Genomic DNA, 72,089 nt, shown 5'->3' with positions numbered 1-72,089 from the left:
AACATTGTTACCCTTTCCCTTTTGATATATGCTTCTATCTTGAGGGCTTGTGGATTAATGATCATGATCAATTCATGACAACAGATTGTTGGAGTAGTTTCTTCTAGCTTTATATCTAGTGAAACTTCCACTTCTTGATCTTGTTCATCTTCACATTCTATGTAGAATAATTTATTCTCATTTCATTTATGCCCTTTACTATACTTGATGTTACAGATGAAGCATAGTACCTTTTCTCTTCTTTCTTATGTTTGATGAGGAGTCAACCTTGTCAGTCTAGGAAAAGGAGCCGAATTCTCTTTATAGTTATTATTGACCAATTTTTTTTATTGATGTGTTGGAATGAAAATGTCGCTCTTCCACTACACCACATCAACATCTCAAACTTCTCGATGACTAAAGAGAAGTAATGGGAAGATTATCTCATAGTTTAAAGCCATTTGAGTTTGAGTTGAGTCCACACTAAAAATAAAGCAACTCAATCTACTCAATTTTCAAGGATTTGTAGCTGACGAGGAAGATTCATGTAGCTAACAACCCCGACAGTCAAAGAAAACAAAAAAATGTAGCCACACTAACGATAGACACAAAATTATGTACAAAGAATAAAACCAATCAGTTCTCTAAGGTTTGGACCTTCGATTACTGTAGGGCCTTAGCTGTAGGTAAAAAAAAAAAAAAAAAAATTGACTACAATGCCCTTTATGCATGCATAATTAAATAAATGACAACCCTTTTTATAATGTCAAACATTAAATGCACAAGTAAATAATGTAAAACATTAAATTCATAAGTAAATTAGTGAATAGGTGAAGGCATATTGTATATTTAGTCTTTCACTTTAATAATATTTTAATTGGTGTTTGATATTCTTATTGTTAATTCATAATGAATAAGACTTATTTATACAAAAATTAAATATTGTGAAAGATTAATAATTAACCCCTTTATTAATTAAGACGAAGGTTTTTTTATGGTGAGGCTTTTCCTCATGACATTGTATCTAGATCCATCGATCACCACGTAATCTAGCTACAGTGTCGCCTCACCATTCAGCTTAATTAAAATATTTTCTCGTTTGGTGTGATCCTATAAACATTTTTCCCTTCATCTAGCTCACTATGGCTCTATGACTCTCCATATCAAGGGTTTCCCATCACCCACAACAAAAGCAGAAGTGGATTGCATCCTTCACTAAGAAAACCACAGGAATTCTCTGCCCTTTGGCCCTTTGCAACATATATTGATCTCATATGCAATTTAATCATCCGTGCAGAGCTGTGGCTAATACTAAAGAGAAGAAGAGCTGAAGAAACAAGGGTTTAATCTGTAGGATAGGATGGTCGGAGGGGGAAACAAGAGGGATGACGTATCGCTAGGAATAAGAAACACCAATATATTTGCAGTGCTCGACATATGACAAATAAAGTCAAACAAGAAGAAGTCTGACAAAGATTTGGGCAACGCATCCTCCCGACATAGCGGCAAGGACAAGTCAAATCAAAAGTTGGTGGACCCCAAAAATTTTAGGCTCCTGCACCCGTCACCACCAAATATTGGGCTGATGTCAGACGATGAGGAATATTATTCTACCACCATGCCTCATCCACTAGTCTGGGGATCTTAGCCTCCAGTGAAGAGCAATGAGGAGACCAAAGCAAACTTGAGTAAGACTGAGGTACATGGGTTTTCAATTTTGTTTTATGAAAAATGATTTCATTTGTGTTGGTGGGGTTATCCATGGTCCTATTTGATTTTATTATTCAGGCGAATCTGTAATCTTGAGACCCTTAAAGTAGACACTGCCCAACCATTTTAATTTAATTTATTATTTTAAAATCTTTTTGGTTTAGTTGTTTTCAATCGTCAGATTAATTAGAGTAAGACCAATGAAATTAGGTTAGGCGATCAAAGGAGGCTTGTGTTAGTTAGGTGTAGGTTTTAACCCCGTATAGAAATTACCTGCATACGAATTCTAAAACAAAGAAAATAAACAATGAGAGAGCATAACACATAAAACACATATACACAAATATTTTCCCCTAGATCCCAACACCGGGACTACCAACTTCATTTTTCATTATGTCCCTTTAAATGTTACAATACATATATATACATGCCGAAGCATCCAATACCATGGACCGAAAACCATCACACCCAAAGCCGTGTGCGAAAACCATGCACAAAACCATAGGTAAGTCCGCCCACCTAATATAGTGTCCAATTTTTTTTTCCTGGGGGCACTGCCCTGGACCCCGTAGATGGGGGCTAAATGCCCCCATCAAATCCCCTATACAGGGGGGGGATGACCCCCCCTCCCCGCTACACAATTAGCACAACGAAGGGGGGATCCACCCCCCCTAACCCCTTGCTTAACTAGGGAAGTTAGTCGTGGAAAGAATATAACACAACCAAACATTCTCCCACTTGTTGTTTTCTTTCCACGGGGGGCCACATGAGGGCTTAGTCATTTATCCAGCCCCGCAATGCCCATTGTTTCTCTACACCAAGAGAACTTCTTAGAGCTCATAATTTTTTTCAATGCATCTGCAACATTCTTCAAAGTGTACACCTTTACCGACAACACCTTTTTGTCTTCTATCATATCCCACACAAAGTGATACTAAAAATCAATGTGCTTTGTCTTTGAATGATAAGTAGGGTTTTTTTCTAAGAAAATTGCACTTTGGATGTCACAATATATCCTTATAACTCCCTGTACTAACCCCATGCTTGAACACAATCTATGAAACCAAAATGATTCCTTGCTTGCATGAGTGGTTGCCATGTATTCTGCCTCTATAATTGATAGTGCCACTACAGATTGTTTCTTACTCATCCAACTGACTGTACCTCCAAATAGGTTAAACACATACCCACTTGTAGATCTTCTCTGATCCAAATATCCATCCTAGTCTACATCAACAAAGCCACGAATATCCAACACTCTATCCAATCCTGGTCTTCCTTGGTAGCAAAAACCATAATTACTAGTGCCATGCAAATACCTGAAAACCTGCTTTACTATTGTCTAGTGCTCCTTCCCTGGTTTGACATAAACCTGCTCAATACTCCCACTGCATGTGCAATGTCTGGTCTAGTACAGACCATCGCATACATCAGGCTACTGATTGCACTTACATATGGAACACAGGACATGTCCTCTTCCTCTTCTTGTGTCTTGGGACACTGTTCAACATATAAATTCACACCTACAGGAATAGGAACCTTCACTAGTTTACTATCCTACATATTAAACCACTGCAGTATTGTCTCAACATACTTCCTCTGCTTTAACCAGAGCTTCCTCTTTGCCCGATCTCTTTTAATTTCCACGCCCAAAATATAGTTTGCAACACCAAGATATTTCATGTCAAATTTGGAGGACAATTGGGTCTTCAAATCCTGGATAATTTCTTTGTCATTTCTAACCAGCAACATATCATCCACATACAAGACTAGATAAATAACACGGTCACCAATTAATTTAAATTACACACAATGATCTACTTTTCTTCTGGTGAAGCCAAGCCCCCGTATAAATGTATCAAATTTCTGATACCACATCCTTAGTGACTGTTTTAACCCATACAAAGACTTCTTTAACTTGCATACCAGTTCTTTCTTACCCTTCACCGCAAAGCCTTCAGGTTGCTTCATGTAGATCTGTTCTTCCAGATCCCAATGAAGAAATGCTATCTTCACATCCATTTGTTCTACCTCAAAATCAAAAGTAGCATCAACAGATTAAAGTAATCCAATAGAAGCTACCTTTTCAACAGGAGAAAAAATATTGCCAAACTCAATTCCCGACACCTGGGAATAAAATTTTGCTACCAACGGAGCTTTGTATTTCTCCACCTTTCCTTTTGCATTTGTCTTCTTCTTGAACACCCATTTGTTGCCAATGGGTTTCCTTCCAGCCGACAACTCCACTAGATCCCAAGCCTCATTTTTGTGCAAAGATGCCATTTCATCAACCATGGCCTCTTTCCAAAGTTTTCCATCCTTTGAATCTATTGCTTCCTTCACAGTTCTAGGGTCATCATTAGTAATACATAAAGAAAAATTTGAACCTAAAGCAGATGGGCTATACCTTTCTGGCTGCCTTCATTCTTGAACTGATCTTCTCACAACCAGAGTTTGTGGCTCTTCATCTTCTGATTCCTCTTCTGCTGTAGAGTCCGATTCTTCCTCCTTAAGCTCAAACTCTATCTTCTCAGGTTCCTTTCGTTGGACTTCATATTTAATAACATCTTTCAACTCTCTGAACACCACATCTCGGCTGTACACAACCTTCCTTGTTATTGGGTTCCAAAGCTTATAACCCTTTAAACCATCCTTATACCTAATAAAGATGCACTTTTCAGATTTACTATCAAACTTTGTTCTTTTCTCCTTTGGAACATGTACATATGCATCACATCCAAATACCCTCATATGTGAAAGAGAGGGTTTCTTACTAGTCCATACCTCTTGTGTAGTCTTATCCTCCAATGCTGATGAAGGTGATCTGTTGACCAGGTAACATACCGTCTCCACCGCCTCTTCCTAGAATTCCTGTCCTAACCCGACACCACTGATCATGCTTCTTTTCCTTTCCATCAACATCTTGTTCATTCTTTCTGCAAATCCATTTTTCTCAGGTGTGTATGGAGTAGTCTGCTGCCGTGCTATACCACACTTCTTACAGAATTCTTCAAATTCCTTCTTGCAAAAATCTCCACCATTATCTGTCCTCAACACCTTTATCTTCTTCTGTGTCTGGTTTTCCACCAGAGCCTTAAATTCTTTAAACCTATCAAAGACTTCAAATTTCTTCTTAAGGAAATATATCCATGTATTCCTTGAGAAGTCATCTATATTAAATGATACATAGTACACAGACTTACCCAGTGATGGAGCCCGCATAGGTCCAAACACATCACTGTGCACAAGCTCTAATATTTGTTTCACCCTCTTACCACCAGAGGGGAATCTCACACAATTCTGCTTCCCATATACACAATTTTCACAGAAATCAAAATCCAAAGAGCTATTAGTAATACCTTCTACCATACCTTTACCATGAAGTATTCGAAGGCCCTTCTCTCCAATATGTCCAAGCCTTTAATGCCATAGCATGGTATTTTCTCCAGAGACCACTAGATTTTCTTCTCCACTTTCAGGAACCACAAAATTGTTGCACCCATCGACAACAGTGCTACCTTGCAGCTTGTACAGAGTTCCAATCCAAACTCCCGCATCAATACTAGTGCTCCTCGAACCATCTTGCATGTATCCTTCTAGAACACAGTTTTTACACTTGCATCATCCAACTTGCTTATAGAAATCATATTTCTGGCCAATGCAGGAAGATGCAGAACACTGGGAAGTTTTCTAATCCTTCCACCATTCAAATTCAACTTAAATTTTCTGTGACCAATGATTTTAGACTTCCTGTCATCCCCTAAGAAGACATCACCACCATCATATTTCTCATACTCGCAGAACCACTCTCTATGGGGAGTGAAGTGAAAGGATGCACCTGAGTCAATCAACCATGCCTTGTGATCTACATGTGTACTTGAAGAAGCCAAGTACACATCCACACCTTCATCTGAGGTGGTTTTTTCCTCTATGGAAGGAGCATCATCAGATCCCTTTCCTTTTCCAGGAGCTTTAGATTTACAGTCCCTTTTGTAGTGCCCTTCCTTTCCGCATTTCCAACACACCTTTATAGGTTTTCCTAGAGATTTAGATCTCCCTCTAGATTTAGATCTCCCACTCGATGAATTATTTTTGTTTCTGTTCTAGGACTGTCCTCATACACACAAGGAATCACCATTCTGGCTCTCCATATTTTTCCGTCTCATCTCCTCCGTCAGTAAGGATGAGACTATTTCATCAAACTGCAAGGCAATTGCATTGGTACCTATTACAATAACTAGACTATCCCACGAATCTCATAGAGAACACAACAAAATGATGAACTTATCTTCATCTGAAATTTTAATATCCATAGATAATAACTGACTTACCACAATATTAAATGCATTTAGATGCTCTATCACCGAGTCTCCATCTTTCATCCTCAGGTTATACAACTTTTTCCATAGGAAAAATTTATTCACTAGAGACTTAGATTGGTACAAAGTCCCTAACTTGTCCGACAAAGCCTTCGCCGTAGCTTCCCCTGATACATTCAACAATACTGAATCTGGGACACACAATCGTATTGTTCTTTTTGCCTTCTGATCCAACTTCTTCCATTCTTCATCGGACAATCTCGTTGGTTTAGTACCCAGATATACCATGATCCACTGATCCTTATCCACCAGTGAATCCTCCATCTTGAGTTGTTAGAAAATTATATATATTATGGAGCAACGGAACACATAAAATATTGCAGAAATATAAACACAGAAAATTCATAAAACAAGAGAGACACATATATACGCGGTTCACCCAGTTTGGGCTACGTCCACTCCGAACAACCAGTCCTTCCTTTCTATTATCCATCAAAATGAAGAGAGACAACCTACAACAGATCCGCTGTAATATCCTTTGTTTTCTCTTACAGTCTCACCTCTCTACTTCTCGCTCGAAGAATACACATATATTACATAGACTCAATACAATGCCCTTATACAAAGAGAGGGGCTGCCTTCTAGGGCAAAAAACCCTAAACTAAACATAAGTTCTACTGTCAGATCATTTGCCTAATGAACGACCCAGATTGACTAAAAATTACTATACTTTTACAAGGAAATTTTACATCTGTTTTTAGCTTTGGGGGCGTTGCCCTTGAAACCCCCCACTAGGGGGGGGGGGGCGCTCCCCAAAGGTCGCAACCGCCCCCCCCTAGACCCCCTCTGTAGCTAATATTTTACGGGCAGCGTTGCTGCCCCATTTCGAATTGGGGTCTAATGTGGCGATACCTTTGAATACAGAAGATAATCAGGCTCCACACCCAACAATCTCCCACTTGGAGACTGATTATAACAACTCCACCGCCGCTTCATTTGCAGGAAAATGACTCCTCTTTAGACCTGGCTGTTTCTCATCTTCATCGTCATCCTTGAAGACCAATTGAAATTGAGCATATTCTTAGTTTCTCCTTGGTTATAACTTTTGTTAGCATATCTGCAGGATTCTGGCTAGTGTGTATCTTTTCCAACTTCAACTCTCCATCTTCTAACACCGATCGTATGAAATGGTACTTGAGCTGTATGTGTTTAGTCTTGGAACGAAATGTTGAGTTCTTTGTAAGATGAATGGAACTTTGGCTATCACTGTATAACATGCCCATATCATGCTTCTTACCCAATTCACCCATAAACCTTTGAAACCAAATCATTTCTTTACTAGCCTATGTAGTAGCAACATACTCTGCTTTTGTTGTTGAAAGTGCAACAACACTTTGGATTTTTGAAACCCAACTGACAGTTGTTCCACCAGCAGTAAATACATATTCTGTAGTGCTCCTCATGTTATCTCTGTCACCTGCCATATCTGCATCAACATATCCATGTAGATAAATGTTTGAACCATCAAAGCATAATGCTTGATTTGTGGTACCTTTCAAATATCTGAGAATCCATTTCACTGCCATCCAATGTTCCTTTCCTGGATTGTTCATGTACCTACTTACAACTCCCACTGCATGTGCAATATCAGGCCTTGTGCAGACCATTGCATACATTAAGCTTCCGACTACTAATGCATATGGAACTTTAGACATATAATCCATGTCTTCTTGGGTCTTTGGGCACATTTCCTTACTAAGTTTGAAATGGCTAGAAAAAGGTGTACTAACTGGTTTTGCATTGTGCATATTAAATCTTTTCAACACCTTTTGTATGTACTCATTCTGAGACAATGTTAATTTACGATTTTTCTTGTCTTTGGTTATTCTCATACCAAGGATTTGTTTTGCAGCTCCCAAATACTTCATTGCAAATGAATTTGCCAATTTAATTTTGAGCACATTTATTTCTTGCATGTTAGACCCTGCAACAAGCATTTCATCTACATACAATAACAATATAATATAGCTGCCATCATTTTGCTTTTTCAGATAAACACAATGATCAGAGTGACATCTAGTATAACCTTGTTCAGACATAAACTTGTCAAATTTTAGATACCACTGCCTTGGAGCCTGTTTTAAGCCATACAAGCTCTACTTCAACCTGCATACTAGTTTCTCCTTCCCTTTCACTTCATATCCTTGTGGCTGCTGCATATATATCTCTTCCTCCAAATCCCCATGGAGAAAGGCTGTCTTTACATCTAACTGCTCAAGATGCAAATCTTCAACTGCTACTAGACTTAAAATAGTTCTGATTGAAGTCATTTTAACAACAACAGAAAATATTTCATCAAAATCAATACCTTTCTTCTATGCAAACCCCTTTACCACAAGTCTAGCTCTGTACCTCTGTTTTCCTCCATCTTCTTCCTTCAGCCTGTAAACCCATTTATTATTCAATGCAATTTTTCCTGAAGGCGACTTGACTAAGTTCTAAGTCTGGTTATGCATTAAGGAGTCCATATCTTCTTCCATGGCTACCTCCCACTTCTTCCTGCTTTCAACCTGCATTGCTTCTTCATAACATTCGGGTTCACCAAAATCAGTCAACAATAAATCATATAATGAAGGAGAGTATCGTTCAGGGGGTCTACTTATCCTGGTAGATCTTCTAACACCACTTTCAGGTGTTTGGGGTGCCTGTTGCTATGATGGTGGTTTCTGATTATTATTATTGTCAGGCACTTTTAATTTTTCAGTGATTTCATCAAGAACTGTGTATTCCTTGTTTTCTTTTTCCTGTTTCTTTTCCTGCAACTGATTCTTATACAACTTCATTGAATATTACATCTCTGCTCCTAGTGATTTTGTGATTTTCGTAATCATATAAGCGATAACCAAAATCATTAACACCATATCCAATAAAGGTACATTTCTTTTTCTTTGCCTCAAGCTTTGTTCTATTTTCTTTATCAATATGGACAAAGGCCTCACAACCAAAAGGCTTTAAAAAAGAGTAGTTTACCTTTTTACTTGTCCATGCTTCCTTTGGAACACCACCATCCAAGGAACTTGAAGGCCCTCTGTTTATTAGATAAACAACAATATCTACAACATCTACCCAAAATTGTAAAGGCAATCCTGCATGCAATCTCATGCACCTTGCACGCTCCATGATTGTTCTGTTCATCCTTTCTGACACACCATTTTCTTGTGGTGTTCTTGGAACTATCTTCTCTTTGCGAATTCCATGCTCTGAACAATACCTATCAAACTCTTTGCTGCAATATTCACCTCCATTGTCTGATCTGAGACACTTTAATTTCTTTCCTGTCTCAATCTCAACCAAAGCTTTCCATTTCTTGAAAGTATCAAATACATCAGATTTGTTCTTAATACAATAAATCCAAGTTTTTCTAGTTGCATCATCAATAAAAGTAACATAATAACGAGAGCCAACAAGAGATGATACCTAGGCAGGTCCCCATACATCTGTATGCACAAGCTCTAATTTTTCGCTCTTCTTTTCTTTCCCAACTCTAAGAAATCTAACTTTATTCTGTTTTCCGTAAATGCAATTCTCACAGAAGTCCAAATCAACATTCTTCAAACCCGGCAACAAATTCCTTGAGTGAAAAATCTTCATCCCCTTTTCACTCATGTGTCCGAGCCTATGATGCCATAATGCTGCATCTGCTCCTTTGGAAGTTAAAGCATTAACAGAGTTAGAAATACCATTGCATAAATACAATGTACCAACCTTTTTGCCTTTTGCTATTACCAGGGCTCCTTTGGTAACCTTCCAAGCTTTATATGTGAAAGTTGTCACACAACCTTCACTGCCTAACTGCCTTGTTGAAATCAATTTTTTCTTTAGATCTGGAACATGCCTTACCTCCTTTAGTAGCCATTGGTTTCCATTCTGTTGTTTTACAAGAACCTTACCCATTCCAACAATTTTATAGGGTTTATCATCACCCAAAAGAACTTGTCCAAAATATCCTTGAACATAGTCATGAAAGTATTTCTTATCAGGTGTGGCATGGAATGAGGCCCCTGAATCTACCACCCAGGAATTAGTAATATTTTCGAAAGAAAGAATCAAAGCATCTTGTAACACCTCACCTGTCACATTTGCTTCATGATTATTTTCTTGTTGTGCATCTCCTTGTTTTCCCTTCTGAGATCTACAATCTTTCTTTAGGTGTCATTTCTTTTCGCATTTCTAGCACACTATCCCTGATCTAGACTTGGATCTGCCTTTCCTTGATTTACTACGATACCCTGAGCTCTTTCCTCTTTCCATTTTTCTTCCCCTAGAATCTGCACTCAAAGCATTGCCCGATGTCTCACTGGAGCTTTTTTGTCACATTTCCTCGCTAAGGATAGCATCGACAACATCATCAAACTTTAAAGTACTAGATCCAGAAACAGAGTTACTAATGGCCATTACTAAACCATTCCAAATTTCTGGTAATGAGCACAAGAATAACAGAGCTCTAACTTCATCATCAAAGTTTACCCCTATAGAACATAACTGACTTGTAACAGTATTAAAATCATTTAAATGGTCTGTAACAGATACACATTCCGACATCTTCATATTAAATAACTGTTTCATAAGAAATACCTTGTTTGAGGCCGAGGATTTTTCATATAGTTTCTCCAACGCCTTAATCAAACCCTCTGTCGTTGTTTCCTTCAAAATGTTGAAGGCGACCGACGCTGCGAGGCACAACCGTACTGTTTCGAGTGCCTTTCTATCGAGAAGGTTCCATTCTTCATCTGTCATTCCCGTCAGCATCTTTTTTTTTTTCGCCCAGTGGTAGGTACAGATCTTTCTGATACAGATAATTCCTCCCCAGTACTTTATTCATGTTGTATATGATAAGTGGTTGGGGTCACAGACAATACTACTAGTTTCATCTAGACATCTTATTTTTCCAGAAAAAAACCCACCTCCAACTAAGTTGCTAGAGTTATAGCCACTTCTTGTGTCTGCACTAAGAAATCCTTCATACGAAGCACTATATCAATATTTTACACTTCAATCCTATTAAAATTCAGGTATTTGTACCGCATTATAACTCAAATGATAATGTTTTAGTTGTAGTGCCTACTGGTAGTGGTAAAACTATTTGCGTTGAGTTTTATTTACTACAATTACATAAAAAAGGCCTAGAAAATGTATTTTGATGTGTCTATATTTCTCCTATAGAATCTTTTTCCAAAGAGAGATATTAGGATTAGGAGTATAAATTTGGAATAGAAACAAAACAAACCCCAAACTACTTCCTACTTCACTTGAACAGAATCCTTTAAGCCACGATTACTTAAAGTTCTCTCCACTTGTGATGAATTTCACTTGGGTTGGCGAGAATGAGGTTTCTCCTCACTCTAATTTATAGACTTCTTAAGGGCTTCATCTAATCTGCCCTTGTGGGCTTAACAACTCATAAAATTACATAATTTGGCTTGAAAAAATCATGTGAAAGCCTAACATCCATAGACGAAAATAAAAATCTCATCATAGACAACTCAAATTTCGATGTTTTTCATTTCCTCCAATTCCTTTCGAAGTCCTCTAACACGTCCACGTGTCAAATCATCAAAATGCCTTGTGGTTCCACACCCACCATCTTAGGGACAAATCCCGCAAGCTTGGGTTCTTAGCCCACAAGTCATTTTTTTGTGCCAAATCCTATAAAACACTCTAGCCTAGGGTTTGGAGTACCTCCCAAGCTAAAAATCTCAACAACCTTGACATCTAAAAACTTTTCCTTTTATTCCACCAAAACTAGTTACATTCTTCAACATATCGAAGTATTTGGGTATTTTTTGTAATTGAAGAATAAATGCTATCAGATTATGTTGAGTTCTCAAGTTATCAAGTGAGTTCATTCAACATTGGTTAGGATGAATAGGTTCTCAAGTTCTCAAGTTTTAAAATATTACTTAAATATTTTAAACACGGAGAAATTACTTGTAACTCACTTTTACTATTATAATGTTCTTGTGGTTTTGTTAAGGCGTTTCTCAACATCCCTTATGACACTCACTAAAAATTTCTCTCATTTGATGGAGTGTTATAGGACTTTCAACCAAATAGGTATTTGTCATATCTATCTCCATCGAGTAATGAAATTTAAGGTAGGATAGAACAAATTGACCAAACATCTACTATGTCGTCTAGCAAGTGAAGATCAACTCGCTGTGGAAAGATTAGAAGAAAACTCCATAGTTGCATGGATTTTTTTCTCGCTAAAGAGGGGTCATGTTATTATGATAATGAGATCATAGATGAAATCAAGGTTCCCTTAAGGTACAAACATCTAGTGAAACAATGGGTACCCAAGAATATTCCTGAAATAAACATTGATTTTTCTGTTAATGAAAGGATATACCGCATTTCCCCATCGTCATTACATGATTTGGGGTGATATTGCATGGATGGAATAAATGTATGTTATAGAGGATTAACTAAATTGATGGAGTATGTCATACCCTGTTACATCTACAATGATTGGGTACGACTAATCCAATATACCAAAAGTATACGAAGATATGGAGTGGCCACAAACTATACACAGCTAAAAGATAATGACCAAAATAAAGGTGCAACTATGTATATTGATGGAAGACCGAAAGCAACATGGAATATTGTAGGGTTTATAAATAGTACATGGTTCATGACCACAAATAAACAACCCAATTTCATATTCAAGGGGTGTGAAGGATATTGTGTATTCGTATGTGTCATTAAATCAATAGTTACAGGGGAAGAGTTGCTCATTGATTATAATTTGAATAGAATAAATACAAATATTGCTATTATGGGGGTGGTATGAATTCAATTTTACCCAACTTGTAATAAATGTATATTATATGTTTTGATTGTCATTTAGTACAATATATTGTCAAACATCTTGTAAGTTAAGGGAAATGTTTAATACACCATGGTTATAATGTTAGGTCCCTATACTACTAGTGTAATCCCTTATTATTATTATTACAACCCCCTTATTATATATTTGTACCCATGTAGTCCCCATATTGTTACTATTGTGCCCCATAGAAGTCCACTATTGTTATTATTGTGCCCTTACATTATTATTATTATGTCAGCTCTGATTATATTATGACCCCTTAGACTCCTATATATAGAAAGGAGGTCTTGTCATTTGTATCATCCAATAATTTTTCATTTGTGTAATGTAAAGGAGGTTTCCCCCTTGAAGAGGCTAAACTCTAAGGCATTGATCTATCTTTTCTATCTTTTTGTGAGCTGGTTTCATAACATTTGGTATCAGAGCTTTGAATTCTAGGGTTTCGCTGCTCCAAACAGATCATCGTGGCATTTGCACTATAACTTTTTTTCTGCGACGTTTCAAATGCTAAAACAAAAACCCATTTGGGACGAAATCGTTATGAACCTCAAGTCCAAATTTCAGAGCGTTTTGCGCTATATTTGCAGAGATATGATCTGAGGAAGTTGGCATTTTTGCAGACTCCCGAATTTCATTCCAAACAGGTGACCTGGGGAAAATAGTCATAACTTTTGTTTTGAGCATCAAATTGAAATTTCGTAAGAAGTTACAGAAAGCAGACAGACTTTAGTTTCTTGTATATATTTTTTAGATCTAGAGGGAAAAACAGTGACATGTGGTACTTCATACAAGTTTTCTCTTCTGAAAAGGTATATAATCAGGTCATCTTGGGAGATTGCGCATAACTCTTTCTTGGAGATTCCAATTTTGATTAGACTAGTGGCATTGGAAAGAGGACACAGAGGGCTACTGCAGGTCACAATTTCAGAACTTAAAGATCTGAAAGTACAGAGTTACAGTCGTTTCAAGATCGAGCTCCTAAAATCAAGAAAAAGCTAGATGAGGAAGTTTGATGGCAAGGATCTAGTAAATTGGATTCTATAGATGGAGAAATATTTTGATCTACATGGTGTACCATTATTACAAAAGGTATGTATTGCATCTTCATATTTAGAACAAGATCGATTTTTATGGTATAAAGGGCTTTGTTCTCGTAAACAACTTGTTACGTGGTTAATTTTCACGGAGGAAATTATAGCACATTATGAGAATACAAAGAGCAACACCTTCTTTAGAGCAACACCACAACAATTGGAAGAAAAAAGAGAGAAAGGGCTTTGTTACAAAGTGGAAAGCAAAATTATGGCAACAAGGAATTCTACCCCTCACAACTATAAATATGGAAGTGTTGTTTCTCCTAGCCTTCCACAACCTACAAGGGTTACACCACAACAATTGGAAGAAAAAAGAGAAAAAGGGCTTTATTACAATTGTGATAGAAAATGCACTAAAGGTCATAAGTGTGCTGAGAAGAAATTATTTTAGATAGATTATGAAGAGGAGGAAGAAAAGGATCAAGAAACATCAAAAGAAGAGGATATACACCAGGAACCAACCCCAGAGAAAGAAGAAATGAATCCAACCATATCTTGTAAAGCATTGGCAAGAATTACCACTCCTCAAACTCTCAAGATAGAAGGATATATCGAGAAGAAAAAGGTTCAAAAAGTGAAAGATCACATCGAGAAAGAAGAAATGAATCCAACCATATCTTGTAATGCATTGGCCGGAATTACCACTCCTCAAACTATCAAGATAGAAGGACATATTAAGAAGAAAAATGCTCAAGAAGTGAAACATCACATCGAGCATCAAGAAATGAATCCGACCATTATCTTGTAAAGCATTGGAAGAAATTACCACTCTTCAAACTCTAATGATAGAAGGACATATCAAGAAGAAAAAGGTTCAAGTAGTGAAAGATCACATCGAGCATCAACAACAAGTTCGCCAACATTTAAAGGATAACACCACTTTGGTGCAGAATCGAATGAAAAAACAGGTAGATCAACATCGCAGTGAAAAATGTTTTGATGTAGGTGAATGGGTACTTTTACGGCTGCATCTCAAGCAAGCTATTTATGAGAAGGAAATGTTGGCAATACTACATGCACTTAAGAAATGGCAACCTTACCCAATGGGAAGACATTTCAAGGTAAAAATGGATCATGATAGTCTTAAATACTTTTTAGAACAAATATTATCTTTAGAAGAACAGAAAAAATGGGTCACAATTATGTTGGGTTGTGACTTTGACATCATCTATAGAAAAGGGAAGCAAAAATTTGTTGTAGATGCACTCTCAAGAAAGGATGAGGATGTGGAAGCATTGTTTTGTGCTATTTCTATTATCCAACCAGATTGGATAAACGAAGTAAGGGATGAATGGAAGAAGGACGAAGAATTGTGGCCACTCATTCAAAAGTTGTAGAAGATCCCAATTCAAACAATATTTCCAGAACTTGTAGAGGAAGGAAAAATCATATTGGAACCTGGAGCAATCATAGAAACAAGAACTGACAGCTACGAAATCGATCAATTTTAGAGTATCTCATCAAGTGGAAGAACTTACCTGCTGAAGATTCCAATTGGGAGGACAAGAATTTTATATAGAAACATCAAAAACTACTAAAGCATTGAGGACAACACTTTTTGAAGGAGGGGCATGTTAGGTCCCTATACTACTAGTGTAACCCCTTATTGTTATTAGTACATCCCCCTTATTATATTGTTGTACCCATGTAGTCCCCATATTGTTACTATTGTGCCCCATAGAAGCCCACTATTGCCATTATTGTGCCCTTACATTATTATTGTTATGTCGGCTCTGATTATATTATGACCCCTTAGACTCCTATATATAGAAAGGAGGTCTTGTCATTTGTATCATCCAATAATTGTTCATTTGTGTAATGTAAAGGAGGTTTCCCCCTCGAAGAGGCTAAATTCTAAGGCGTTGATCTATATTTTCTATCTATTTGTGAGCTGGTTTCATAACATATAATATTGTGGCAGGTTGATCAAGGTAAAAGGGAACCAACCTCATAGTAGGTAAACATCAATGTAATTGTACATAAAATAATATAACCACAAGATTTATTCTAGAGTATCATTTTATCCATTATAGAGTAAGTCAATTTCATATTTTTAGGCACCATATAACTAAATGAAAGATTCACTATGCATATGACCAACTTGAGAAAATACATTCCTTCATCCTTTTCAAATTATTGTTTCTATACAATATGGAATATCTACTGATCCTATCATAATTCCTCTTCCAAGAGCCTTCCAAGATGATGAAGTTTTTATAATTTTAGAACCTTTTATATTGGCCATGATATAATGTGAAGTTTCTATATAAATTTAGACATATGTTGGTAGTGGTTTTCTTATTAATATAATGATGGTTAATTGTGTATGAATTGCTTGATTATTTTTTAATGTGTCATAATGGATATTCGAGATATCATAATATTTACGAGAAAGTATTTAACTTACTAAAATTCTCCTCTTATGTAAAAAATGGAATTTTTTATTGATCTAAAATGTTTCATCAAATTAAATTTTTTGAATGTTTATAGTTGAGGATAATGGAAAAAATTACAAATTACACTTATTTGATCAAGAGGGTGACAAGGGGAAGGCACTAACCTCCGAGTAGTTCACAAATTATTCTGAGGAGGTTCTTAGTGAAGAAGAAAGTATTTTGTCCCTGGATTTGATCCAAGCGATAAACAAGCAACTCAGTTGTTTAATTTTGATTCAGCTGCAAAAAAAAGAGATATGAGGCCAAACCAAGACACCGATGGACCAATTTTATCACTATGGGGTAAGTAACTCATTTAATTATCCCATTTATTTATTTATGATTTTAATTATCTCACTCTTTATAAAAAAACTCTTAATTTTATAAGAGATTTTGAGGGAGTTTGATCCTCATATTGGTACGACTATGGGGTCCAAAATTGGTATAAATGTTCATGCTCTACATGTGATTGATGTACCAGTCACTGAGATCAATTGTGCACCTGCTGAAACACACACTCCAAGATCTACACCCCGTGAACAACATACACTAAGATCTGTAAATGATGTTGTGGATGCAGAGAATGATCCCATTGAACATTTTAAAGTGATTTTCTTGGATATTCTCGTGTTACTAGCATGGGAACACTACCGATTACGTTTTTGGTAGATAATTACCATGTCCCCATGAAATTAGAGAAACTTCCAAGTAATATTTAGTATCATCTAATTAAAGTTTACCCATAGTTTGTGATTATTTTAAACTAATGATAATATCGTTTTGCAGGAAATGATGTATTCTATAGGTGCATGTATGAACTAACCTTGGAAATCTTTGGGCCCACCATTCGTACAAACTAGAAATCACAAAGTTCCAAGTTGAAGGATGAACTTGTGAACAAGATGGTTGGCCTATTCAGTGAGGGTACCTTCAACAAAATTGGAGTTACCTTAAAGGAAGGATTAGATTTAAAATAACTTTGGGACTAGTATAGGGTGCATTTTCAAAACAAACCCAATTATGAGTTCCCTCCAGTGATTCCAAAGAGGGAGTGGAAAGCCATCGTGGAAGACACAAAGGAGAAGGGGTTTTGAAAAGAAGGGAAGACACCACCTAGACTAGGAAGGTATGAGGCACTTTTAATAATGTAATTATGATGCTTTATCATCATTGTGACATCTAATTAAGTTTTTCAATATTTTCAATAATATAGGCTCCCAAATACATCAAAATTCATAAGTGAGAGAATAGCTAAACATGAGAAACATCATCTTGACCCGGGTGGTTACTCAAAACCTGTAAAAAAAATTGGAAGTATAAAAAAAAAATTTGCATCCAAATTATAAATTCTTAAAAAAATTAATTTAATATCACAGAATAAGAAAACTTCATGTTCTCATGCAAAATTCAAGGGTCACAATTCAAATATCATGCCACGGAGGAAGACTTCAATCTTGCTTACAATCACGACTATCAAGCCGTGTTTGAACGTAGGACAAGCTTAGTGTCTTCACAGTCTTTTGGCACTCAACATGACACTCAAGTAAATAAAAGCAACAAAGAGAATTTATAAATTAATAATTGTACAATTTATTGGTTATTATGTTTAGCCATAAGGTATTGTGCTTGATTATAAAAAGTAGTAAAAAAATGTAGATACAACAAATGAGCCTAGTGACGGTGGAGTGCCTCTTGAAACTAATGTTCGGCTCGATACTGGAGGTATTTCATGTGTTATAAATTTTTTTTAGTAAATGAAAATGGTGTATTAATTATAACCTTTATTTTTTCTACTCCAAAGCATGTACATGATGAAGCTAGACAAGAGGAGGAACATATGGCCACATCTGAATGTATTCCACTTCCCTCCACTACCAAAGTAGGTAAAGAACACTCTACTACTATTTTTATTAATAAAGCACTTGTAATAATAATAACTATAAATATGAATTTAATATTTCTTTCTTATTGTAATTGATGCTCGACCCCACTTGCAACAACATAGATGTAGGACTAGGTCAACAACAAGACATATAGAGCCCAAAACAACTGAAGGGGACCAAGATCAAGACATCCTTGATAAATACATATTTAAAAAGGAAAGAAACTTGTTAATAAATGCATGCACTTGTTTATTTAGAGCCTGAATTTTTGAGTACCACATGTTTGACAGAGAGGTTGAATTCCTCATGGCATGTGCACATGTAACTTTTGACTATATTAATAAAAAGTTGTGATCCCCCCGTTGGAGAAAATTAGAATGACCTTGTTTCATATTATGTAAACATATTTTTGTGATAAAATTTATTGAGATAAAATATTTTGTGGATGTACGAATGAATAAATGAATGTTTTCTATTTGTTTATTTATGTATCTTAATGTATTTCTTTCAACTATTTCCTAGTAGATAGATTGGGTACTAGGGAATTGAGAGTGATGAGAGGGCGGGGGAGCGGCCATCAAAACTTCCACCTTCACACGGTTCACCCTGTTTAGTAGAGAATAAATTAGGATTTGGATAATCTTGGAGAAAAACACCCTCAATCCAACAAAGCAAGAACAAATTCAATGTTAACTTTGTTTTTGCTTTGTCGAGTAGAGGGAGGTTTACTCCAATATTAAAATACTCCAACAATTTATTAATGAAACCGAGAGAAACTTATTCAGGTATTCATGCACTCAAGTCTTTTTAATAATTATTTATTCATGCAATTTAATTTAATATTTGGTCAAATTCAATCTAAGTTTTCCTCATTAGTCTCATGAATATGTGTAAGACAACTAGTATCAATTCAGATGTTGAAGTGGAACAACTATCTAATGAAAATAACTCAAAATGGTGAGGGTTTAGTTGAGACAACAATTATTTATTTATTTTTATTTTATTTATTTTTTATTTGCATTGTATGTCTTAGCCGAGTGGGAGTTACATAAAAGTTTATTCCCATTTTAAATAAATAATAGTCATGAGTGGGAATATGCTCTAGTCTAGAAGAAGATAAGTCAAGAAGTGAGATAATAATAAAGTGGGTTTGTACATTGTATCAATTATTTTTTGGTTATATTGATACGTTGTTGGATTACTAGTAGAATTTTTGAGAGTTGGATTCCCACCTTGCTTATGTATTTTCATGGTGATGTTCTCATTATGTACTACTAGTTTTTATAGTAGATTACATTTCCAGTTATTTTCTTTCATGCATTGTTCATTTAGTTTTGTATGAGAGAAATAGAGTGAAATAAGAAACTTTTACATGAAAAAAATTCATGTAGTATTTGTCTTTCTTTAACCATTGTGTTTATATTTGAGTGAAAGACCACAAACTCTCATTTTTCAAGAAGGGGAGTAGAAGAAAATTTTACTATATTATTTGGGCATAAGGCATTGGTATGGATTTTATTCTATTTTATTATTTATTTATTTCAATCAAACTTTTCCTCCTTCATTTGTTTTGTAGGTAATTTCATTTGCATATCTGGAATTGAAATATTAACTAGGGTTGGAGTCATATACACACAAAAAATCTCATCCAAGTATTGCTCAACTTTATCCCACCAAGCACTTGGCTACTTGGGCGTGATTTATTTTTGCATTACATTTGATTTCAAGAAATTTTTATTTCTACATTGAAAAACTAGTGTAAGTAGGGGATAAATTAATCTAAATCCTCAAATCCCCAAACATAGAATAGTAAATTGAAAATGGTTATTTTAGGAGACCCTAGACCTAACATATAGGTGATAAAAGACAATTTTTAATAAGTTTCAAACCCTAAATTGATGGCTATCATAAGATTTTAAGATTTGATCTAGAAACCAACTTATAAGAAACTTGAAAATTTCCTTTTTTTTTCTTGGCCTTCCACTTCCCATTTCTTAACTGTAGGTAGTCAATCCTTCTTGCACAACCCATGTTGCCTCTTAACTTTTGTCTTTTCTTCCTTGTGAATTTAGCTAAGGCCAGCATGGTTCTTCTACCCTCTCACTTAGCTCCATTAACCGATATGGTCAGTCCAATTAAAATCATACTTGCTAACCATCCATGGCTTTCACTAAAAATGTCAAGCTTCCTTCAAATCCCATTCAACCTCCTTTCTCAAAATTTTGAATACGTGTTTGAATTCTTAGGCATATTTAATTTTAATCAAAGTGTATTAAATGTTTACAATGAAAGGGAATTAGCCTGAGCCTATCACATCAATTTCCATTTCTATTTTCCCTATTTCTTTTGCTCATAGACAATAATCTTGATACCATCACATATTCCTTTAACAAGGCTATCAACATATTTTTGAGTTGTTCACACTCCTTAGGTAGTTCTATCTATTTCCAACATCTGCGCTCAAGGTCCACAAAATTTATTCCTCTTCCTTTTCACGATTGTAATATTTCTAACATATATTTCATTTCATTTCTCTCCCCATGTTTCAGAGCATACTTGGTGGCCTTATTTTCCAAAGAAAAATCTGGGAATCCAACTTCATATATTTCTTTGTGGTCTCATGGATCTAATTATCTCAAATACTAAAAGACTTATGTGGATCTCCTAGTGAAATCATTACAACATTGCCCCCGGAAAATGATATAAATTTAGGATTGGACTCACAATATATCCTAAACATGAGTCCTTGTAGGCTTGTCATTAGCTTGATGGAAGGAGGAAATCTACTTATCCCGTGGTGGATAGGGTCCATTTGAAGCACCCAGTAATGGGATGATCATCAACTTTTGATTTGATTTCCATTTTTCCACTTACACAGCTCCATGATGCTCATGCTTATCTATTCCAGCATTGGAATCTAGATTAAGTTGAAGGTTGTTGACAATATTCATACAACAATATTCCTTATCTATATCAGTGATTTTGGTAAAAGGCATAGGTATTGACCAATTATCGTTGGGTGAAATAACATAACCACACTTTTATGTACATTCATAATCTAGGTAAAAAGTTCAAGGTGAAGTTGGTGCCTAGGACTTACCCAATACTTGTAGGAAGTTCTTGATTTGTTTTTTTGATTTCTTAAAGCATTTACTATTGTTGAAGGAATTCAATGTACAATTATAGGTTTGATTCATGTTCTTTGGGTTGATTTTGTTATCATTTTAGATATACATACATTCACTCTACTTGATTTTGCATGGTCTCCAGTCAATGGATCTTCCCAACACATTCATCATTGGATCAAAATATCCTATTTGGGAAGATAATATTATGGTGACCCCTAACTCACCCATAAAATGTCTCACTACATTCTGTAGGATTATCTTCTAGAATGGTAAAAATATTAGTGTCCTTGCATTGATTTTTATTCACTACCATGCATGTAAAGGAAAGACCACATGAAATTTTAATGTTGCTCCATTTTGCTTGATATTTATCTTGTGAGTTTTCCCAAGGAATGAGAAAAATAGAGAATATAATGGAATATAATTTTATTATATGTCCACAAGACGATGTAGATGATGGGACAAGATATTTACATCTTAGCATTACTAACCTTTATATTTTAAATAGGTAGAAAAATTTCATGAATGCCACAAACTGTAAAATGGAGTGTACAACATATGGATTTTTTGGATTTAGTGTGCAATCCTTGTCAAAGTATACTCATATATGTATTTCTTTGAGGAGTAGTGGTTGTGTCTTATTTTCAACATTTTACCTATGTGGTACATTATTTTTTTAGCCATCATTTCAATTTATTCTATATTTCTTTCCATGACTACCTTGTTCTAGTTAGTTCTATCTATTTCCAACTCTTTGTGGATGTCATTGTATACTTTGCAATGAAGAAACAAAACTTTTTCAATTTATAATACTTTTTATCTACATATTAGATATGTTTCATTCCATTCTTTTTTGTATTTTTTCCATCTTTTGGTCTCACATCTTAGTTTGTGAAACTTTCCCTAAGTTGGGCTAAAGTGTTATGTCCCTTCATGGAATGTAAAACTGTGAGGTAATATTGAATCCTGATATCACAACCAAGGATGAGCTATTGAATATAATATTGTTATTTTTTCTATTCTTATTTAGCCCTTTCCTTTCAAGTTTCCTGCAAAATCCCTGTAAGTGATCATCGCTTGTTTTTTTACTTGCGGACATATTTCCCCTTTTTGGTCCCACCTCTCTAGTCATTGCCTATATTGTAGCTCCCATGCATTCATTCTTATCTATAATGTTTCCTTGATAATGGGGAAATTGTATTCAACCACCTTGATGTAGGTGTAAAATCAACTTCCTTAATGATTTTATTTAAAATCTATACATACCTATCTGTGCCAATATACCCTTATGGAGGATTTTATCCCTAGCAAGAAGGTTGCTATGTGCTTCTACACTTTTTCCATATGAATCCACTTTTTCTTAGATATGCTTGGGCCCCATATCTTGCAACACATAGAAACACCAGTGTGATGACAGTTCTTTATCTCCTCCACTTAATTCTATTTCCAATGGTTTAAAGGAGAATAGTTATGAGGATGGTACTTCATCCTCACTCATTTTCAAGCCTCATGTAAAATCTAGCCCTTATTCTTTCCTGTCAACTCTAGGAGGCTTAGTAACCCACTTATTCCTACTTATTTAAGCATGTTCTTTTGTTTTTTGTTTTCCTGTTAAATGCACATAGTGAAAAGAACTATAATATAAGATGCATTGTTTACACTCTTTGATCTTTGATGGAAACTGTTGAGTTCCAAAACTGTCTTTCCCTTAACTACTTTTCTCATCCTTCCTTCTCTATTTTTCCATGAAAAATGCATCCTTATCATAAAAAACCATTACATATTGCCTCAAGGAGTACATTTTAGTGATTTACAGGCTATACTTTTATGTTTTCTATTTGAATGATTTTTGGTCTTTTAGCTACGGAACACAACCACATTCTACAGCTAATCGGCTGTTCCACAACTACATCCACGCTTTTATAGGTTCCACGTGTCAAGAGAGGAAAAGGACTACATGGGTAGCTTGGAAAACATCAGGGCATGGATCGTATCCTATTCATCTAGCCTAGATCGATGAAGAAGACCCCGGTCAAAGGAAAGTCAAACAAAGAAACCTATGGCAAACATGACTCTGTTTTGCACACGTTTCTCAGAGATAGGGATCCGAAGTGGTTTCCTGAGGCCACAGACTTCATCTTCCACCTGCACAAACAAAATCCAATAGCCACTATTATAAGATTTATGTTTCCAAGAAACCGAGGACAAGAATTCCGCATACTTTCCTGTCTACGTGTTTTGCTGTAGCTTGTTTCTCTCTTTAAAACAGTTGTATAATTTCCTATAAATACCGGTGTGGAGAACGTAGAACAAGTTCATTTTTATGCTTATGTATTAAGTTAAGATTTCCGCTCTGTAGTTTGAAGAAATCATTCTCTGTTTTAAACTTTGTTTCAATGGATACCTGAAGCGTTGTTGAAGTTTTGATTAAGTGTTGAGAATCTGCGACCTTTGTAGAGGGCCCCTGCGTTGGTCAAGGTTATATTTTATTTTTGTTTTTATTTCATGATTAACTATAAATTCACTGTGTTCTTTTCATGATGTTCATAACCATTCTCTAACTCTGTTTATAATGCAGCTTGTGTCATCTTCTCATCAACACATAATAGCTCTTTTATTTCATTACTTTCTAGTTTCCTATCAGCGGTTTGAAGTTGATGTCAGTAGCATAGAGTAATTTAGGTTTTCTGATCACTAGTCTAGTTTCTTTCATTTACTGTCATTAGTCTTTAGATTTTGAGTTTGACTAATCAATTCCATTTTGTTGATAGTTAGATAACTCATGTTGAATGAATATTTCTGAAAGCCCTTTCAGTTGATGGTACATCTTAAAACTAAGTGGTGAAATATTTCGTTTATGAATGAGTCTTTCTCTGCACTTTCATGTTTACTTTTTCTTAGAACAATGAAGTATTGAATCCCTCCAAATGTTATCACAAGGAGGTAGTTCTCCCAAAATTGTATAGCAGAGTGACCTAACTCTTCATTTAGTTTTTATGCTAGATTAATTGCAATTTCATTTTCAATCATAGTTTTTCATTTAATTGTAATTCCATTTTCAGTTGTTCATTAAGTTTTAATTCTGCAATAGATTAAGACAGTATTTGTAGTCTCATTTTCAAGTATTTCATTTTTAGTTCATCATAGATAACTACAATCTCATTTTCAGTTTTAATATCTCATTTAAGCTTTGGTTTTGTAATTGATTGCTCTTAAGTCCTTTTCAATCTATGTTTTGGAAACAATCATAATAGCAAGAAGAGAAACTTTGTTTTCACTTTATTAGTTAAAACTTTACTTCCAAATCTGGATTAAAGCACTTTTAGCTCTCATTTCATTTTCTTAGCAGCAGTAGATTTAAGATTTTGTTAGGAATTAAAAGACCAAAACCCCAAAACAACTTAAAACTCAATAACTCTGATCTAACACATATAGTGCACTACACTTCATCAGTTTATGAAACCCGGATTGATAATTTATGTAGAGAAATTTAGGACACTAAATTGATCAAACATTTTGGCTCTGCTGCCAAGGAAGTGTAACCAGGTAGCCATATTTCTTACATTCATAAAAAAAAAACAACAAAACAATGACATGCACAGAGAAAGAGATTCTATTGGTAGATTTATTGCTAGGGGTAGAAGTTCAATTCCCACAACTCCACCTACTCCACCAAGAATTAGAAAAGATACACCTCCATCCCAGACTCATACTCCCAGCCATAGGATTCCTAGAATAAAAGGGGCAGAAACTCAATTAGAAGATTCTCCTACATCATCCACCAAAACAGTCATAGGAGAGAAGACATTTTTCACCTCCATAGGGGAGCCTATTGTAGTTGAAGAACTAGGAATACCTAGTGAGGAAGAAAAAGTAGGAACTCCCTCCCATAGTCCACTAATAGAAGAACCAGAGGAAGAGGAAATAACCTTGCAGGTTGAGCCCTATACTGACTTTGAAGAAACTATAATGGCAGAACAAGAACAAGATGGAGAATTCTCACTATTTGGAGGAGGGGGTAGAGGGAGAGGTAGAGGAAACAATGGAGGAGGTAGAGGTAATAATGGAGGAGGCAGAGGAAATAGGGAAGTAGATAACTCATTTGGATTCCCTATAGTAGATGAGGAAACACATACAACAATGAAAAACATTTCACCATCTGTCCTCCCAAACTTTTATGGGTTGAGAAGTGAGGATCTTGAAACATTTTTGTTTGAGTTTGAAGTCTTATGCAGAACCTATGACTATCTAGAAGACTCTCAAAAACTCAAATTGTTCCCTTCAATGCTAAAAGGGACTACTTTGAAATAGTTTATGGGATTAGTCACTTAATCCATTAGAACTTGGAATGACATGAAACATGCATTTTTGGATAGATACTTGGATTACTGTATGCCTACCAATCATAAAGATGAGGTGTTCAAAATGATACAAAAGGAAGATGAAAACTTAGAGGATTTGCTTGAGAGATTCAACTATAATTTGAAAAGAGCAAAAATGAGCAATCTAGATGAAGAAAATTTGAAAGCTCTTTTACTAAAAGCCATTAGAGATGAATGGATAGATATTCTTAACATGATGAGGAAGGGAGATATCTCTCAACTTCCATTGAGTGACATAGTAGAAATATGTGTCCATCTCTCAAGAGGGAAATCTAAAATTGGGAAAGGACCAAGAGATCCTTCTGTTGTTAGGGAAAACAAATATGAAACCAGATCTGTAAGTAGGGCAAAAATTGGCAATATGCTTGATGAGTTTAAAACTGACATTTTAGGGAGCCATAGTGAGCAACTAGACACCCTTAAAATTCAGAACAAGCAGAAAATAGAGGCTGATGCTTTAGCCATCTTTTTTCCAAAATGTAGAAAGAAACATGCTCTAAGGGAATGTCCTTTAGATGCAAAAATTGTATAAACTTGTATGTTTTGTTCAAAAATTCATGAGACCAAGGGTTGTCCTTCAATCCTAGGTCTTAAGGCTATCTTTCAAGAGGAAACAGTCCCAAATCCTGCAGAACCTATTTGTTTTGTTGCAAGAAGACCTTGGCAGGGGCCATAAAATCAAGGATTTAACAATCCAATGTACTTTCAACCCCCACCAAACTGGAATTCTTGGCAGCAACTTTGGCCTCAACCTCAATCTCAGTATCAATCTCAACTGTGGGCACAAGGGGTACAAAATCCTTATGGGAGATTTGCTCAATATTATCAATATCATCCATCTTATCAGAGCTATCCTCCCTCACAAAATCAGCCACAAAATCATCAACAACTTCCAAATCAAAGCCCTCAACTCTCATTGCCATTTCCACAACAACCTCCACAACAAGGTCAAAATCATCCACTCTTACTCCCATTTGAACAAAAACCAAATCAGCTACCTACCCAACCACTACCAAACACCAATAATAAAAACCCTCAGAATGCTTATATGGTAGAAGGATAACAATTTCCAACTTACATGATTACTCCTCTAGATCTTAATGATGTTCAACTTAGATCTGGTAGGATATTAGAAAAGGAAAAACCTTCTATAGTCATTCAAGAACAAGATAAATTTGAGGAAGGCTCTCTAAAAGTCAATAAAATTTTTGAGGGAACATCCCTCCAAAACCAAAACATTGAAAAAGAAAAACAAAAAGAATCAATAAACACAACTCCTAACATTGAGCAACCAACATCTACTTCTACACCTCCTTTTCCTGAGAGATTACAAATTGATATAGGAGTAGAAAAACAGATCTTGTTGCCCAATTATGATTTTCTAGATGAATTAAAGAATGTTTGTATCAAAATTCCTTTGTTACAAGCCATTAGAGAAATTCCTATTCTAGCCAAAACAATAAAGGAGTTGAGCATCAAAAGACTAAGAAGAAAACCAAGAGAAACAAAAAGAATTCACTTGGTGGGAAAAATAATGGATATCATGATGGGAAAGATTGCCATACAGAAATATGTGGATCCAGGTAGTCCAATTGTCAAGAAATATATAAATGGGATTGAAATTCCAAACAAATTGACTGACTTAGGGGCAGCAATAAACATTATAAGTAGACAAACTATGGAGAAGCTTAAACTTCCTAATTGATCCGAATTGGATCCTTGAAAATTATCAGAGTTTCTATGATTGTTTCAAATGAGCTATCAGGAAATACCTCTGGACAGTGGCAGTTTGTAGCCAACACAGAACAACGAGGACCCTCAGCCAAAGCGCGTTGACCGTTGGTCCATGGAGACCGCGCAATGGCACAAACTAGAAAATAGGGAGTCTAGATCCAGAAACATAGGCCATTTCTGATATGTGAGCTAGGAAAAACCCCTCGAGAAGGAAAGACCTCGAGCACTCGGTCACAAGGGAAACCCAGAAACTGTGGGAAAGCACTAAAACTGACAAGGTGGGTCTCACACTCAAAACCGGTGGAATATCGGAGGCATTTCGGGTGGTAAGCGGGTTTGGCAGAGGACCAAGTGTTGCCATACATTGAATGACACATGTTCAGCGGATGAGAGAGAAAACTGCTCTCATCGTAGGGTAATGGTTGAGCAACTCACTCGTGCGATAAAAGTGATGACTATAGGATCTGGAGGCCCTATATCAACGATGGAGATTACGCCTGATGGGAGACTAGCTTTGACGGAAGCATAGGTTGAGGCATATGAAATTTGGGGTTTGACATGACCGCTGAGCTGGCTGATGAATCATTTTACAGAATAACTGAAATAACGACCGTTCGAGGAAGAGCTGGCACTCATTTTGTGAGGGGACAAGTGTCCACCTCTTTATGAAACGTTACACAGTGGTGATGACACAGAAGTAGGGAATTCTAGTGGACAGAGGCAGGCAATCCGAAGAGCTGGAAGAGGAAGCAAACAATCACGGGACAATTTGGATTTAAGACACGAACAGACAAAGAGCAGAGGGAGACAGAGGAGAGAGTGAAGCAAGAAGCATAGAACAGATAAGTCGAGCTAACCTGCAGAGCTAAGGCAGCATCAAGCAGACAGAACCAAGAAGGCTTAAGAGGTTCAAACAATCCCTGTGAGGATATCGGTCGGGAACTGAGTACCAGATTGGACTCATCCCATTAAGACCAGTTGAGGTCGAAACTCGGTAAGGGGGAGTATGTGTACTCTAGCGGCTTGGGGAATTCAAGTACCACCCTACTGAGCATCATCTGTTATAGGAGACTCAATTTGAGCTCCTCATTGTAAAAACTCTGCTTAAAGACACAATAGAAAAGGCCACCACTGAAAGTTGGACCAGGAGATGTAGCCTAGGAGGATTGGGTGAACTCCTTATTAAATTGTTGTGTTTTGCATTTCCTTACTGTGTTTCTCTTACTGTTTTCCAATGCCTATGTATTTCACAATCTTATCGATCCGTTGCTTAAAATAACATAGGAATATCCCAACACATGAGTCTGTAATGCCTTCATTAATTTCCTGAGGTCACATAGGGGTGATTTCAGATCAAGTGGTATCAAAGCTATAGGTTGTTAAGGTTAGAGAAGCTTTTGCTAGATTTAGCTATTGAATGCTAACTAGATCAAAGCTTAAATTAGGAAAAGGAGAGTTGGTTGAAACTAATCTTGAAATTGGAAGAGTTTATCCTCAAAAGACAATGTCAAAGGAAGCTTCTATGGGGCCAGACCCTCAATTTATAGGTAGTTTCCCGGCCATAAGGTCCATGGTAGAGGAAATGTATAAGGACTTTAGAAAACATAAAGATGAGGATTTATCAGGCTCCAAACAAGATAAAGAAGAATAAGAGTCTCTCCTCCATGACCACTTAAAAGGCAAAGGGAAAGAAGAAAACTTTCCCACACCTCCTAATAGCCCTGAACATAAAAAGAAGACATCTTTGATTAAACTAGATTTTAAATTTGATTTACCAATATATGATGGAGAGTTGAATGTAGAAAAGATGGACAATTGGATTAGACAAATTGATGTTTGTTGCAGAGTGCAAAGTATCGATTCAGATAAGAGCAAGATTTAGCTGGCCAGCCTACGCCTTGAAGGCACTGCCTTAGTTTGGTGGGAAGGTAGGACCCAAGCTAACATGAAAAGACATGGTAAGACTCTTTCTGTCCAGAGTGAATTTGTTTCTACAATCAAAAAGCAGTTCTATCCACTGGCCTACATGCAACAAGCCATGATGATCTAGAAAAATCTTCGCCAGTTGAAAGGGAAAAGTGTACAAGGTTACACCCAAGAATTTAGGAAGAGAGCTTTGATTCTAGGAATCTCATTAGACTCACCTGAGACTCTGTTGAAGTACATCGGTGGTCTACACAGCTACATGAGGCACACTATCTTCATGTTTAATCCCACCAGTATAGATGAGGTATTTGTTCAAGCTATGCATCTAGAAGCTAGAGGAAAGAATGGGAACCCAGAAGTTGGGGGATCATCCCAACCCACCGCAAGCAAGAATAAGGAGAAAAGAAAACAGAAATGGAAAGCAAGGAAGGCCAACACTGCACAGAAAATAAAATCTTCATGCACTCATTGTAAGAAGGATGTGCATGATGATGAGCACTGTTGGATTCTGCATCCAGAGCTGAGACCTAAGAAGTTTGAGGGAAAGAAGAAGAAGACTGCTGCAACTATTCAAAAATATTTGGGGTGGGACTCAGGAGATGAAGCAACCATTGCAACCATAGGTATAAAAGGTAAGAATTTTGAAGCATCTACTAGTAATTTTGCACAATCTACTATTGATGATGAAAATGAGAGAAAAAGACATGAGCTTTTCCATATTCAAGTTATTTCCAAACATCAAAAGATTGATACTTTGTTTGATAGTGGCTCACAAGTAAATTTAATTTTTGAAGCAATTGTAAAGAATTTGGGATTACTGACTACACCTCACAAGAAACCATACCCATTAGGATGGTTAAGTGATAAAGCACAACTACAAGTGACTAGACAATGCAAACTCAAGTTTTCTTTTGGGTCAGCGTTTGTAGATGAGGTTGAGTTAGACATAATTCCTTTGGATATATGTGGAATTGTTTTAGGAAGTCCTTACTTGTATGACTGAAAAGTTATTTTCTATAGAGCTAAGAACAAGTATCTACTCATTAAAGATGGAATCGAATACTTTGTAAGAGCTCATAAGCTCAAGAATAATTACACTCTCATAAACTCAGGGCAGATGAAACGAATTATAAATTCATGCAAACAATTTTTACTGATGGTTGTAAAGGAAAAGAAACCTGATAAAACCAATGTATTTGAGGGCTGTGATGCTAAACAACAAGCTGATTTAGAAAATTTGTTTTAGAGTATGATATCTTGTTTCAAGAACCTAAAGGTCTACCACCCAAAAAGGAAATAGTGCATGATATTAATTTGCAGCAAGATGCTCCATTGCCTAACATTGAGATGTACAGGTTTTCTGCTTTAGGGAATGCAGAAATCAAGAGGCAAGTGCAGGGGTTGCTCGAGAACGGGTTCATCAGACCTAGCACATCACCATGTGGGTCACCAATCGTTTGGTGAGAAAGAAATATGGCTCATGGAGAATGTGCATTGATTACCGAGCACTGAATAAAATAACAATAAAAAATCGTTATCCCCTTCCTCACATAGATGATCTATTAGATCAATTAAAGGAAGCTGTTTATTTTTCCAAGTTAGACTTGCATAGTGGATATCATCAGGTCAGAGTTGCCGAACATGATGCATGGAAGACTGCTTTCAAAACAAAGCAGGGATTGTATGAGTGGCTGGTTATGCCTTTTGGCTTAACTAATGCTCCTTCTACTTTCATGAGAATAATGAATGATGTTCTCAGACCTTTTCTTGATGATTTTGTGATTGTATATCTGGATGACATTCTTATATTTAGAAAAACATGGGAAGAACATTTAAAGCATGTTAAGTAGACTCTAGATGTTTTGAAAAGAGAAAAAATTATTTTAAACTCTCAAAATGTGAATTTGGCAAAACATCTTTGAATTATTTGGGACATATAGTAGGGGGTGGTGAATTGAAGATAGATCCCTCTAAGGTGGCAGTCACTGTAAACTGGCCTAAACCCAAATTTGCTACAGAAGTTAGGAGATTTTTAGGAGAAGCACAATATTGGAGAAAGTTCATTTCTAACTTTCCCTTAATTGCAGCTCCCTTACATGCTTTAACAAGATTGAATAAGGTGTTTCAGTGGGGAGGCAAACAGCAGAAAGCCTTCGACACCTTGAAAGAAAATATTGGTACAACACTAGTACTAGCACTGCAAGATCTTCAAAGACTGTTTGAGATCCAAATGGATGCCAGTGACTATTCCATGGGAGCAGTGTTGATACAACACGGTAAACCCATATGTTATCATTTTTAGACATTTAATTCTGCAGTAGTTAACTATCCCACATATGATAAAGAAATGTATGCATTAGTACATAGTGTGAAAAAGTGGAAACATTACTTAATGGGCAAAGAAATAGTGATACATACTGATCATCAACCACTTCAATATCTATACTCCCAAACTAAGTTGTAGCAATCAAGACACTACATATGGATGGGTTTTCTACAACAGTTTCATTTAGTCATAAGATATAAAAAAGGCATACATAATAAAGTTGCAGATATGTTACCTAGACCCATTATAAATGCATCTACTATACTTAAGCATAATTATGTGTTACATGAGAGCTACATTGAACAATATGCTCAAGATATAGACTTTAAAGATGTATATACAGCTTTAAGTCAAGGCAAGCGAGTAGAAGAATTGGATTATCATATTAAGGACCAACTCCTATATCATTGTAGGAAGCTATGCATTCCACAAACTGAAAGAGTAAAGATAATTCGAGAAGCACACACTTCTCTAATATCAAGTCACTTTGGGTAAGTAAAACAGTTGCACAACTGCAAATATTTTGTTATTGGCCAAAAATGAACAAGACAGTTTCTAGATATGTAAGAGGGTGTACTAAGAGTGCTAAAAGCAAGCCCAGCAATAGGAAGCTAGGCTTGTACACTCCATTGCTAGTTCCTTCTCATCCTTGGGAAAGTGTTTCCATGGACTTTGTTGGAGGACTGCCTAAATCTAGGAAAGGTCATGATTATCTGTATGTTGTTATGGATAGGTTCAACAAAATGTGTATTTTGATACCTTGTAATAAACAGATTACAGTTGAACAAATTGCAAAACTATTCTTTCAACATGTATGGGTTCATTTTGGGTTACCCACTTCCATTATATCTGATCGAGACACCAGATTTATGGGAAGATTTTGGTCAAGTCTGTGGGAACTGATGGACACCAAACTGAAGAAAAGCACAGCTTTCCATCCACAAATCGATGGCCAGATAGAAGTAGTCAACATGACAGTGATCCAGTTGCTCAGGGGATATTGCAGTAAGCATCCTAAGCTTTGGGATGAACATTTGTGTTATGTGCAGCATGCTTACAACCGAGCCAAACATTTTTCGACACAAAGATCTCCTTTTGAGACCTATTTTGGTTTCACACCAAAGTCTCCCTTGGATTTTGTCTTTGGTAAGGACATAGCAATTGAGGTACACAACGATGTGGACAAGGAAACTAGGTTCATTGAAAAAATCCAAGAGATCAATCAAGCAGTACAGGAAAAACTGGAAAAGATCCAGGCCAAATACAAGGCAAGGCATGATAAGCATCAGATGGAGCATAGTTTCCAAGTTGGTGATCAAGTTTGGCTGTATATCAGCATGGACAGGATGCAAGGTGAAGGTAAAAAGCTGAAACCAATAAGGTATGGACCTTTCAGGATCCTTGAGAAAATTGGTGAGAATGCTTTTCCCCTTGATTTGCCAACTTATATGCACATCTGCTCGGTCATCAATGCAGATAGCTTGAGATTGTTTGAACCTTCACTAATTGAGGATCCCGAAGAGTAGAGTCAATTGCCTTCTATTGATGACCTGCTACTTGAATATCTTAATGAATTGCAGGAAGACATAGTTCTAGACAGGAAGGTGAGAACGACGCGCAGGGGAGATGTTGAGTACCTTAGAATTTGGCTCAGGTGTTCAAAGCCAAGAAGTGCAAAATGGATAGAGATTGGATAGGTGATAAAGTTGTATCCTCACCTAGTCAATGCTTGAAAACCAACTTTTGGTGGTCCAAAAGCTTTTTCAATGGGAAGGCCGTGATTCAAATTGGATCCTTGAAAATTATCAGAGTTTCTATGATTGTTTCAAATGAGCTATCAAGAAAGACCTCTGAAAAGTGGCAGTTTGTAGCCAACACGAAACAACGAGGACCCTCGGTTAAAGCGCGCTGACTGTTGGCCCATGGAGACCGCGCAGTGGCGCAAACTAGTAAATAGGGAGTCTAGATCCGAAAACAGAGGCTATTTTTGATATGCAATTAGCGCAAAAGCACTAATTGCGTATCGCTGGGCAAAACCCATCGAGAAGGAAAGACCCCCAACACTCGGTCACAAGGGAAACCCAAAAACCGTGGGAAAGTGCTAAAACTGACAAGGCAGGTCCCGCGGTCAAAACCGACGGAATATCGGAGGCATTTCGGGTGGTAAGCGGGTTTAGCAAAGGACCAAGCGATGCCATACAATGAATGACGCATGTCTGGCAGATGAGAGAGAAAATTGCTCTCATTACAGGGTAACGGTTGAGCAACTCACCTGTGCGATAAAAGCGATGACCGTAGGATCTGGAGGCCCCAAATCAACGATGGAGATTGCACATGATGGGAGATCAAATTTGACGGAAGGATAGGCCGAGGCATATGAAATTTGGGGTCTGACATGACCGCTGAGCTGGCGAATGAATCATTTCATAGAATAACTGAAATAACGGCCGTTCGAGGAAGAGCTGGTGCTCAATTTGTGAGGGGACAAGTGTCCACCTCTCTATGAAACGTTACAAAATGGCGATAACAAAGAAGTAGGGAATTCCAGTGGACAGAGGCAGGTGATCCGAAGAACCAGAAGAGGAAGCAAACAACCATGGGATAGACTGGCTTTAAGCCACGAATAGACAAAGAACAGAGGGAGACAGAGGAGAGAGTGAAGCAAGAAGCAGAGAATAGAGAATTCGAGCTGACCTGCAGAGCTAAGGCAGCATCGAGCAGACTGAACCGAGAAGGCTTGAGAGGTTCAAGCAATCCCTGTGAGGATATCGGTTGGGAATTGAGTACCAGATTGGACTCATCCCATTAAGACTAGTTGAGGTCGAGACTTAGTAAGGAGGAGTCTGTGTACTCTAGCGGCTTGGGGAATCCATGTACCACCCTACTGAGCATCATCTGTTACAGGAGACTCAAATTGAGATCCTCATTGTAAAAACTCTGCTTAAAGACACAATAGAAAAGGCCACCACTGAAATTTGGACCAGGAGATGTAGCCCAGGAGGATTGGGTGAACTCCTTATTAAATTGTTGTGTTTTGCATTTGCTTGCTGTGTTTCTCTTACTGTTTTCCAATGCCTGTGTATTTCGCAATCTTATCAATCCATTGCTTAAAATAACATAGGCATATCCCAACACATGAGTCTATAATACCTTCATTAATTTCCTGAGGTCACCTAGGGGTGATTTCAGATCACTAATCTTCTTTACACACCCACCTTGCTGCAACTTGCAGATAGATTAGTAATTAAACTAGATGGTGTGCTAGAAGACATTTTAGTCTCCTTAGATTCTTGGGAATATCCTATTGATTTCATGATTTTAACTCCCAAGAATAATCTAGGAGGACACCCACCCATCTTAGGAAGACCTTGGTTGGCCACAGCTGATGCTTTTATTAATTGTAGATCTCGTGACATGTATATTTCTAATGGTAATTCAACATAGAAATTTACTTTGCATCCTCCAGCAAAAGCAATCACAGAAATAGATGACAAGGAATGGATCGATGAAGAAGATGATATTCAACCTCTCTTTACTATGTCAGAAATTAGTGAAGATAGTCAAATTTTGAACATATTGGAAAATTTTGAAACATCTTCAAAGTGTGATCATGCACAATTCCATGAAAAATCTAATGTTGAATACTTGTCATCTAGGCAGATGTCTCTCTATTCAATGGAAGAGTTTGGTAGCTCTACAATTGAAAATTTTCTATGTAGGACATTGAACATAAACAAAAACTTGGAGAAACTACAATAGGAAAAGCTAACCAAAATATTACAAAAACATTCTACTGCATTTGCATGGGAGTACACCAACATGAAAGTTATTGATCCTAAGACTTGTATCCATCATATCTATATTGAGGAAAATAGTAGACCAATCAGACAACCTCAAAGAAGAATGAATCAAAATCTTAGGGAAATTGTGAAAGAAGAGTTCCAAAAATTACTCAATGTAAACTTCATTTACCCAATTTCAGATAGCCAATGGGTCTCTCCTTTGGTAATTGTGCCTAAAAAGAATGGTAAATGGAGGGTGTGCATTTATTACAGAGAATTGAATAAAGCAACCTTGAAAGATCATTTTCCTTTGCCCTTCATAGATCAAGTATTAGATACATTAGCAAGTAAAAAGTATTTCTCATTCTTGGATGGTTTTAGTGGTTATAATCAAATTCAGGTAGCACTTGAAGATTAGGATAAAACCACATTTACTTGTCCATGGGGAACTTTTGCCTACCAAGTGCTTCCTTTTGGGTTATGTAATGCACCTGCAACATTCCAAAGAGTAGTACTATGAATTTTTCTTGATATAATACATGATTGTGTAGAAGTATATATGGATGATTTCACAGTCTATGGTAACAAATTTGAAGAAGCTTTGGAAAATTTGGAAAAAGTCCTTAAAAGATGTAAAGAAACAAACCTTTCACTAAGCCATGAGAAATGCTTTATGATGTTTACAGAAGGTATTGTTTTAGGACATCATATTTCAGGAGATGGGATTAAAGTGGACAAATCTAAAGTTGAAGTCATCTTTAAGTTATCAATTCCAAATTGTCAAAGGGACGTTAGAAGTTTTCTAGGATTTACAGGTTACTATGGAAGATTTATAGAAAACTACACTAAAATAGCATCTCCACTCTTCAAATTGCTTACAAAAGATTGTGAATTCAAGATGAATCCTAATTGCCACTTAGCATTTGAAACCTTGAAAACAAGAATATTTGAAGCACCTATCTTAAAAGGACCAAATTGGAAACTTCCTTTCCATACTTCTACAGATGCTTCAGATACAGCTCTAGGAGTTGTATTGGGACAAAAAGATTTGATTCCTTATGCCATTTACTATACAAGTAAAAATTTGACTCCCACTGAGTTGAATTATACTGTGACTGAAAAAGAATTCTTAGCTTTTGTTCATGCAATTAACAAGTTTAGACACTATATAATAGGCTATGAAACTTTTTTTCATATAGATCACTCTGCAATTAGATATTTGATGAATAAACCTATTACTAATGACAGAGTTACAAGATGGATTTTACTTTTGCAAGAATTCAACATTATTGTGTTAGATAGACTTGGAAAACAAAACACAGTTGCTGATTTCTTGTCGAGGATTCAAAATATCAAAGAAGACTCCCCGGTTGAAGATAAGTTCCCTAATGAATATCTCTTTGCAGTAACTACTCGAACTCCTTGGTTTGCAGATGTTGCTAACTACTTGGCTACATGGAAGTTACCTTCACATTTATTTCCAAGAGAGAAAAGAAAGATTATTCAAGATAGTGCAAAATATTCATGGATCACTAACGAATTGTATAAAACAAGGCCAAATCTTATGATCAGAAGGTGTGTCAAGGAAGATGAGATGCTTGATATTCTCAAAGCATGTCATGATGAATTGTGTGGTGGACACATTGCTGACAAGAGGACAGCCTATAAAATCCTTTCTTTAGGATATTTTTGGCCATCAATCTTCAAAGATGCTAAAGAATATGTCAGAAGGTGTGACATTTGCCAAAGGGTAGGGAAACCTGCTCCCTCAAATGAAATGCCATTGCAACCTCAGGTACTTATTGAACCCTTTGAAAAATGGGCTTTAGACTTTATTGGACCTATTAAACCTCCATCCAAGTAGAAAAAGTATATATTGGTATGCACTGATTATGTCACCAAATGGGTAGAAGCCAAAGCATTACTTTTTTCTAACGAAAGTTCTGTAGTTAGTTTTCTTTTTGAGGAATTTTTTACTCGTTTTGGTGTTCCAAGAGAAATTGTGACAGATCAGGGACTTCAATTCACATCCAACATGATAGAGAAGCTTATGGAGGAGTACAAAATCAAGCATAGGAAATCCACTCCCTATCATCCACAAGCAAATGGTCAAGTGGAGTCTACAAATAAAGTGATTGAAAGAATCCTCACCAAGACTGTGCATCTACATAGAAGAGATTGGGTAGAAAGGCTTCTTGAAGCCTTATGGGCCTATAGAACCACATGAAAGAACACAACTGGACATACACCCTATGAAATTGTTTATGGGAAACAAGTCTTGTTCCCCATAGAGTTCCAAGTCAAAACTTTCAAGATGGCAGTCCAGTTGGGGATGGATTTATCAGAAGCTCAAAAGCATACACTGGAGCAATTAAATGAACTTGATGAAATTAGACAAGAGGTTGTTGAAAGGACTGGTCTAGTTCAACAACAGAGGGCTAAGTGGCATGACAAATACATCAAGGACAAGAAGATTCAAGAGGGAGATTGGAGACTGTTATTTGATTCAAAGTTCAAAGATTTTCAAGGGAAGTTTCAAACTCATTGGCTTGGGCCATATGAGATTGAAAAAGTTTTCAGTAATGGAGGGGTAAGGATCAGAACAATAGATGAAAGTCAAACTCCTCTCCTTGTGAATGGTCATAGATTGAAAGTTTATTAAAAACCATTCTCAAGGGAGGATTTCATCAAAATCTTCCAGAATAATTCTGACATGAAGTTGGTGAAGAAGAATCCTTCTTCTCCACCAACTTAATCTTTGTTTTTCCTATCTATTTTTTTTTTTTTTTATGTATAAGGTTGAAAACTAATCACTGATTGGCATGCTTATACAAAAAATACTGGGTGAAAATTAGAAGCCTCTGACACCCTATATTTTCCATTTCCTTTTCTGAAAAATGATGGCTCATTTTTGCGTTCTGCAAAATTTATTTAGTTCATTTTCACTTTGTTTTACTTCTGCAAAGTTTCACTTCACTCCACTATCATATTCCACCAATAAAGTTTTCCTCATCAACATTTCTTCCATTTCCATTTTTCATTTATCATATTCACTCATGCAGCCATTTCCATTCCATTCATCCATAAGCCATAATTTGTTCTCTGGTTTACATTCTGCAGTTGTTCCCGTTCTGTAGCTAATCTTGTTCTGTGGCCAATCCAATTATGCAACAACAATTTGATCATCAGTCCAAGCATAAAGAGGCTAGTTCATAATAAAATTTCATATGCAGGTAATTAAGGAGAGAACAAATTTTGAAGACCAATTACATCTGAGCACATGTGGAAGCAAACAAAAAGAGATTAGCAAGCGGAAAGGTATGGTTCTAAAGGTAAAAACAAAAACTTATTTCAAAAAGCAATACAAAACATAAATTGGTATAACTCGTATAATCACATGACTCCTTGATTTGTCATTATGAGATTTGACTGACATGATGATTCCACCACACCTTCTGTCTTTAATGATAACGGTCTCATGATTCAACCTCTGTTTTAAACTCAATGATTCGTACTCAACCGGACTTCTCCAGCACACATGTTAAATGGTTAGATTCATGACATAACCCATTTGAATACGACTCTTCAAAACCCCTATTTCTCATTTATTACACCAAGCTTTTCTCTTATACTTCTGCAGCCTTTTTATGCACACAATCACTCCATTTTTCATACATTTCATGCGTACAAAAATTATGTACACACAATCACTCTGATTTCATATCCTCTACGTATAACAGTCACTCTGTTTACATGAACATCCATTCCGTTTTCTCTGTTTGCACACATTATATGGATGCGGCTACTCTATTTCATAAACCGTACATGTATAGTCGTTTCATCCCATACTCATAGTCATTTTTACCTCCATCCATTCTATCATTCCATATCCATATCCATAGTCATTTTTTACCAATTGTTTCACTGCACATACATAGTCCTCTTTACACAATCACTCATTTCTCAAACAGTGAAGGGAATTTCGAAGAATAGCAGAGAATAGAGGTGATGGGGTTCCTAGTCAGAACTAAACCTATAGGAGTGAAGTACATGGAAGGTTATCCTCAGTTGAAAGGGATGCTGCAAAAAGCTGGTTGGTTGAGTTTCATCGAAAATTTCAATGGTTATCATAAAGAAATCACCAAATCTCTTTCCAGATCATTTGATGGAGTGGATGTGGAAATAGGTGACATAAAATTTCCAGTGACCGAGTCTTTTATTGCTAAAGCAACTAAGCTACCAAAGCTAGGAGGAGGTGGTTCAAGAACAAAGAATTTCATGATGAAAACTGGAAGGTCATTCTCAAGAATCCAGGTATGGACACCTCAGTTTTTAGGAAAGGAATTCCAATATCTGCACTTAAGAGCAAATGGGCTAGCATGTTATTAATTTTACAAAAATTTATTACATGCGAGGGAAGATTTGGTTCCATGTATGTATATCACATAAGATTGCTAATGAAATTTCTTGAGGATGGAACGCTCAATCTCCCATTTTTCTTATTGAGTAGTTTGAGAAGAATGGCCAGTAATGTTCAGAAGAAAATTGAAGCAATGGAAACCACTCTTTATCACCATGGGCTAGTAAAAATTTTAGTTCAGTATCACCTAAAGAGTGTAGGGGACACATGGAAGAACCTTTTGGTCAGAAAATTCTTCAAAGATGCCCCAAAATTTCCTGAAGGAAGTCCTGCAAAAAGAAGTAGGAAAAGGAAGATTAGTCTCACCATTCAAAACACTTCTGAAACTTCAGCACATAAAAACAATGAAGAAGAGCCTGTCTCTGAAGCACTAATAGAGATCAGAAAGCAAGCAAAGCAGAGAAGAAAATCAAAAGAAAAATTTGAGGAATCCCAAAAAAATATTCCTAAACCTTCATCATCTAAGGATGATGAACAACTGCTTTCTGAGAGACTTATCAAAATCAGAGAACAAGTCAAGAAAGATAAAGAGAAAGGGAAGGGAAAATAGGTTATAGAGGAAGAAATCATAGGCTCCGAAAGTTTCAGGAGAATTTCTACACTCAGGGGCAAAGTGGAGAAAGAAAAATCAAAAGAGACTCAGTTCATAGATTTGGGAGAAGAAACTCCAACTCAGTCCCATGACAGTATTACATATGAGCAAATCCCATAGATCTCTCCTCAACAAGAATTTTAAAGCAGCCCAAGGAGAGCCTCTCCAAGCATTGATTTGTTCCAACAGCAGATTTATGACTACATAGAGTCGTTAGAGAATAAAAGTACATCAGTGGACCTAGGGACTTCATCTCATCCTGAGCAACCTATCACATGACAAGAAACTTTGACTAGCTCACTTAAACACAAATCTATGAGTTAGAAGTTCTAAATAGGCACATACACAAAAGGAAAATAAAGCCTTAAAAGAACAGAACAAGTTGGATAAGATTATCCATGATAACACTATGCTTCACTTGGGTTTATTGCACAAGAAGAACATAAAACTAAAGAGGAAGAATAAGAAGCTAAACAAGGCACTTATTAACCTCAAGTATAGATTCCTCATGAGGAAGCCTAGGATGGCAGTTGGTGCAAAGAAAAGCAAGAAGAGGTTGGATGTTTTGGCTGAAGTCTCAGAACAAATGCAGTGGGAGGATGGAGTTCACAATTTTGATTGCATGGGGACATGCAATAGTCTCGCAGTGGGGGTATGTTGAGTTCCAAAACTGTCTTTCCCTTAACTACTTTTCTCATCCTTCCTTCTCTATTTTGTCATGAAAAATGCATCCTTATTATCAAAAACCATTACATAGTGCCTCAAGGAGTAAATTTCAGTGATTTATAGGTTATAATTTTATGTTTTCTATTTGAATGAGTTTTTGTCTTTTAGCTACGGAACGCAGCCACATTCTACAGCTAATTGGCTGTTTCGCAACTACATCCATGCTTTTGCAGGTTCCACGTGTCAAGAGAGGAAAAGGAATATATGGGTAGCTTGGAAAACATCAGGGCGTGGATTGTATCCTATTCATCTGACCTAGATTGATGAAGAAGACCTCGGTCAAAGGAAAGTCAAACAAAGAAACCTATGGCAAACAAGACTTTGTTTTGCACACTTTCTCAGAGATAGGGATCTGAAGCGGTTTCCTGAGGCCACAGACTTCATCTGCCACCTGAAAAAATAGAATCCAACAACCACTACTATAAGATTTATGTTTCCAAGAAACCGAGGACAAAAATTCTGCATACTTTCCGGTCTACGTGTTTTTTTGTAGCTTGTTCTCACTTTAAAATAGTTGTATAATTTCCTATAAATACTGGTGTGGAGAATGTAGAACAAGTTTGGTTTTTATGCTTATGTATTAAGTTAAGATTTACGCTCTGTAGTTTGAAGAACTCATTCTCTGTTTTAATATAAAAACTCTGTTTCAATGGATACCTGAAGTGTTGTTGAAGTGTTGATTAAGTGTTGAGAATTCGAGACCTTTGCAGAGGGCCCTTGCGTTGGTCAAGGTTATATTTTATTTCTGTTTTGTCTTTCATGATTAACTGTAAATTCACTGTGTTCTTTTCATGATGTTCATAACCATTCTCTAACTCTGTTTATAATGCAGCTTGTGTCATCTTCTCATTAGCACATAATAGCTCTTTTATTTCATTACTTTCTAGTTTCTTATCAGCAGTTTGAAGTTGATGTCAGTAGCATACAATAATTTAGGTTTGCTGATCATTAGTCTAGTTTCTTTCATTTACTGTCATTAGTCTTTAGGTTTTGATTTTGTCTGATCAATGCCATTTTGTTGATAGTTAGATAACTCATGCTGTAAATGAATATTTTCGAAAGCCCTTTCAGTTGATGGTACATCTTAAAACTAAGTGGTGAAATATTTCGTTTATGAATGAGTCTTTCTCTGCATTTTCATGTTTACTTTTTCTTAGAACAATGAAGTATTGAATCCCTCCAAATGCTATCACAAGGAGGTAGTTCTCCCAAAATTGTATAGCAGAGTGACCTAACACTTCATATAGTTTTTATGCTATATTAATTGCAATTTCATTTTCAATCATAGTTTTTCATTTAATTGTAATTCCATTTTCAGTTGTTTATTAAGTTTTAATTCTGCAATAGATTAAGATAGTAGTTGTAATCTCATTTTCAAGTATTTCATTTTTAGTTCATCATAGATAACTACAATCTCATTTTCAGTTTTAATATCTCATTTAAGCTTTGGTTTTCTCTTAAGTCATTTTCAGTATATGTTTTGGAAACAATCATAATAGCAAGAAGAGAAACTCTATTTTCACTTTCTTAGTTAAAACTTTACTTCCAAATCTGGCTTAAAGCACTTTTAGCTCTCATTTCATTTTCTTAGTAGCAGTGGATGTAAGATTTTGTTGGGAATTAAAAGATCAAAACCACAAAACAACTTAAAACTCAAAAACTCTGAAGTAGGAAGGGCCATCTAGCACATATAGTGCACTACACTTCGTCAGTTTACGAAACCCGGATTGATAATTTATGTAGAGCAATTTAGGACACTAAATTGCCCAAATAGAAACCACTAACTAGAATTTTAAAGGTTGTTTTTTTGTAATTCTACAAACAATAGGAACTGTGATGTAATAGTCAATACTATTGTAACACTCTCCGAGGTAAATGTGCTTATAAACATCATAATAGGAACATAAATACAATAAACATATCAGCCATCAAAATCCATATATATATATATCAGTACATTTTCACATGAAAATCAAGGGAATGAATTTTTCATTAATAAATGCAATGAACCAACTGGTGATGGAACTACCACGTTCCACTCGACCATAGATTGGATGAGCCAAGTCTCTCTTCAGCTAATCACCCTCGTGCCATATTCCAAGCATGAATGTGGGACTCATAGAACACATCAAAAAACATCAATCAATGTGGATGCCATCGGAATTCTCCGCCTACACCGCGAGGAATTTGAGTGCCTCCCAGTCTCTCAGGATTTACTGTGCATTTGCAGTCTAATCCGGGGATCACTAGGCCCTACACTGAGACATACTCTCCAGGTTTTACTGTGCATTCCATCTCAGAATCACTAGGCCCAACGGAGATAAAATCCACCTCTTGGCTTTACCGTATATCTTGCCATTCACCAGAAAGGATTCCTAGGCCCATTGAGGCACACAATCTGGCTTTACCACAACCCACAGTCCAATTTAGGGGTCACTAGGCCAGTGGCTTCGTGCATCCTTAGTTTGGTTCAGGGACCACTACCACCATGTGTTTGTCAATTCGGAGATCCACCCCACTCAACTTCAAATCCAATCCAACCATCCCCCACAAAATGCATGAGAGAACCCATTTCATCAAAGCTATCAGGAAATGGCAAGTCTAGGCTGAAAATACTGTCACACCTAGCAAAACCCATGCCATGGTAGAAAAGAAACACATGCAATCCCATGCATGCCAAATCTAGCAAGGAAAATACACATGCAAGTTGATACTTGTAATGAAGCCTGTTGTAGCTGCTTGATCCTGCCTTTCCTTGCTTGATCTTTGCTTCCTCTTGCCTTCTTTGCCTTTCTTGCTCCAATGCCAAAGTGCTCCAAGAAAACTCTAAGTGACCAAGAGTATGAGATAGAGAGAGAGAATAATGAGAGAGCTCCAAAGCTAAACTGACCAAGTCTTGCTCATTGATCCTTAGAAGCCTTTTTATTAATGAGGCCTCTATTTTTTTCATTTTCCATTAGTTTCCTTCATTTTCCTCCTCACATGAAACCTATGACCTTTCACCTCCTTTTTCTCCTAATTTCCATTATTTTCCTCATTTTCCTCCTCACATGAAACTTGTGACCTTTTACCTTCCTTTTCTCCTAATTTCCATTATTTTCATAAATAAATGTGCCAAAATACCTCTTTGCCTCTTTAATGCCTTAGCCATTGCATTTACCAATTTCCTTAGCCATAAACAACCAAATGAACACTCCCTAGGATGTCTTGCCCACCATTCAGCTTGGAATATGTGTCCCATCACCCGTGGTATTTATATATTTTTACATGGAATTTTCACTAGGGTTGTTACAACTATTTATTGGAAAAATTAGCTAAGATAGTTTATCCTATTGTACATGTATGTTTTCACAAGTCAAGTAAATTCATTGAAAGTCTATAAGTTTATCGATGGTGTAGATTCCAAAGAATCAATGAAGACATTATCAAAACAAATTGTCTTCTGGAAATTTGTATTATTCTTTGTTTTGGAAATGAAGCATTTATTATGTATTATTTTGTGCATCTCATTGGTAAAAAATAAAGTATTTATGAAGAGGGTGAAATAAAAATGGCATCCTTTTTATCGTGAAAGAGGGTGATATATTATCCTCATGAAATAGAACATTAGTTAAGTGACAGGCCCCTTAAATGTTTGTCTAGTGTAGTAGATCACAACCAATGGTTATGGTACTCTTCATTACAATTCTTGAAGTTGTGCTTAAGCCTAAAACAATGAGCTTGATCTATTCCTTACACAATTGTTGAAGTTATGCCTAATATTATAATAGGATTTCAACATCATAATTTAACTTTGGGTTTGGATTTTACAGGTGAATAATCCTTTATAGCATTTATATGTTAATTGTAACTTTTGTACCCTTTCAAGGCTACTTTTGGCTCAAGTGAATAACAACTTTTAGGTGGATTCTATGTCCATACAAGTCTCAAACTTTGCCTTAATTGTATTCTCATATGCATAGTTGGTCTAATTCATAAAGACAAGCTCAAATTTACACCCTAATTCAAACTCAGGCCCATGCTCGATCTCATACTCAAGCTAAAAATCAGATTGATGCCTAAGTCTTCATGCAGGCTAAAAATAAGGTTCATTCTCAAGCTGCTTCCTATGTCAAAACTTAGGCACACAATTAGGGTCGAGCTTATGTTCCAGCCTACGACCAGGCACAACTTTGGGAGTAAGTTGTAGCAAACTCTATTGGAACAAAATAGCTTGTATTATATTCTCCACCTAAATCAACAGTTCAAACCTTCACAGATCCCTTAATTGTGATATTCCTTCAGGAATTGTAATAATAATTTCTTCCAATCCTTTCTTGCTTATAGAAGAGCCCATCTCCTCCTTAAAAAACCCAATGATAACATTCGTGGTAGAAGAATTGTCCATGAAAAATGGCCAATGTTACCAAAATTTTTACTATGCACAAAGATTCCATGATGTGTTGTGGACAATATCTTACATGTAGGTCACACAAGGTCAAACCGGTGGTTCAACTAAGGAAACAAAGAAAGACAAAACTAAAAGAAATTGCATGAATTCTTTCTACATCAAGTTGTTATTTAATGATGTTTTAACTGACATAAAAGGTGCTTAATTCTCTCATCCTATTGTTGTTTTTTAACTTACTTAGACATAAAGTCAAATTTCTGCTTCAAACTAAAATGTTTCTCCCTTAATTTGATTGCCATTGACTTGTTATTTGAGAACAACCACTTATCCTAAATATTTTCTTGGTTCAATACCAACTTGAACATTTCTACTAGCTTCATGTTATCATCATTCCCTTGTATAGTTTCCTCCTAATACATTGGTATAATATGGCCCTGAAAGAAAAAAAGCATTTCATTATGGATGTAATTTGACCCATGTGGAATTCCCTCATTAAATGAAGTTAATCCAAAAACGTGCATGAAAAATGTCATAAATTTAAAATCACTTTCTATAGAAAATAAACCACAACAAGTATCACAAAAGAGTCATAAATCAAACACAATAGTAGTGCCCTTATTTATTTGTCTTCTTGGTAAAAAAAGCCTTAAAAATAACTCCTAGGGATGTGCCCTAGTTGTTGGTATCCATGCATAAATATCCTTAAAACAACACCGATAGATGTTCTCCTCTTACTAGTAACAAATGACTTGTTACCACAGGCTCATCACCCTAACAGATAGAGGCCTCTGTTTGTAAATTCCATGGTATACTCAGTTGTAAGTCTTAGAAGAAAAATTTCTTCATATGATCAACTAAGACATATCAATCATCTATTTCTTCATTAGGATCAATTAGAACAACTACCATTGCTATAGCAACCTTCTATTGCATGGCTAAACTACCTCATTAAACTCCCTTATATAAAAAAATATTGCTACCAAGGTTTTCCTTTTCCAACGCCTCTTGTATGTTAAGCATTGTAAGGAGTACAAATTCCTGAAAGTGTCCATTCCAACTCATTAAAATTGGTTCTTTTCCCACAACATATTTGATATCGACACCACCCTTGAAGACATATTAGGTTACATACCTACCAAACCATTTTGAGAACATAGTTGGTGGGGTGTTGGTTTAAAGTTGAAACCACTTGAAGAGCATTCACTTTAGACACCATTGCGTATTTATGTTCATATAGGTCCGATACCTTTTTCTTATGAATATTTCAACATTACCATCCTCTTTGTCTACTCTAAGAAATGTGTTTTTTCCTTTCGAACTAGAATTTTGTTGTGCATGTTGAAGAGCGAATTTTGAAGGAAGTTGTGAACCCCCTTTGTAATGAGCCATCTTACATGCCATATGATCTAATATCTTCATTTCCAATTGAAACACTTGACTTTATGGGTACACCTAGCTCTAATATTTGTAATAGGAATTGAATAGTGTTTTACAAAGGAAGCTTGTACTTGCATTTTCTCCATATGGAGAGAAAGGGTTAGTAAAGATAGACTGTTGCACTAAACCATTTACTTGTGGTTTTTTTGATATTGATGGATCCGTACTTCTGGGTTCTCCATCATAGTGAGAAAATTCAACCTACAATGACTTGTAATGAACATAACTCTCTTTTGACAATTTAGCCATATTTCTAGTGACTCAATCATTTAAAGGTATTTTCTATGTTCTGGAAGGGTCCACATGTTGTATGCTAAAAGGGTTTCCTATGTTGTCCTTTTTCATGTATACTTGAGACCATTTTCCAGCAATTTCATGGATTCCTCTCTTGCCTGTAGATTTGATCATTAGAATATTCTTAAATGTTGAGAAGCATTGTTGATATGATCACCCTTATAAACAATATTTTGGATAGGTTGATTGAATATCCTCCAATGATGTTATAATATCCAACATGGGATTGGTAGCTGCACTTGCTACCTCTGTATAAGGTTTAGTGCCAGGAATAAACTTGTCAATTGTTGACTTTGAAGCCTTTTGTCATTTTGTGAAATTTAGTTTTGTGCCATGGAAATCAAATTTGTTTGACTAAAGAGATGCATCTCGCTTCACATGTGTCATAGCTTATGGGAGAAAATGTGGCTTTCTATTACTTATAGGTATTTCTCTAAATGCATAAACATTATTTTTTGAAGGTATTACAAATGTTGTTTTAGTCTTTCTCTTCTATATTTCTATTCTAGAATTTCTCACATGTTCAATTTTTTTATATTGTGAATAAAATTGTTGCTCTAGATATGAAGATGACCTAGGTTCAAATTGGATGTCATCAAGAAGGATTCTATAGAAAAACCACATCTAAGAGTGAATGAAAGTCCCACAACCTTGATTACCAATTGATGTAGGCTGAAATAGTAGATGCTTTGTTTGTAACCCAGTTTCATAACTATATCTTTTGTTCATCGAATATGAAAACTATGCCATACATTTAACAACAATTTGCGCATTTCGTAGGGATTTTTGGTTTATTTTTCTATCAAAGTATGAATACACTCATCATTGTTGCTTTTTTATCCAAGGTTATCACCTTTTGATTATAACAAATATTAAAGAAGAAAAATTTGCTTTAATGTGAGAATTAATATTTTTGAAGTATAGTCACAAGGTATCTTGAATGGTGGGTACAAGATTATGATTTTGTCAAAATTACTACTAGAAATAAAGCTTCAACACTTTCATTTTCATCTTCTAGATACTCTCTAGAATGGCTTCTTCACTTATATTATAAGTAAACTTTATATTAGTCAATTTTTATATCCATGCAACTTCTTCTATATGGGTGGCACTGGGAGGACCAAATAACTGTCGACACAATTGATTTATTAGCGTTAAATTAAGAGAGGGATATATTCTCCTAATCATGCACTTTTTTAATAATCATTAGTCGTTAGTTATTTGACGGTTAAAATTGTAAGCATCCGTCGGATATCTGGTGACGATATGACAGAACCATCGGTCGGATCCTTAAAACATTCGTCACACTGAACTACTAGCCGTTGTCGGATATCTGACCGTTTTCTAACGAAACCAACCACCGGATCCATAAAAAAAAACCGTCACACTTATCTACTAGACGCCGTCAGATATCCGACAATTATCTGATGAAACCAACCGTCATATTTTCGCCCCATTCGACAACACTAAAGTCAAATATTCGACGCCTTTCTAGTCGGATATCCGACACTGAAGCACCCGAGCATTTTGGTGATCATGTCAGTTATCCAATGTCTAATGCCCAATGGAATAGATGAGAAGGTGTCGAATATCTGGACATTCAAGCATCAGATGATAGAACTTTTTTTTCCCATTTTTGGTGTCTGATATTTGATGTCTGTGCCATCGAATCTAATGTGTTAGATCATTGATGACCATGAGTCGAATAGTTGAATATACGTCAGATTTTCGCTCCATTTGTACTAGTGAATTTAAAGTGAGGATTTCAATACTAAGCAATATTTCCACAATAACAAATGGTTCCATGGGCTCTTGGAAAACCAATGAATAGATCTACCTAGATTCTAGTTACACTAATCTCATGGGATGAGGGAATTTAAAAAACAATATATAGTCTAAAAATGAAGGTTAGAGGACAAAAGATACATTGGATATGGTAGTATTCCTAATACAAGAATTGGAGAATCATGTAAAATAGTTATATAATCCATATTTGGTAGTTATATCTCTTTCTAATTTGATAGTCATTGGTATTAGGATTTTTTTTGTTCACTTCAATTGTTATTTATTTGTTTAACATGAATGAAAAAACAATACAATATGTTCTCAAGGTTCCCCTTAAATATATGAAACAAATGCATGACCAGTCTCCAGAATTTCTTCAAGAAGAAATTCATCATGTATTGGATATATTTTCATTGTATTCTCTAATTGTAAGACATGTTGTAGAGAATAATTTTTTTATTTATTAATTGTTGCCATTGATTATGATAAATTTGAATATGAAATCCTATTATGTCTTATCCATGAGTAGGGAGCTTAAAATTCCTTCATCACCAGATGGAAAATAATTCTCATGGTGTTGACACATAATCCTTGGAATTGGGTGAATATGTAAAATAATGTAAATAGAAAATAAGGAGAGCTGGAATATGAAGAGACACTAGGAGATGAAGCCCACGAGTCTCTCCCTCCATGTATATATCTATGATCAACCTTAATGCAAAAACACAATTCAGTTTAAGAAGTTACCTCCTGGCCTGACATGGTATTAGAGCCAACTCTATTTTTGGCTTCCCTCTTTGCCCTTGTAACTCCCCCCTGCCTATGTTCTGCCCATTTTGTATAGCTGACACCTTTGTCATTTCTCAATTATCTGAAGATTAAGCACTAATATACATCGAAATATGTGTTGCTAGAGGTTGTTGGAGGATTGTATCTATGCTTCCTGGAAATGTTGAGCCTCCTCCATGTTATGCGAATGGCGAATGATATGTGGTATGCCAATTTTTTTGTATGTCGAATGAACACTGCGTTACCCAATTGTGATACATTGAGCATTGAATGGTTGCAATACATTGCATGCTCCCAATCTCACTCCCAGTTTATACGACTTCGTTTATCACTCCATATATAACAAGGCCCGATTATGGTTGCCTGAACATTGTTGGTTATGGCCTAAACACTAAATGTGGTGTTGTTGAATAATAAACCTCCCTTCCATAAGTTTTCATATCCATTTAATACCACCTCATACCTCTGTCATGCATACCACGCCTCTATCACATATTACGTTGAATCTCACTCCCACTTTTTTTTACATTTCATTTTTTTATATAACATATCATATTACTGTGTGGCCTGGAAATACAAGAAACTGTTTTATAACATATACGGATGTTGTTTATTTCCACTGCAATACCACTCCACCACCATTGTATACCATCGTTTTATAACATATATGAACATTGTTTACTACCACTGCAATACCACTCCATGCTACCCATACCAATACCACACTGCCCATGTCAATACCATGTTGCCCATACCATACGCTTCCATAATCCACTTCCATACCACATTGAATAATACAGTGCAATCCCATATATAATTGTTTTCCCTTGACATGGTATAACGTGTCCCGACAGTCATAACCATGGGGCCCGAACCCGCCTCCCTCATATAAGCCCTCCTCTCATATAACCCTCCCCCCATATAAGGCCTCCCTCATATAATCCATCCCCTCATATAACCCTCCCCCATATATACATTTTCTATATATACCAAAATTATAGTTTTTCACCATTAGAAGTGAATTTTTTATATATATTGGTCGCAAAGTACATTTTTAAATGCATTCATTGATATTTATTGTTGGAGTAGTTCTCTCTAGAAAAGATAACTATCCTGAATGGTTGTGGAAGATAAACACACTCTCATTTTCAATGAGTTATGGAAAGGAGTTATGTAGGAAAAGGAGATAATGAACCTGTAAATCCCACCTCAGATAAGGATATTTCCATTTTTGGTGTTAGATATTTGATGTCCATGCCATCGAATCTAATGTGTTAGATCATTGATGACCATGAGTCGAATAGTTGACGAATATACATCAGATTTTCGCCCCATTTGTACTAGTGAATTTAAAGTGAGGATTTCAATACTAAGCAATATTTCCACGATAACAAATGGTTCCATGGGCTCTTGGAAAACCAATGAATGGATCTACCTAGATTCTAGTTACACTATTCTCATGGGATGAGGGAATTTAAAAAACAATATATAGTCTAAAAATGAAGGTTAGAGGACAAAAGATATGTTAGATATGGTAGTATTCCTAATACAAAATTGGAGAATCATGTAAAATAGTTATATAATCTATATTTGGTAGTTATATCTCTTTCTAATTTTATAGTCATTGGTATTAGGATTTTTCTTTTGCTCACTTCAATTGTTATTTATTTGTTTAACATACATGAAAAAACAATACAATATGTTCTCAAGGTTCCCCTTAAATATATGAAACAAATGCATGACTAGTCTCTAGAATTTCTTCAAGAAGAAATTCATCATGTATTGGATATATTTTCATTGTATTCTCTAATTGTAAGACATGTTGTAGAGAATAATTTTTTTATTTATTAATTTCTGCCATTGATTATGATAAATTTGAATATGAAATCCTATTATGTCTTATCCATGAGTAGGGAGCTTAAAATTCCTTCATCTCCAGATGGAAAATAAATCTCGTGGTGACATAATCCATGGGATTGGGTGAATATGTAAAATAATGTAAATAGAAAATAAGGAGAGCTAGAATATTAAGAGACACTAGGAGATGAAGTCCACGAGTCTCTCCCTCCATGTATATATCTATGATCAACCTTAATGCAAAAACACAATTCAGTTTGAGAAGTTACCTCCTGGCCTGACATGGTATCAGAGCCAACTCCATTTTTGGCTTCCCTCTTTGCCCTTGTAACTCCCTCCTGCCTATGTTCTTCCCATTTTGTATAGCTGACACCTCTGTCATTTCTCAATTATCTGAAGATTAAGTGCTAATCTACACCAAAATATGTGTTGCTAGAGGTTGTTGAAGGATTGAATCTATGCTTCCTAGAAATGTTGAGCCTCCTCCATGTTATGCGAATGGCGAATGATATGTGGTATGTCAATTTTTTTGTATGTCGAATGAACATTGCGTTACCCAGTTGTGATATATTGAGCATTGAATGATTGTGTTACATTGCATGCTCCCAATCTCACTCCCAGTTTATACAACTTAATTTATCACTCCATATATAACAAGGCCTGACTATGGTTGTCTGAACATTGTTGGTTATGGCCTGAACACTGAATGTGGTGTTGTTGAATAATAAACCTCCCTTCCATACGTTTTCATATGCATTTAATACCACCTCATACCTCGGTCACGCATACCACGCCTCTGTCACATATTACGTTGAATCTCACTCCCACTTTTTTTTACATTGCATTTTTTTATATAACATATCATATTACTATGTGGCCTAGAAATACAAGCAACCGTTTTATAACATATACATTTTTTTTTTATTTCCACTGCAATACCACTCCACCACCACTGTATACCATCGTTTTATAACATATATGAACATTGTTTACTACCACTGCAATACCACTCCACGCTACCCATACCAATACCACACTGCCCATGCCAATACCATGTTGCCCATACCATACACTTCCATAATCCACTGCCATACCACATTGAATAATACACTACAATCCCATATATTATTGTTTTTCCTTGACATGGTATAACGTGTCCCGACAGTCCTAACCATGGGTCCTGAACCCGCCTCTCTCATATAAGCCCTCCATCATATAAGCCCTCCCCCATATAAGACCTCCCTCATATAATCCATCCCCTCATATAACCCTCTCCCATATATACATTTGCTATATATATACCAGAATTATAATTTTTTACCATTATAGGTGCAATTTTTTAATATATTGGTAGCAAAGTACATTTTTAAATGCATTCATTGATATCTATTATTGGAATAATTCTCTTTGGAAAAGAGAACTATCCTGAATGGTTGTGGAAGATAAACACACTCTCATTTTCAATGAGTTATGGAAAGGAGTTTATGTAGGAAAAGGAGATAATGAACCTGTAAATCCCACCTCAGATAAGGATATTTACATTTGGGAAAACAAGAACAACAAGGGATATGCCTTGATTATAAAATCTATAAATGAAGAGGTGATTCGCCACATTTCACCTTTTTCAAATGATTTTGAAGCCTTACAGAAGTTTAAGGAACTTTATGACTCACACTTTGAACTTGAAGTTGTCCAATTGATGATTAAATTGTTCAGTCTTGAATTGAAAAATGATGACCCTCTTGCTTTAGCATTAGAATTAATATCTATTATGCATGATATCAAAATCACTGGTGTTCAAATAGGCATTCCTCTCATAGATTATGTCAAGGTACTATATCCCACTTATTCAAATTATCTTGAGTCATTATAAGTAAGTGGAAACCTCAAGGAGATTACCTTTGACTCCCTTGAGAAGAAGTTTGCTGAGAGATAGAAGGATCTTGGGAAGAAGACAAATCCTCGTTCTTCTGAAGAAGTTGTCTGTCTTGCACATAAAGAGAAGAACTGTGCACAAGATTCTTCTAGAGTAACAAGTGGTCGAAGAGGTAGAGGAAGAAGGAATTTTAGATGCAGGGGGAGAAAACAGTTCCAAGAAGAAAAGTCTTATCTTCATTGCATACGTTGCAATAGAGAAGGACATGATGAATCTATGTGTGAGTTTCCTTGGGACAGAATTGAGAAGGAGAGAAATGAAGCCAAAGGTAAAACCAATGACAAAGGGAAAGGTAAAGCACCCAAATCTTCTCAATATGTTGTGGCACATGGTATGTAACACGCCCTCTTAGGTATACCCAAAGTAACCATGCCAATTGGAGTAAACATGAGGATATATGCTACAATGATCAGATTCAACCTCTTATGTCACCTTAAGGAAGTGGAATCAACAAAACATCACATACAGTCATCCAACATCATCAATAAAACCCTCAGGAGACAAGTCAGCCACTCAAACAGCCTGTCCCTGGGTCCCACTTCTATTTTGCGTCACTTAGGCCATAGTCGCTCTCATGCTATGTGCAAGGGAGCGAGCAGAAATCCAAAGTCACTCTCACAGGTCTACTTGCCAGTGACTATGGACTAAAATTTCTAGCTCTGTGCCAGCAACCCCAAGATTTAAGCTAATATTCTAGCCCAAAATCTTGGCCTCTGCCCATAACTTGTTGTAGCTTCCAGAATTCATTAAAAACATGATAAAAATGTTGATCAATCAAAAACTATCCTCAAGACTAGGCCTAAGCATCCCCAACTAGGACTCACATTCTGTCAAGCACTTGGCATCAATGCAACCTATAAGTCTATGATACAAGACATAGCATAAATGAATGAAACGACTTATGAAACATAACGAGAAGGATCACCTCCTTCTCCATTGAACTACTACATCCTTAATTAGGTCTTCCATCCATCCATTTAATAGTTACAAGTAAATATATGAAATCACCATGAAATAAACCAGTCATTCAACCATGCTTATAACCAACATAAAACCATATAAATATTAGAGATATGACATGCATTAAATCAACATATAAATCAATGAAAAAGTAAGAGAACTTAGCTTTTATTAATCATAGGCAAATCCAACTAGGTTTGGGACTTCCATGTACCACCCGACCATAGACATCGCTGAACCAAATATCTCTTTTAGCCAGTCACCCCCATGCCATATTCCAAGCATGAATGTGGGATCTCATAGAATAAACAATCCAATAACAACTAAGGGAATCCAAAGGTTAAACCACCCCCATCCTCATCAAATCGTGATCACACCAAAACCAACGCTTCGATTACAACCAAATTGAACTTGTAATGCCATCTGAAATCCATCACTATCCTTGAGGAATTTTCTATCTCCTTGACTCTCAGGCTTTAATGCAATCCAAACCTAGATCACTAGGCCCTAAACCGAGACTGCTCCCTCAGGCTTTACTATGTATCTTGCCAAAATTGGTAAAGGGATTCCTAGGCCTTTGGGAATGAACCGTGAGACCACCTCCACCTTGGATTCTGAAATCCATCCGACAATTCCAAAGCTCAAAAACCAAAATAACATCCCAACATACCATGGCATCAAGACAAATTCTTGGCTAGGTTGAAATCCATTGTCACAACCTAGCAACACCATGCCACCGATAGCAAGAGAACCGTACACCAACATGCAAAGCCATGCATTTCCAAACCATCTAGGAAATCTCACATGAAAAATGTTGCCTACAAGTATTCCTGTAGAAGCTGCTTGATCCTGCTTTCCTTTCCTTGATCCTTGCTTTATTTTCCTTTTCTTTCCTTTCTTTCCTTTCCTTGCTCCAAACTAGAGTGCTCCAAGAAACTCTAAATGACCAAGAGAGTGAGAGAGTGAGAGAGACTAATGAGAGAGCTCCAAACTTGAACTGACCAAGCTTAACATTGACTAAGAGCTTAACACTTAGCAACCTTGCCAACTGATCCTCATAAACCTTTTTATTAATGAGGCCTCTAATTTCTTTATTTTCCTTCAATTTACTCCTCACATGCAACCTGTGACCTTTTACCTTCCTTTTCTCCTATTCTCCTTTATTTTCATAAATAAATGTGCCAAAAATTCTTTTTTTGCCTTTTAATGCCTTTGCCTTAGCATTTTCCATTTTTTTAGCCAAAACACATATCCAGGGATGCCCACTAGGATATATTTTCCGAAGATTTAGCTTGGAATACGTCCCCCTTACCCGTGGTCTTATTTTGCCTTTATTAACTTTATTACATGAAATTTTCACCAAGGATGTTAGATAACCCTCCCCCTTTGGGAACACCATCCTGGGAGTTAAAACACACCAAGACCTCAACAAAACCATTGAAAAGAAAACATATTGCTGATGGAGCTTCATAACTTTTCTCATTGCAGTATTTACAATGAATGACCTGCTCAAAAGAAGAACATCATGAAAACATGACCAAATAACAACCATACCACATACTGGAACTTTATAACACAACTCATTATTGTATTTACAATAACCACATATACACATGCATGTTTGCTAAAATAGAAAATAAAAGGATACAAACCAACAAGGGAGTTTAGAGGATCACACCTCCACCCTCAAAAGTAGTACTAAGATTCATCTCCTTCCCAGGAAGTCTAGAATCCACTGTCACAGTCAAAGCCACATCCAATGTCCAGTGTTACATTCCTGTGCCACTTGTTCTCTCAGTGAACAGTTACCGGCTCATTGTTTCATGGCGCACTCCCAACGTGCATCTAATTCCATCTAGCAATGATCATGACCAAAAGAAATATATCCACGACCTTCCCTTCTCTGTTATACAGTCCCTCGGGAAATCTAGTCAACCCCTTCCATGCATTCACTCACCTTCGAAGTTCCACGAAATCCCCTAACTCGGGTGACCCATCGCTTGGTAAGGCTTCATCGCATCGAAAGATACAAAACCAAGGAATATGCTTGCCTCAAAACCATCGTACCATTCATAGCATGTTCATGGAAATCAATGGACACTATTGGGTACCAGTGTCCCATGATGGCCTTGCTCCTGAAGTGTTTTACCAACATACTGCTACATGTTCCAATTTCTTTTATTGCTACTGCTAATTATTGTAATTGATTTCAACCACCCAATTGGGCATGTTCATGCGTTCTTGTTCCAAGCACATAATTTACATTAGATTCAAATAAATTGAAATAACCTCAAATCATACCTCATTGGTAGTTCGTCAATAAGGTACATTTTCAATCCTGTTCACTTACTATCGCGACAAGTCAAACTAATTTCTTGATCAAAACATCATGTATAAACATATCACATCATGTTAGCTCAAAACACAACCATCATAGATCAACATCATAAATCACATGTAACCATCATAAAACAAAATCATATATCACATATAATCATCATATACCATAGTCATAAATCACATGCGTAATAAAACTAAAATAAAATGTGGATACTTATCCTTTCATCAATCCTTAGCTTGTACCTTTGTTCTTTTCCCATATGCACTCTGGATTGGTTTCCACACCCAAAAAACACCCAATGTCTTCTCCTCAACCATGTGCACGTACACATAGTACTGTATGCCCGCAACACATCATGTACGACATGCACATAATACCACATGTACACCCATGTCATATGTACAAAATATACACAATACCACCTTTACAACACACCACCTGCACAATGTGTGCACAACATCACATGTACACGGCACCACCTGTACAAAGTCTACATAATGCCACATGTACACTACGCCACATGTACAACATGTACACAATACCACATGTACATAGCATCACATGCATGACATGTGCACGACACCACATGGACATAGCATCACATGCATGACATGTACACAACACCATAAACACATAGCACCACATGTACAACATGTACACGGAACCACATGCTGATAGAACCACTTGTACAATCATGCACAGAACACCATATGTACAACAAGCATAAAACACGATATATACATAGCAATGCATATCCAACATGTACATAGCATCATTGCACACAACACCGCATATCCAACATGTGCGGAACACCATATGCACACAACACCGCATATCCATCATGTACATAGCACCATATATACCCAACACTGCATATGCAATATTCGTACAACACTATATGTACCATCCTATACATAACATTACATAAACAACATGTACACATGCTATGTATACACAACACCGCATGTGCACAACAACATAGATGCAACATGTACAACATATAAAATAATAGTACCTCAAATCCAAAAGCACACTGTCTCTACCAAGAAACCTTGCTCCTAGTGTCTTATCCATGCTTGTCTCAACCTAACGCAACCACACTGCTTCATTTTGTTGATGTATCTATTAGTGTTCCTTGTCATAACATAACATAGGCATCATATAATCACATAATATCAACTCATAAACATATGATACTGACCTTGTATATTTTTCATGACTACTCTTCTCACTTGATTCCTCATGAACCAAGAATCTCTTCATGCCATTCACTTGCATAAGAAATCATTCCTCCACAAGAATGATCCCTGAAAACCCTGTAAAACAATAACATAGATACATACATATATAATCGTTAGCATAAAACAATCATAATCCTAGCAGACAACGACATACATGCATACATATATACATATATAAATATCAACATAATCATGATCATAACATAAGGTCTAGGTTAAGAGAACTTTCTTTATCCATGTACAACATGTACAACATTGAGAACAACCATTCCCAACATAGCTAAGGCATCCAACGCCTTATATCCATTTACTTTACCTTTTCTAGTTACCTTTCTCATGTATGTCCTGTCATTGTCCATTTACCACTATGGATCAACCAGTCCAACTGACTGTCATAGTCTTACCTTCCACTACGCTTACTCATGCACATAGCTTCATCTAAGTCTTACCTTAGTAACTTACCTATTGGGTACCATATGACTCTTCGCGAGCTCCACTAACTTTCCTCTTTCCCAACCAATTAGCAAGACTCAAAACATAAAAGGAAACCCAAGAAACAAACAAGAAGAATAACATGAAAACAAAAAGCAATATGACACTGCAACAAAGTGGCATAACTATGCACCATACACACGAAAAATTGAAAATCAAGCATAACAATCGAAAAATACCAAAAGCACAAGACTAACAATAGACACCATCACTCAATCCCCATGGTTCCTAGTGCTTCCAAAGGAAAGCTCAACCTGAGCCCTCTTCAAGGTTCATGGTAGCCTCTCTTGTCATGACCTCCCTACATTATACTTCCATAAACACATAATGTCAGCGCATAAATAAAAATAGCAATAAATCAGTTACCTTATCCTGTCGTGCCAAGCTTACTTCCTTGCAAATGAACACATCCACGCCATCTCTCAAGGGACTCCAATTATCTTGAAAAATCCCCCCGTAACTAGAGACTAGCTAATATACCTTTCAAGTACATGTTCATGAATCTAGCACATATTCACATAACGTTAAACAAAATCATGGTTAAGAAGATTCACTGTATGAAAAGCACTCATTTGTTTGGAATTAGGGTTTCCAAACCTAGCCAAAGAAATTCTTGCTCAATTCCTTTCTTTTATCTTTTTCCTTGTTGCAATCGAGGCTTACTATGTACTGTTAAATCACCCAACTGTTAGTTATATAAGCACATCAATTGTTACCTTGTCAAGTTAATAACAAGCATGTTTCCTTGCAACTACTCACACATGTCAACCACATGTTCCAAATATCAAGACAATCATATCTATCAATTCAAAATCAACCTTTACTAGGACTAACAGTCATGTCATAATCCATAGTCAACTCATAGTCATCAGTCATAATACATAATGCTACAACTATCACCTATCATACTCAAGTACATGTCAGCTATCTCAACTCATATGTATTAGCACAATCATCTTAAAACAAGATCATTTGAACACATACTCATATTATGAAATTCATCAAACATTCAACCAACTTGTAACATACCATGTTAAATAAATCATCTAGATGACATAATCAAACAATAAAGCACCAAATATACAACATAAGCAACCTTGTACCTTATTGTGTCTCAGGGGAGGTTATCTTGTCTACACAATCAATCTAGTTAGCACAATATAACTTCACAACATATCAATTCAAAAAAAATAATAACATGATATCCAGAATAGTCACTAGCTAACATGTTTACATCATAACTCACACACAATTATCGTTGACACATATGCAAAGTCAATCTAGATTAGTACAACACCATATCACAAATATGTCAGCTCATACCTAAATATTGTAACCATAACCATATGCATAGGCCAATCCAATTTAGCATGATACACATAACATCAAGTTATAAATGTTATAACCCTAATCATCAAGTTAACTATCATTCTCATCAACATAATATAACCTAATCGTTAAGCTAATTGTCATATAACAACAACAAGTTAACCTATAACATACTCATCAAAAACATATAACATAATCATTAGGTTATCTAATATAAAACAACAATAGCAATGCATACAACTACACGTTACTATCATTCTTGATTATAAAACACATGTGCATATAACTACACTAATCAACTAACATCTATCATGAATGTAACCATAACATCAAAATACATGTACGTAACTGTATATAAACCTAATGCATTTAACAATCATTGACTTACATACCTGCATGCCAAACATACAATACATGTATGATGGTCTGCTCTTACCCCAAAGTCCAACGTTGCAACCTCATTATGATGCTCTGCATCCCCTACTCTATCTCAACCAACACATTAGCATCATAACATACCAATATCACCCTGATGACCTAAATTGCATACAATGACTTCACAATGCATGTTTGACCTACTCTTCAAAGTTCAAACTATAACCAAGCCCATACATGCATAACAACTATATATAGTCATATATAAATTGAGTACCAAACCATACACATATAATTCTAGCTAGAGTCGAGTCATCAATGCGTGACCATATCAACATGACCTTATCGATGAAAACAACCATTACTCCATTGTACACATTTCCACATGGAACCAATAGTGTGCATAAGCAATGCCAAATCAACCACACATATGCATAGACACATGTAGTCAAACATAAGTGATCGATTATTGTAATCAACCTACAAGATTGATACATGTAATCCAAAATATTCAAGAATGTAACCTAACATACAAGGATGTAAGTAGGTGACATAAAATCAACATATAAGCGACATATAACCATATGCAACCAGCCATATACTCCTAACGGTGCATCCCATAAAATCAACATCAAGTTCCTCATGAAAACCTTACTACAACCATGATCAATCATTATGCAATGCAACAAGCACATGGAATGCAAGTGTAAGAGACACACATGAAATTGCCATGCATGCATGACCAACACATTCACCCAAGGAGAGTGCAACCACCCTCTGATACCAATCTGTAACACCCCATCCTAGGTCTACCCAAAGTAACCATGCCAACCGGGGTAAACATGAGGAGAGATGTTACTATGATCATATTCAACCTCCTATGTTGCCTTAAGGATGTGGAATCGATGGAACATCACATACAATCATACAACATCATCAACAGAACCCTTAGGAGACAAGTTAGCAACTCAGACAACCTGTCCCTTGGTCCAACTATTATTCTGCAACTTTTAGGCCATAGTCGCTCTCATGCTATGGGAAAGGGAGTGACTAGAAACCAAAAGTCACTCTGACAGGCCTACTTGCCAATGACTTTGGAACAAAATTTCTAGTTCTGTGCCAATGACCCTGGAATTTAAGCCACTTTTCTAGCCCATAATCCTGACCTCTGCCCAAAACTTGTTATAACTTCCAGAATTCATTAAAAACATGATAACAATGTTGATCAATAAAAAATCACCCTCAGGACTAGGCCTAAGCATCCCCAACTGGGACTGACATTCTGTCAAACAATTGGCATCAATGCAACCTACAGGTCTAGGATACAAAACATAGCATAAGAGACTGAAACAACTTATGAAACATAACTGAGAAGGATCACCTCCTTCTCCATTGAACTACTTCATCATCAATTAGGTTTTACATCCATCCATTTAATAATTACAAGTAAATATATGAAATCACAATGACATAAACTAATCATTAAACCATGCTTGTAACTAGCATAAAACCATATAAATATCAGATATATGACAACCATTAAATCCACATATAAATCAATGCAAAATTAAGAGAACTTAGCTTTTATTAATCATATGAAAATACGACCAAGTTCGGGACTTCCACGTACCACAAGACCATAGACATGGCTGAACCAAATCTCTCTTTCAGCCAGTCATCCTCGTGCCATATTCCAAGCATGAATGTGGGATTCATATAACAACCAATCCAAGAAAAACCAAGGGAATTCAGAGGTTGAACCACCTCCACCCTCATCAAACCATGATCACACCAAAACCAGTGCTCCGATCACAACCAAACCGAACTCGAAATGCCATCTGAAATCCATCACTATCATTGAGGAATTTTCTATCTCCTTGTCTCTTAGGCTTTACCACAATCCAAACCCGGATCACTAGGCCCTAAACCAAGATTTCTCTCTCAGGGTTTACTTGTGTATCCCACCAAAACCAATCAAGGGATTCCTAGGCCTTTGGAAATGAACCTTGAGACAACCTATGCCCCAGATTCTGAAACCCATCCAACAATTCCAAAGCTCAAAAACTGAAATAGCATCCCAACATACCATGGCATCTAGAAAAAGGCTAAGCTAGGATGAAATCCACTATCATAACCTGGGAAAACCGTGCCACCAACATCAAGAGAACCATACACCAACATATGAATCCATGCATGTCCAAACCAGCTAGGAAATCACACATGAAAAAGGTTACTTGCAATCATTCCTGCTGAAGCTACTTGATCCTGCTATCCTTTCCTTGATCCTTGCTTGCTTTTCCTTTTCTTTGCTTGTTTTAATTTCCTTGCTCCAAGAAACTCTAAGTGACCAAGAGAGTGAGAGAGAGAGAGAGAGAGAATAATGAGAGAGCACCAAACTTGAACAAACCAAGCTTAACACTGACTAAGAGCTTAACACTAAGCAACCCTGCCAACTGATCCTCATAAGCCTTTTTATTAATGAGGCCTCTAATTTCTTCATTTTCCATTATTTTCCTTCAATTTCCTTCTCACATGCAACCTGTGACCTTTTACCTCCCTTTTCTCCTATTTTCCTTTATTTTCATAAATAAATGTGCCAAAAATGCTTTTTTTTCCTTTTAATGCCTTAGCCTTAGTCTTTGCAAATTTCCTTAGCCAAAACACACATTGAGTGATTCCCACTAGGATATATTTGCCCAACATTCAACTTGGAATATGTGTTCCTTACCCGTGGTCTTATTTTTCCTTTATTAAATTTTATTACATGAACTTTTCACTAGGGTTGTTACATTGTAATATTGGAGTAATTGAAGACTTGTTTAATGCTTCACTTGCTTCTTGGAAAAATGATTGGCTGCTTGATTCAAGAACAAATTTCCATATAAATTGTAGAAGAGATTTTTTTGAAGAATTCAGTGACAATGTTGATGGAGTAATATACTTTACAAACAAGTCAAAACTCAAGCCATCAGGGCTTGGCACAATTAGGCTCAAACTGTCTGGTCTTCCAAACTTTCTTCTGCATGATGTTTTATATCTCCTGGAGCTAAAGAGAAATTTTTTTGTCTTTTTTCCAAATCTGCCAGCAAGGACACTCCATTCATATGTTTGATGGCAAGGTTGAGGTCATAAAAGCATCCAATCGCTAACTTTTCATGATGGGGATGGAAGAGGAAAGACTTTTGAAGCTGCAAGGTACCTCTACTCGTGCAAAAAAGTTCTCCTACAGTTATAATTATGATGAAGGTAAATTTCCATCAAGTCTTTTATGGAATGATAGATTTGGACACTTGGATTATGACAACCTTCGTATGTTGAAGAAAAGTGGTGTTATTGGTTTTCCTACAATTCCTAGGAAACTTAAGCAATGTGATGCTTGTATCTTAGGAAAGCACAACAAACAATATTTTCATGTATTAGGGGGTTTTCATGTATTTTCTATGTGCTCACGATTCACATTCCAGAGCACATAGAAAACTTGAACTTATTCATTCAGACTTATGTCGCCAAATTCCTATTCCTTCTGCAAATGGAAATAAATATATGATGGCATTTATTGATGACTACACCAGAATGTATTGGGTTTATTTATTGAAGAACAAATCTGATGCTTTTCAAACATTCAAAACTTTCATGCATGGATTGAAAAGGATGCACAATATCATATTGGCTCTATTCACACTGATAATGGAAAATAATACATTTCAAATGAATTTGAAAAATATCTTCGACAACATGGGATCAAACATCAAACAATTGTGCCTTATAATCCCCAACAGAATGGAGTAGCTGAAAGAATGAACAGGAAAATCTTAAATATGGTATGTTCCATGATGTTTTTTAAGAATGAAAAAATGATGTTTTGGGCTGATCTAGTTCTATGTGTTGTGTATGTAAAGAATAGGTGTCCATCTAATTCTATTAGAAACAATACTAATGAAATTTAGTATGGCCACATTCCATTGGTAAAGCATCTTAGGGTATTTGTTTCCACTTGTTATGCCTTGATACCATGGGAACAAAGAAACAAACTTTGTCCAAGGAGTCGTAAGTGTATCTTCTTGGGGTATTCAAATACCTCGAAAGCATACTGTCTCTTTGATGAAGTTAATAAAATGTTTGTATTGTCTAGAGACGTGATATTTCTTGAATCTTCCAAGGCTGACAATGTTGTTGAGTGGCAGCTTGATTGCTTGGATAGATTCAGACATGCAAGTCTTTTCAAGAATTTGATAATGGGATTCCACATCTTGAAGGGGGGATTCCTATACTGGATCAATCTGTGGAATCTTCTTCTAAAGGCTCTCTCCCCCACATGAAGCTCCAGCCACTGATGACACTTTGAATGTGATTGACAGAATTGGAAGACTCAATCTTGATTCAGTCTCAACTCAGTCAACTAAGCAGATAGGGCCATCTTAGAAACGTCATCCAAAATGGCCGACAAAGACACTTGAAAGTGTTCATCTTGATGAGGTTGGAAAGATAGGAACAAGAAATTCAAACAGGCAAAATGGAGGTGATGTAGATGCTTCTGATTCACTTGTTGATATGGATGTTTCTTACGATTATGAATTGAATCTGTCTTAATATTTTGAACCAAATTCCTTCAAAGAAGCCACTTCTAATGATGAATGGAAAGAAGCAATGCAAAAGGAGTATCATGCCTTGATAAATAATGGCACTTGGAAGTTGGTTGATCCTCCATTGGGAACCAAACCAATAGGATGCAAGTGGGTCTACAAGAAAAATTATAAAGCTAATGGCTCACTTGACAAGCACAAAGGTAGGCTTGTGGAAAAAGGTTTTGCATAGAAGGAAGGGGTTAAATATGAGGAGAATTCCCCCCCCACGACAAAATGGGCTACCATCCAAAGACTCTTTGCCTTGGCATCTCAGAACGGATGGAAAGTCCATCAACTTGATGTAAAAACTACTTTCTTGAATGGATATCTAAAAGAGAATGTCTTTATGTCCCAACCAGAAGGCTTTGTTGTGAAGGGTCAAGAACATAAAGCATGCAAGCTTATAAAATCTGTGTATAGCCTCAAGCAAGCACCGTGATCCTGGTATGAGAAGTTAACGGAGCATCTTATGAAACTCAACTTCAAATATTATTATCTTGATTATACAACTTTTTTTTTCAAGAAAGCTGGAAAAAAGGTTGTATATCTTGTGGTGTATGTAGATGATATTTTGATGACAGGGAACAATGAGAGCTATATTGCATCCATAAAGAAGGGATTGAGGAAAGGTTTAAACAATAGACTTGGGGTATGTTAACTACTATCTTGATATTGAAGTAACTCAACATCCAAAGTTTATATTTCTCTCTCAAAAGAATTACATTGGAGATCTGTTGAACACGTTTGGCATGGATGAGTGAAGTCCTTTGACTACTCCAATGGAACATAACTTAAATCTCACATCCACTGAAGGAAAATAATTTGAGGATGCAACAAAGTATAGACAACTTGTAGGAAGTCTCAACTACCTGACTACTACTAGACCATAAATTTCATTTGCTGTTGGAACCCTCTCAAGGTTTATGCAAAATCCTTGTGAGGGACATTAGTCTGATGTGAAAATAATTCCAAAGTACTTGAAGGGAACTCAAGACTTTGGACTTATGTATACATAGGTGGGTGACTTCAGCTTGATTGGATACTCTGATTCAAACTTTGGTGGAGATAAAGAAACTGTGGTATCTACTTCAGGTTATGCTATGAGTCTTGGATTAGGAGTTCTCTCTTAGAGGTCACACAAACAATTAGCTCCAATAGATTCCAGAACGGAGGCATAATATGTGGAAGCAGTTGAAGCAACAAAGGAAATTCTGTGGCTCAGCAAAATTTTGGAAGATTTATTGGTGAAATAAGTGCATTCAACTCCACTCATGATTGACAACACTTCTACAATAAAGTTGGCCAAGAACCCAAAGTTCCATGATCGAACAAAACAAATATGATACAAAATACCATTTGATTCGACATCATGTTGAAGCTAAGACAATCCATCTATGCCATTGTTCCACAAATTATTAGACTACAAACATCTTCACCAAAGCACTTGGAAGAGAAAAGTTTGAAAGATTCACAATGATGCTTGGACTCACCAACATCCCTTTAGATTAAGGGGGGGAATGCTGACACCTAATCGTTGGGATTGGGTGAATATGTAAAATAATGTAAATATAAAATACGGAGAGTTGGAATATGAAGAGACATTGGAAGATGAAGCCCAAGAGTCTCTCCCTCCATGTATATATCTATGATTAGCCTTAATGCAAAAACAAAATTTACTTTGAGGAGTTACCTCCTAGCCTGACACGGGAGAAGTGACACCATGATACCAAGAGATAAAACCCGAGGTATGTTGGTTAGTGCGCTCACTTAATGGCTACCAACCACTTTGGTTTTGAGTTGATCATGTATCGTTCAAGGACCAATTACTTCTCCCATGTCTAGCGAGGGTACCATGGTGACTAGTCTTAGGTAAATTATTCTACCTTATAGGTGACCGTTGTTGGAAGAAGGGATACTTGGTTCGAGTTGGTGGTCGCTGGTACTCTCCCCAACCTCCATCATTATAACCAATTTTCACTAAGTACATGAGTACCATCGATCTGACAGGCAATGTGAATAGATCATTCCTTGGTATTGTAATATTATAAAATGCACAAGGGAAATGTACTCAATGTGGAGTAAATACATGGGGGAAATATTTTCCATTAGGAGAAGAAAACTCACATGTTTTTGTGAGTTTTGCATTGGTGTAGATGGATGTAGACTTGATTAATGTGAAAAACATGAGTATGTAAAAGGATGAAAACATGACCCTCTTAATCCAAATGGATCTCATCCAATTATGATGTGGCAGAGATGCACGCTGAAGAGGTCATTGTTTCACTTGATCATGATCAAGTCTCTTATGTTGTAAGGGAGTGTATGTGGCATCCATCATTAATGGTTCCATCTAAAAATTTAAATCTCAAATGTATAACTAATACATTTTATTTTGTATTTTGGTTGTTGGATATGTCTTTGTTGTCATTTCCCCCTCAGGAAACGAAGAGAACGTGGCACACAGGTAAAAAGAAAGTTGGTGTGACTCTATGAAAATGGACTATTCACATACCAAATTGGTAACATGGTTGTGATGGGTCATTTTTTGAAAAGTTTAAAAAATAGGGTGGTCACATTATTTATAGAGATTTTACGCCTGAATATATATCTTTCCAGTACTTTCATTCATATCACCCATTGTCTTGATGAGTAGATGATGCAAATGGAAAGCCTTGAAGCTGAGTCTATAGCAATCAAGTGTAATCTAATCTAGTTTAAGAGATCAACATATGAATTTTGTAATTTAGAAATGTGACAATTGAATACTTTTGTAATTTTGTAGCTTTGAATGTGAATAAGACTCATATAGAAAATTTTCCCTTTGATATTAGCTATTAAGAATAAAATCATAGATAAATAAAATCAAAATGAATATGGAAATGAAGCATAGAATGAAGCCATACGAAAGTATATTTATAGATATCCCATGAAAGGACACCATGTACCCATACCCCTCTAGGTGCATCATTCCTATTTATTTGTAGAAAATGAAATTATATTTACAAATAGGATGGATTCATAATGGTGTATATGTTAAAAGCTTTAGGTTTGTTGAGGTCTTTAAGTTTCTAAAGTTCTTCAAATTTCAAGGAGGTTTTATTTTTAGGGGTAGGATCCTTACACAAGCTTGATATTGGATTGTAAAAAGTGCAACAAATAGAATATATATATATATATCTATCTATCTATCTATATATATATATATATATATATATATATATATATATATATATATATATATATATATCCTCTTGTAGATAACCTCAAAACAAATCTAATTGAACAAAACTTAAAACTTATTCGTTGTTTACAAATATTTTTTAAAACATAAATTATTTGCACAGTAGAGGAACCACCAACTACTTTGTTCAATACTATTTGTGCTTTTTAATTGAACCTTAAGATAAGGAATTGATTGAAATACTTTGGATAGCCACGTAAATTTAGGAAAGTTCATAAAATTATAGAAACATATGAGTAGTTGTTTCTTGGTATATTAAATACATATGACTTGGGTTTATATTTTTTTATGGAAACATAAACAATATTAATTTTTTAACTACTTTATCATTATCAATTCAAGTATGCATTTTTTCTAATCGAAACTATAATTTCTTAAAAAAATAAAAAAAATCTCAACAATAGTATTACTTCAACTTTAACACTTTTTCAATTTTTTTTCAACTAGTATTGTGTTTTTTTCTTCGCCCTTTTTAATTTCTAACCATTATTTTAATAGATAAAAACATAATATGGAAAGAAGGTGCTCAAGTGACTTTAAAAGTTAAAAATTCAAAGATCCATTTTTCACCAAATTATAAAATCACTAAAAAAAAGGAATATCTAAATACTTCTATAAAGTGTACCTATATACTTGGTAAGGAATGAATTCTTTACAAAAATAAAATAGGAAAATAGAGTTTATTTTTTTATTGAACATGTGTTTGCCATCAAATTGTCCTTTGATTCTCTTTCATTTACTTCTATTGTATAGATATTTCATTGATGAGAATTTTGTTTATTGGAAAAGGTACTAACATCAAACATATCCAATGTACACAGATCTTTACATCTTCTCAGGTATCTTAGTGATTTGATAATTAGGCTAATAGTAAACCCTTGGATTTTCGTCTGGATATGATAGGTTGAAATGCTAAAATTCGGTCATACATGGTATATAAATTAGTACGTATATAGTTTCTAACTAGAAAAATTTAGGAAGTGGTCATAAAAGCATCAAAGAGATTTCGAATTTATGTAGAAAACCATTGAATGTTCTTTACACAATTCATTTTTATTAGAGATGTTAATTTAATCCTTTTATGTAATTCATGATGATAGAATAAACACAATTACAGAAACCACATACTTCTAACCATTATATAACTAGTAGCATTTCAAATGTGTAGAATCATTCAAAATTTCAAGTAACTTATTAAAGTAAAGTTAAAAGAGTTGACCACAACATTGGTCCATGAGTGGGTTGTAGAAAATTCTATATATATATCTATATCTATATATCTCTCTCTCTCTCTCTCTCTATATATATATATATATATATATATAGTTACAATATGGATGACTTTAGAATTCAAATAATTTATTAAAATCATTGTAATAGCATACATTGATTGCACTAAAAGACACTTTCTACAAGCCAATATGAAGCATATTTTAGTTCATTTTAAGTATCAAAGTGACTTGCATCATAGTATGATTGTACTTATTTTCTTAGTCCATGAAATTAGAAATCAAAACGAATATTTCATAAAATTTTACTTATTGAATGTTGTAGATTCCATATTCGTGGCTTGATGGTGACTACATAATGCTTTTACTTCTTGAATCTTGTAAATTCCTACATAATGCTTAAATCTTATACCATGGAGTGTTTAGTTGATTACATATGGATTTTTTATACCTATTATTTTTCAATACCATGAAGAGATAATTTCATTCTGACATATAATTGAAAAATATTTATAAAATGGATGATAAAAGTCATTAAAATACAAAGTAAAATTATATTTTAAAATATAAATGTCAGCATTTTAATTAATTAATTTTACATTGCTATCTTTTAAAATAAAATTTATAATGTATATTTTTTTTAACTAGCTAAATAGTTAACATCCGTAAACTTCCATAAGACGAAATTGAATGAACATCCATAAAAAATATTTAATAAACATCCATAAACTAAAATAATGAATGTATCAATAAAATATCCAGATGAAAATATATATAAATTACATTACATGAACATCCATAAACTGAAATAATAAGCATCCATAAATTGAAACAATGTTCGTGCATCTATAAACTATCTATATGAAAATATACAAATTCTAGATCACATGTGAATGTGCCCTATGAAATGGGTCTGAAAATATACAAACAATGTGTTCTAAGTACCACTACCCCTATGTGACCACTAGTCAAACATGGCATCCAAATCCCAGTACTACAATATAACACATTCAAATTCAAATTAATTATCGTTAATTAAAAAATACACAATATAGAATACCACGTTTAATTACATATTGATCGACATCTCTTAAACTACTAGAATTAACCAAGATATTTTACTTCTGTGATGTTAACATAATTTCATTTGAAAGAGTATGAAAAACCACATGTGCATACTTTAAAGAAGTTGAAACATTAGTCATCGAATCAAAGAACACACACACATTGACAATGAAGTTCACCCAATGTGGGTTATGTCTCTGGGCCAGGTGTCAAGAGTGAGGAGGCCTCTTCATTAAATGCTACAAAATGATGATGATGTACATGGTATATTCTTTGTCATTAAAAGAATAAACTCCCTCAATAATAGTGGCATGTCTCTCCATGAGACGTTCTCCTATAGAAACTCTCACTCATATGGGCTCTCCTTCAACATGACAAGATAATAAATTCTTACATGACGTGGCATACAAGTATCCTTCAACATAATGGAAACAAGGATCTCAACAACAAAATCATCATCTCAGTAAATCAAAATAAAGACATGGGATCACTGCATCATATACCTCGACTTCTATGGATGGCCTAAAAATTCAAATATTCGCTGACGAAATGGACTGCCTTGTTGAATTCGTGGTGCGAAATTGTGTCGAATGACTGTAAAATCGACCCCTTTCTGACACCGTCAAAATCTGGACCCTCAGGAATCGCGAAGATTCCCCAAATATTCTATACTGCTGACTACTTGAAATTCTACTTCTTAGATGAGAAAATGGACCACACCATCATGTTCTTTGCGAAATTATGGTTCGTTCGAGTATAAAATTGGCATGATTCTATCGTTGTGAATTTTTCCCCTCTAGAGAATATTTTAGATTCCTCACTGATTATGCATGGAATTTCTATGGAATATTTCAAGGAATATTCGCCTGGAATAGTTCAAGGAATATTACCTTGGAATATTCTTACCTAGGTAACCATGCGTGCATGGTTCTGGCTCTAGGATCCGCAGTCTAGTTCCGCCCTCATCCTCTCTCCTCTTGGCCTCTGTTCGACGTTGTTGGTCGGATGGAAAATAACAGTTTATCTATTTTAATGTGGGCAAAGTCCCTAAAGGTGGCCCTGTTGGCACATTGGTGGCACAACTAAATTGGGAAGGGGTTGGCCTATGTTACAACCCTCGCGGCCTCCCCACATGGAATTTTTGTTGTGCGCTATGTTCAAAGTTGGAATGTCGTTGGGATTGAGGTGACCATTGATTATTGGTTCACCACGTTGGGTAGGCCGGCCACCGGCCAACGCAGGTTAAAACCCTGCCAACCCATTGTTTGTTTAATGTATATATAATGGTTGGTTGGGCAGTTCTGTTGACGGGTGGCCCACCCACCACTTTGTTCTTATAATAATAATACATTGAGGGGGTTTCAGCCCGCCCCCT

This window comes from Pinus tabuliformis, chromosome 1_2 (genome assembly GCF_031772625.1).
Source record: "Pinus tabuliformis cultivar Carrire ecotype Pingquan chromosome 1_2, CPIR1, whole genome shotgun sequence".
Classification (NCBI taxonomy): Eukaryota; Viridiplantae; Streptophyta; class Pinopsida; order Pinales; family Pinaceae; genus Pinus; species Pinus tabuliformis.
This window is presented reverse-complemented; position numbering follows the sequence as displayed.